The 72,089-nt window shown below is 44.6% G+C and overlaps 1 protein-coding gene and 2 long non-coding RNA genes across 4 annotated transcripts; 1 reads left to right on the top strand and 2 right to left on the bottom strand.

Moving 5' to 3' along the window:
• Nucleotides 1-151: 151 nt before the first annotated feature.
• On the bottom strand, nt 152-1,197 carry LOC121046564. The gene is made up of 3 exons (XM_040500930.1): nt 1,111-1,197; nt 669-833; nt 152-466 (listed from the first exon to the last, which is right to left on the bottom strand). Exons 1-3 carry the CDS (start codon nt 1,195-1,197, stop codon nt 161-163), a joined length of 558 nt encoding a protein of 185 aa, XP_040356864.1. The 3' UTR covers nt 152-160.
• Nucleotides 1,198-56,380: 55,183 nt separating this feature from the next.
• LOC120840063 lies at nt 56,381-62,413 on the top strand. 2 transcript variants are annotated; one of them, XR_005715456.3, is made up of 5 exons: nt 56,381-56,607; nt 56,668-56,881; nt 57,087-57,424; nt 61,225-61,355; nt 62,192-62,413. It is a non-coding gene; the product is annotated as an uncharacterized LOC120840063 (long non-coding RNA). The 2 variants fall into 2 exon arrangements; XR_006078478.1 differs by having other exon boundaries at nt 61,225-61,657.
• Nucleotides 62,414-64,480: 2,067 nt separating this feature from the next.
• LOC120840062 lies at nt 64,481-66,883 on the bottom strand. The gene is made up of 3 exons (XR_006078477.1): nt 66,592-66,883; nt 65,311-65,409; nt 64,481-65,004 (listed from the first exon to the last, which is right to left on the bottom strand). It is a non-coding gene; the product is annotated as an uncharacterized LOC120840062 (long non-coding RNA).
• Between the last annotated feature and the right edge of the window lie 5,206 nt (nt 66,884-72,089).

Below are 72,089 nucleotides of genomic sequence, written 5' to 3'. Positions count from 1 at the left end.
GGTGAACTTAAAGTGAACGGCACTTTAAAAATGACAACATTCACTGCAAGACAAGAAAAAGCATTCTGCGATTCAGAAGAAAGAAGTCAAGGAACCAGACGACATTTACTTCCCCATCTCAGGACGCAACCTATTTTTAATGGCATTTGCTTTCGAAAAGTTAACACAAATTGTTCTTCTTCAACATAATGAGCAAATTTTTCAGCCGGTTCGTGAGCAGTCCACGGGGCACTTTTGTGTCAGGTAGAGTTATCTTCTGCAGTAAGACGAGCACCGATGAGAACGCTGGTGGGTAGTCAAGGTTCTTAATGTAGTACGTCAGCAGGCAGAAAATCAGAGCTCGCTCTAGATTTCCACCCGAGATCCAGATGACTTCTTCAGTACTGCCAGCATAAACGCAAGTGCGTTCAGCGCAGTATATATACACATGAGGTGCTGTGACTTGCAGGTTATTAGGCATTGCATTCTGTGGAATGGCAGATTATATTCCATGGGCATCCAGTAATCAACAAAGTTCCCCGCATAAGTGAAATAAGTGTCGCACAAAACAGTCTTTGGAAGAGCATTTAGATATCACTTAACCTTCATTTAAATGAATGTTAAAGCACAAAAATGCACTGGATGTCACAAAAACTAATAGATGGATGCATGAAAATAATTCCACAAACCTCGTTGATGAGTGTGTGCCTAGAATGGCCTTGTAAATGCTTGCCAATGTCGACGAATGTGCATTCCCGTTCTTCTTTATGTGAAAACGCTTCCACCACCACTTTCACCTTTTTCTCCAGGTCCCCAACCTTGCGCTTAAATCGGAGTTCGACTTCAATGCAGAGCTGAGAAAAGTTGGTACAAGGAAGTAAAATCAGTCATTAATTGCAAATCAGACATCCCTGAAGAAAAGCGGGAAATTGCACTACTTTACTATTGGTTGCTTCACGCCGCCGATGCTGCACTGATGACTCAGTCGAGCAGGCTGGATTGCATGTTAAACATCCATTCTGTAGCCAAGCAAGAAATATTTTCCTCGTGCGCGGAATACAGCACCAAGAACTTGTCATGCATAAACAAGCCCATAAGCATCGAAAATATGAACTGAATTCTAGAACTTACGTCTTGAACACTTATATAGCGATACACTGAAGGGTTGCGTAAATCAAGCATTAGAAGCATGCACGGTACCACTTTTCTCAAAGGCATGTGATCTGGCAGTAATTAGTGGTAAATTATTATCGTACCGGTAAAATGTAAACTTAAAAATCAGAAAGCAATAAAAAAAAAAAAAATCTGCATCGAACTAGCGGTTCATTTAGGACACAGTGATTGGCTATTAAGGCGCGACTTTCAGTAAAATAACGGGATTTTTTAATATATATTTGCGAGCATGTTGCGCCCACCAACCTTTCCAACAATCAGGATGATACGGCTGTTGCACTTCACTCGGTCTATTTATTCCTGTGCCAACTATTGGTGGAATAGGTGGCACAGTAAGTCCTTGCTCTGTGTCACCTATTGGTAGAATAAAAATAAATAAATAAACGTGACGGAATAATTGCACAACAAAACGAGATAATTGTTTGTCCTACACCGTTCATTCTGCACCACACCTTAAACGAGCAGGATGTTTTATTTCTTGACTAAAACAGGGATATATGCCTATATCAATTCTGCATGCCACACATTAAATATTTTCTTGTACCCTGAACGTAGTGCGAAAAGTTTCGGTGCAAAAGCCATTCCGCAAGGAGTGATAAGACGTACAGAGTTACGAAATTCAGTTACCAAAAATAATAATACCGCAGCAGTGCATTGCAAGCTTGCGCCTATGTAAAATGCACAAAAGCACGCATATCCCCACCGCGCGCGCAAGCATGTAAATAGGCAGTAATTAGTCGTGCATTACCACCACACCGTTCACTGACGATACTAGACAGCTACGGCAGGGCTCATCTACAGGCATTACACATAAAAAGAGCTAAATTGACACAGAGTGCCACGAGGACAGACATGCGCTCGTATAAAACGGCTCAGGATCATTTTGGTCCTAAATGCACACAAATAACGAGCTTTGAAAATGAGAGCTCGCACGTCGCTACTGCAACGGTTCCGCTAGGAAGAAACGTCACTTACCCAAATCGGTGATTCTTCCGTGAATGCTTGGGCAGTGATTGCAGAACTCACAACGAATCTTTGCCGCGCTTTCGTCTGATGGGCACACGACGACGTAGCGCTGACAGTCACACAAAGGCTCCCTGCAACTGCCGCGCAGTACACCACACATGTCCCTGCTGGTTAGCGACATAACTACTTCCGTGGTTTGTCGAAACATACCGAGAGTCTTCCAACTCGCTCCGAACAGAGTATTGGCGCAAGAAATGTGCCGCCAAAAAATGGCGCTCAAACGGCCCGGGCGCACGCGAGACAGCCGCGACAGCGGTCACTCATTCCCGCCGTACTGACTTCCCAGCATGCAACACCGCTAAGCAACTCAGGCTTTCACAGCCATTGTTCTTCTTTGCTCTTCTTTTTATTGCGAAAGAATGCTGCCAGCAAGGCGTCCGAAAAAAAAAAAAAGAAAACATCGCCTGATGAGAGTCCCTCTTTCACCAGGAGAGGGAAACAGCAGAGGAGCGCGTCGACAAGGCCACCAAAGGCTCCGAGGTTTCATTTTTATAGTTTTAGTTTTAACGCGAAAGAAGTATAGAGGGACTCTCATCAGGCGATGTTTTCTTTTTTTTTTTTCGGACGGGAGTCCGTTACTACGTTATTCATGCGTTACTGCACAAAAGTTACATGGCTCTAATTCTCATGGTAACCTTTGCATCGTCATATTTTGGCTGTTGTAACCTTTAGTCACCGCAAGAATAACGAAAACACGAAAATAAACGACTTGTAACCTTTATTTTATAGGTTACTCACTACTAAAAGTTACGTTAAAGGTTACCATGATTAGAGTGTAGCAGCAATCTTCGCGGTGATGGTCTTCGCGGTGCTGCCATGGGCTGCTTACTTCTGGCAGGCCGGTCTCAAGCGCCTGGAGAGGGCTCTTCGCGTGCCATACTTGCATACGAGCCGGCCGAATTACCGGAGGCGCAGGGAGTCCAGCACTCCAGCAGGGGATGGCGCCGGTGTTGGCCACGCGGCGGTCTTTACGAAAGCGGGCCTTGGAGTCTCCCAGCTTGCGGTCCAGCTTGTAACTGGGCAGCGTGAGAACCAAAGCGCACGCCATGCTCTATTATTTTTGGCACCATGGTTGCTTATCTTGTTATGCAGCACAGAGACCCGATATTCAATAGTACCGAGCAAAACGCCAGTTATACCGATGGCTTTTTTTTGTGTGTGTGTGTGTGTGTGTGGGTGTGTGGGTGTGTTTTGCAGACCCTGGCAGGATCGCTCTACCATAAAAGCCTGTTCACACATGCAGCAGAGAGCTACAAGGATAGCACTGACCTAGCGCTAAGCACGTGCTGACGGGAGCTTTCCCCAGCTTCGTATCACACCGTCAAAACTGTTGCTCATGGCAGACGAAAAGCAGCTCAAACACGTGAGCAGCACTACTTCAGCACTTCGCTGCGTGTGAGAACAGGCCTTAATGAATACATTTATTCGATTGTACAGACTTTCGCGTTGATGGCGGGAGCTCGTTCCGTCACTTTGAAGCATAGTTTGAGCACGCACTCGCTGGGTCTGTAATTCGCAGCGAACGGTCTACTAAAGATGTAATATTGAGCTGGTCAGCTGTCAACAGATCGCATGTTAGATATGAACCATTGTAGCACTTTTGGAGCCTATTTGTTATTTTATTATGTGTGTGTCATATCTCAGATTTTTGTTGAGTGATCGGGTATTTCACACTGCCCCTGTTGCTAATAATCCAAAGTCCTCGCAAACAGACAAGAAGCTGCCGGTGCCCCAATAAATGGTGCTTGGACCACGACCGGTTCGGACAGACCTCCCAGTGTTCAAGCCATCGTCGACGCAAGTGCACTCTTCGGAATTTGGCTCTATTGTGAATTCTACCGTTCAGGAACTTCGACTTCAGTCATCCTTGAATGCGATGTGTATCTAAGAGGCAATAAAGTTAGGTTTAACCTGAACTGCACAATTTCGCTTCGGAGATTTGTGGCTCGGGACCAAATGTAAAGGATAAACCTTTAGTCCCAGGTGTCTAAATCCAAGGGCGCAACGTTTAGACCCAGAGGTCCAAGTGCAAGGGCCTAACAGTTGGTCCTCGGGGTTCATTTGAAACGGTGTAACAGTTAGTCCCAGGGGACCAAGCGCAAGGCCTAACAGTTAGTCCCTGGGGACCAAGCGCAAGGGCCTAACAGTTCGTCCTCGAGGTTATTGTTGAAACGGTGTAACAGTTGGTCCCAAAGGACAAAGTGCAAGGGCCTAACAGCTGATCCTCGAGGTGCAACTGAAACGGTGTAACCGTTAGTCCCAACGGTGCAAGTGCGAGGGACTAACGGACGGGGCGCAGCAGTTGCTCCCTTTACAGTTGCTCCCATAGGGGACTAATGGTAGTGGCACCGCATTTGGTCCCCCGAGGTACTAAGCCACGCTCCCTTTTTTTTTAGAGTGTAAGAGCCATGAAATGCGGAACTTTAGGATGCGATTTTCTGAGAAGCGCCCCAGACTGTTACTGCAGACGCTGGCCGGACATTATACGGTGGCCCATGGCAGCGATTCGAAACAGCGATGATGATAGTGACGACAGACGTCTCAGGTGACTGCTACCGTCTAATGACGTAGCATAAAATGAAAGCATAGTCGGCTAGAGTGAGAATGTTGTCTGCAAAGAAATAAAGCATGGAACTTCGGTACCCTGTCATAGAATTCAGCGGAACTAAATCCTACGTCATAAAAGAAAAATCAGCATTGCACCGACAATGAAAATGTAATATTCAGCCCGGTCCCAGGGTAATCACGTATTTGACGAAGTGCTCAAACCTAGTGCAACTTGAACAAAAAGAATGTCAGATATGTCAGAGTAGACGTTTAAAACTCAGGCGACCTATCTTTTGTGATTAAATTGCTGAAATATGAAGACGTATGATAGAATGACTTGGATCGTGTGCGCACATATGAAAATCTAAGTCCCAGTGCTGACAGCAACTAGAAACGTCTATCAAGCCGATCAGTGCTTTAAACAAAATAAAATTTAACATCCGCTTTTACATGACATTGGTGCAGGTTTAGCACTGTATTTTTATGTTTTTATCATTTTGGAGGGTGATTGATCAAAAAAGTTTATAAGAATACCTCAAACGTTCTCGAACCCCATACATGTTTTGACAGGGCAAAGGATATGCAGAACACTTGAAACAGTAAGAACGATAAAAACCAAGAATGCTAAGCATTTTATAAAACAGTCAGATTTAACTAGGAAATAGGGTCTAATATGATTTTAAAAGGGCCTATTGAACCCTTTTTCAATAACATTAAATATTTGTGGTCGTTGGTTTAGCAGTTGGGTGTTCTGGTGCACAGACTTTGATCGACATAGTTTGTAGACATTGTTTATTGTATTGAATATGTCTTATGCCATATGTAGTGTCAATTTTTACCGTTTGACTATCGAAGTACGTGTCAGTTTTGTCAAAATAAAAAAAATCATTTTTGGCACGGTTGAATGTTACGGAAACCTTGTTGCAGAAAAAAACGTTTCTGAAAATATTCTGTACTATATTCTTTGTAACTGAATAACTCAATAGTTAGTATCGGTCAGCAGAAACTTGTGTAGGAAGTGGAATTAAATGGAGAGAATAAACCAGCATGTTTATCAACTTGCTTTAGTGAAGAAACTTTGTTTTTATTTCTTTGACGCTTCCTCTTCCACTTCACAGGTCGTGTCAACATACAAATTCATATATAAACCCTATTAACTTATACTGTAAAATAAATATATAAAATTCGAACCAACTGTAAAACACAATCGTCTTACAAAATTTACACACACAACCAACTTTTCATATAGCCCGCCGAGAAACAAGCTATCAATCAAGTGGCAATGGTACACCGGAGATATTGATTTTCTTTATTACGGATGGTGATGGGGGGGAAGGGCAGTTGACACACTTGTCCTTGTGGCCTGCAATGTCCAGTGTCTCGAGCAAATCACGAGCAAAGGGTTCTTTGTAGTTGCAAGTATTTCGATGTTTTAGAACGTTGAAAAGCAATGCGCAGATAAAAGTCCCGTTGACGTGTCCTTTCAAGTCTTTGCTTTCTCCCTGGTTATGTCAATAGTGCATCCGCCTGTTTGACCGACGCTGTACTTGCGCAGGGGAGGGATGTTTGATAAACCACCCCGGTCTTGCATGGAGCATATTTTGTTCCGTGCGCGGTGTCACATGATGTCACTTGGACATTTTTATTTTTAACATTTATGCAAATGGCCTATGCCTTTGTTTGGCCTAGATGCGACGACTTGAACCTCCTGTTTTCTGGCAATCTTGTTCAGCTTGTGTGGAATACTATCCATGTACGGAATACTGTCCCTCTAGGATGTATAAAATAGACAGTTTCTTCACTAAATCAAGTTGATTGTCAGCTGCTTTCTTTTCTCATTCTAATTCTTCCTCTCTCTACACAGGCTCAAGTTGGAGAACACAAAATATGTACGAATAAGCTCAATTCGCTCCCCTACAATCAATACATATTTTTTTTCTGTAATACGATTAATCTTTTTTTTTCGTTTTTGGAGTTGTTCCGCTGGCTAAAGAACAGTAACGCAAATGAGAGTGTATAAGGGAGTACGAAATTTGACGCCTTAGCCATGTTGACAAAAGTTGTAATTTATGTAATAGACCGGTTCCCCTTAAAAAAGCTCCACCAAGCTTAGACACACGCGTATATGTCATCATAAACCACGCACCCTGAAACTTAATCGATTTAATTTTATCGAACCTGCTTTGAGTGGAAAGTTATGTCGATGTTGTAATTAAAAACCGTATATTTTTCTCTGATGAATATATTTTGTTATATATATAATTAATTTACACTGCTTTAGGTTAATCCGCATTGATAACTTCTCTAGCCAATCATTTGATAGGTGTTGAAGATGTAGGAGATCACTATAAAATAAACATTCGAGTCATCTGCAGAGAATACCATAGTGTGCGATGTGAAAAATAAAGCACACGATTTATATGCAGGAGAAAACAAATAATGGTCTTAATATAGAACCTTGCTGGATGCGATAGGTTATTTGGTGGAGATCGGATTTATTATCGATATAGACGGCGAATCGTGACCGACAAGTCAAATAACCGCAAACCAATTCCTATATTTTACCTCTTAGATCTATATTTTATTTAACATTACAGGACACTACAAGATATGATACGATTTGATTTTTTTTTACCACAATTACATGCTCCAAATAGGAACCAATGAAAAAGCAGCATAAATTATGTTTAACAAAGCTCCGAGCCCCTCCCCCCCCCCCCCCCCCCTTCAGCATCTACGACTGAGTAAGCTAGGAATCAAGATAAACTAATGAAATCAAACGCATTAATAACGGAAACCGTCAAATTAACATTTAGAAAATGCAGCTATCTGAAAGTTCAGCTATTTTCAAATTACGACTGAAATTGTAGTACAATAGAAAAGAAACAGGGTTAAACTATATCTGCATTGCATAATTACATCTGCAGGTGGAAGTTTGCCAACGCTTGTAGTTTCTGGATAAGTAGTACTCAGTCTATTTCTTTACATTTGAAAACCGAAAAATAAAGTATCCCCGCTCATGTGCCGCATGCACATGAGCATTAAGCCATGTGTGTAAATTATTGTTTATTAACGCAGTTGAGCTGTAATTATAGCATTTTTGTACGCTAAGAATTTCTTTATAATTTTAATGGGTTGAGTAAGTATAAGAAACATTTACTCTTATTCATATTGCCTTTTTGTAGTAGATATATTGTAGTAAAATTTGAAAATGATGCCGTACCCCAAACTAAGTTTCAATAACACAAATTAGAATAAATCATCGAAATGTCAAACCTTTTTTACACTTTACACTGGTTTGGAGAACATACCTGCATTTCTTTGGAATTCCTACAAATTTAAGTAGCTTAGAAAAAATATACTTTATATAATTATTCTGTAGCATATTATCTGAAAAAATTACTCCAAGAGTGTTTATGATATCTACAAACTTATTGTGTAAAGACACAGTATAAAGAGGGTTACAAAGTTTGCTATCTAAACCAACCGGATCGACTATGATAACTTTTGTTTTATTATATTATTATGCAAGCAGTTTCTTTCAGCCTATGTCTTTACTTTGACAGCAAAGGCATTAGCTGTATTTATAGCTATATATTTGCGTGTTTGCATAAAAATATTTTTATGCTTTACAGCAGCTCAGGGATCAGCCATGTTTGAACCTACTGAATTATGTCACATGACGATACGACTATACGAACTAATGTCATATATGATATTACTCAGTGGAAATTGTCTAGAAGTTGCGATGTTCGTTCTTTGATCGCGATATCGCCATCAGACAGTAAGATTTACTTTTAAAAAATATCCGTATATTGAAAATACAAGGCACTCGCTATCATTTTTTTTTACTTCTGATATTACTCTATTTTGGACCCGGCATACACTCTGCTTTTGCGGGAATTTCCAGAATGCGCACAAGTTAAAGTTGAAAACACCCCGTGGCCTTAATACCTATATTGGAAGTGTTGTCGCCTTAGAAGCCTCCAAGAAGGCAAAGTAATGGGTACTGACGGGTGCTCTAATAATGCAAGGCGTTTGTGCATAAACATAGTACAAAGAGTTACGCTTTCACACACATAGTTTCATAAATGGCTGAAATATCATAATGTTCATTGCGGATTGATAACTCTATTGACTTTCTTGTTGATCTGTCTTGTTTAATCCATAAATCACACAATCAATCAATCAATCAAAGTTTAATCAGATAACGCTCGAGGAATACAGTTGTCGAATGGGTCCCCACAAGAGGCATCAGCATGCTTGACAAGGCGACAGCCCCCCCCCCCCTTTCCACGGCCAGACAAAATGGAAATCTGTGAGGACGAAAACTACTTGTTCATGACAGATGAAACATAAAATCCCATTAGCAGTTCAAAACACTGTATACAGAGGCAAAACCAATGAACTAAAACCAGATTGCATCCCAAGTTGGACAAACAACAACGACACACATGAATGTTTATGCCTGCACAAACACGGCAAACAAAGGGGCCACACACAACATTTGTTTTTACTGGGTTGTCCCATACAAGGAGACCGTAGTGAAGACGTTAATGAACTAAGGTATAACATAGTTTTTGTCAAAGTGAGGCAACACATTTTAAGTCTATAGATAATCCCAATAGATCGTGAGATTTCCGTTCTTACTTACTGCACATGAAAACACCAATTTGGACTTTCATATAACAGAACACACAAGAACCTATGGCATATAACACGTTCGATGATTTAGCTTTGAAATTGAACTTGAATTTTCTGCTGAATAGATTTACTTCATGGTCGAAATATAATTAACTTTGTTTTTTTCGTGTTTAATTGAATTTGGTTCACGCTAAGCCACGATGATAAATTTTCAAGCCATGCGGTGGTTTCGTGCTAAAGTGCTTCTAGGCTTGTTCGAGAAAAAAAATGCGTTTGTGTCATCAGCTTATAAAATTATATCTGGTGTTTGAGGTATTCCTATAATGTCACTCATGTAAATTAAAAATAAGAGAGGGCCGAGAATGAACCCTTGCGGGACAGCGTATTTTAGTTGACCTATATCTGACCTCGCGTGATTAATGTCTGTATATGGTGAACGACTTGATAAATAGGTTTTTGTTAACGTAAGTGAAATTCACCTAATTCCATATATGAACACATTTCCGAAAAGATTATTATGCTTGATTGAATCAGAAGATTTTTAGAAGTGAAGAAACACGTCTACTACACATAACTTCTGCTCGAAATATTCAATAATTTTATTTTTGATGTTTGGCAGCGCCAATTCTGACGTTTTTTTGCTTCTGAAAGCCGTACCATTCCTCAGCTATACCATTATTTTGTTTGAAAATTATTAGTCGTTCATTAATACTTCAATATGTTTGGAAAAAAATGGGAAGAACGGAGATTGGTTTGGGGGGGGGGGCTGTTATTTAGGTCATTTTTATTACTTCCTTCGTGAATCACCGACAGTCTTGCTATCTTTAATTTATCGGGAAATATGCCGGTACTCAGAATTAGATTACATATATATGTGAGATTGTTCCACTAAGTGAGCAACTGATTTTATAGGCTGGGATTTTATACCATCTTTACAACAAGCACTGTTATTCTTGAGTTTGTGTATTAGGCTGTGTATAGGGTGGTTCAAGTCACCAGGCTCGATCTAAAATGGACCGTAAAAATCGACACCTGCACGTAGCAATCTAAACTTTTTGTCAGAGGTGTATTTCACAGGTCGGTTTTTCTTGTAAAATTACAAAGCGTAGCTCTGTTTCTGTTAAACAATAAGGCCAAGAAACTTGCCAGGGTCTACGGCGGGCACCAACGAAGACGACAGGGGTCCAGTAGCGGGGTGTGTTTGGCGTTCGTATTGATAGATGGCGCTACCTCCTAATCGCGACGGCTCGCAACCACCGTGGTTTATTAAAATGAATAACCTTTTTGAAATGCACCTTCTGTTGAAAAATTAATGGGAACAATAAAAGCAAACCTTCAGGTAAAAAAACGCGTCTGCATAACGGCGGCGCTTTTGCTGCCAATGGGCTTTGTCTGCGTGTCGTCTGCTATCTCTCGTTGGTCGGCTACACCTTCAGACGCCGCTCCCGACGGCATCTATCAGTACGTACGGCAAACACAGCCCGCTACTGGACTTGGTCGTCTCGGTCACCGCGCGCCGTAGACCCTGGCAAGTTTCTTGGCTCTATTTTTTTACTTAAAGAGCGCTATGCTCTGTAATTAAAAAAAAAAAACGGCCGCCGAAATACACCTTCGACGAAAAGGTTAGATGGCTACCTGCAGGCGTCGATTTTTACGGTCCATTTTAGATCGAGCTTGGTGACTTGAACCACCCTATACTTCGGTTTCAGTAGTAGAAAACAAAAATATTGAACCCTCAATAACCGGTGAGATGTAGGATTCATAATCACAACTACTAATGACATTGCCAGGGGAAGCACCGGAGGTCAAAAAGTGGGCATTAAATTTATCAGCAAGCATTGCCCCTGTACGACACATGCCTTCAATTTTAAGCTCAGAAATATCCTTTCCTTCGTTTTAAGAGAGTAGGTTGTTTACATTTTTCCACTCTTTTCTGGGATTATTATAAATATCTGCGAACTTAATTTCATGATACAGATTTCGTGCCCGTTTAATATCAGCGGGTTGTTTATTTCTGTTATTTTTTTAAATTCAGCTAGGTAATCCGGATGTTTTGTTTTTATAAAAAGGACGAAGAGCTTATCTCGTTGTTTTATTCTCGTAAGAAGTGCGGCATCAATCCAAGGCTTTCTAATCTTCTTTTTCATTTTCAATGGCACCATTGGAAATGCTTGAGCATAGAGGAGCTTAATTCTTGTAGAAAAAAGGTCGGATTCTGCGATGCTATTATCCAACCGAACGAAGCTCCAGTTTTCCTCCTCGACTAAACTTTGAAACAACATAATATTTTCACCAATAATGACCGTATACGTAATGGGTGAATGAGATGTGGGTTTTTTTACGTTGAGTTGAATTGGGTGTTAAAAAGATGAAAGTGGGTAAATATTCACTAAGATCCGATAGCAGAAAACCCACCTTTAGCTCATTCACTTGATAGTTCATGATGCACAAGTTAAGCATAGTCTGAGACATTTCCGTCACTCTGGTCGGTACATGGATTAAATTTTCATGACCAAAATAATGAAAAATATTAAGACTTCTTTATTTGGCTGGATCTGTTAATAATACATCTATATTTACGTCGCCACAAATAATAGCATGTTTACCGATTTGCGCGCACCATTGCAGCATATTTTCAAGGAATTATAAAAACGCGGCGATACACAACGACAACTATGGTACTTGCACACTTTACCATGAGAGACTCATGATGCGGAGAATCATGTCAGAGAATTCTGACATGTAATGTCAGAGAATTTTGACATTACATGCATATCTAGGTATTCCTTAACGTACAGCGCCACATATAGATATTGACGTGCACCCATATGCCGCGAAGTGAACGCTATCGTAATCGTGTAATAACCAAATTTTAGTAAAAACTAAAATATCAAGATTATGGTTTAACTGATCTACTAACATGTCAACACCTTCGTGTTTATTACTTAAACTTTGAGGATTCAAATCAAACAAGGAAAATTGTTTTTATCGGGCAGTTTATTGAAGTGTTTAAACGAACCTTAACCATAATAACTGCATTTTGACAGCGAACTAAGAATATCGTCAACATCACCAAAAAAGAAAGCAGCGTTGGTAGCCATGGACACTTCTTCCGACTGTTTTCGTAGGCTCGACTTGCATTTGCAACACAGGTTGTGGGTTTATTATTTCAAAACATATCTGAAACAACCTCTTAACTTGTCTTGAAACAGGGCGATGAACATACGGGGGTTATTGAGAAAAAAATGCCCCCTCTCTTTTTTTTTTTTTTTTTTGTTGTTGCATGAGTGCGCTACATTAGTACATGAAAATGGCGCCTAACTCAGACATCCGTCTGAAACAACAAAGTGCAACAGCGCATAAAGTCGGGCGGGTTGGTTTGACATCATGAAAGAGGGAACAGCGCGAAAATAAACGAGGGACGAGTGGAAGAGGTAACAACAGACACGGCGCTGACTAGCAACTGAAAGTTTATTTGTATACAAAACACGAAATAAGCTGAAAAAGAACACAGAAACAACCCGTCACAACGGTTCCACGCACACGCTTATCAGTGATCAAACGAACTTGCCACAAGTACAATAAAATACAATACAATAAAATTCGCTCAACTCCTGCATAAGCCGATGAGGCTTGTGCGTGCGCCGCCACAGGTCACTACAGATTCCTTCAATTATGTAACACATTCTGTTTGAATATATACGCCCTAGACACTGTAATTCATAGTATGAGTTAAAACGAATATACATACAAAGGTTTCATTAGGCATAGTCCGTAAATATATAAAAATAACACAATAACATGTGGAACTAACAGAATTTACTGGTACAATTTCGCAGATTTCCCTCGGTTCATATCAACAAAACGAAAAAAATTAAAAACTTCAGGTTGCTATATATGCGTAGTCTGGGTCGAAGGAGAAGTTATGATGTAGCTTGCAAAGAGCTCTTTTGTATTGCTTCACGAAGTGAGTTTTTCTCAGTGTGGACTCATTATTTATCACGTGCTTCGTATGTGGTGATGTGGAAATCCCCCTAAGTGAAAAAAATATAAAGGTGTTCAGTAAGCATGCGTTCAGTAAATCACAAAATCATAATATAATAATATGCAATACCTTATATGAGTTTTGTACAATTTACAAGTCCTGATATGTGTGTTGGACACATTTTTTTTTAAATTGTCACTGGGGATTCTACTTTATTTTACCTTTCGTCCGAGCGCGGCTGAATCTACCATCCATCCCAGCCAATCCAGCGTCGAGAGAGCATCATGTGACCTTGAACAACCAAAACGTCGCGTGGTACTCTCCCGGCGCTCGATTGGCTGGGTGGCCAGCATCCACTGGGCCACCACAGCGGGCGCCTATTCCATGCCAAGCACCGTTTGTCAAGAATGCTCGGCAAGCACCCACTATGAAGGTGCTTGCCTGAACACCCTAAGGGTGTTAGCCCTGGGACAAACTGATTTACACCCAGGGTTTAAAAACCTTTACTGTGTATTTATTACAAAAAATTACCGTCCTGCTAAAGCTTTCAATGAAAACCGCAATATATCGATTAAATAAATGAAACAAAAAACATAACCCATGATACGGTGGATGCACCTTAAAGTTCGGCTGGAATTTGTGTTCAATTGGAACGATGACGCAGCACTCGTGTCCAATTTGTGCATACATTTGCCTCATCTCCAGGTGAAACCGAGAAAAAAAGTTTTGCTATCCACGAAGCGTCATCGCTCCTAAGGCCTTTCCAATGTTTCCCCTTCACACCTTTGAAAGTAACTCCAAATACCATGCTAGAAAATATATTTTACTTTCAGAAACTCCAATGGCCTTGGCGCCGAAAGCTTTAGCGTAGTGCGAACAACCGGACGCGCGCTACCTCGGGGATTTCTCCTTCCTATTGGGAGGGTGGCTGCCAGCATCTATCGTCGTGGACAAAACCCCGTCCAGACAAGAGCGGAGACACCTGTCTCTGCTGTCCTAGTGCGCTGTCTCCACTTTGTGTCTATAGTCCTCATGTACAAATAGATAAAAACCTTTCGTGCCCATTGCTCCCCATCCATTTGCCTAAACCGATCCTCAAATTTTATCGTGCTCACCGCTTCCCTGCTCGCAAATGACACCCATCCCATGTCTCCTTGTACTCCCTGGTTTGGCGTTTTGCAATGTGCCACCAAAGCCAGCCTACCTGCTCCGCGCTGTTTTATTTCTAGTCTTGCATGCCCTTCGGATTTCATGCATATCATTGCATTTCCAAAAGTCAAGCCAGGCACCATGACACCCTTTCAAATCTCTCTCACCACCTCATACCTGTTGTAATTCCAAAGTGCTCTATTTTCCATTACAGCTGCATTTCTGTTGCCCCTGCCTAGTACATACTTTTCATGCTCACTGAGATATTCTGCACCATCACATATCCATGCTCCTAGATACTTGTATTTACTAGCTCTTTCAACTGTAATATTCTGTATCTTCAGCCTCTCAACTTCATCATCGTTAAAAATCATGACTGCTGATTTTTTACTACTGAATTGTAAACCTAATTCCTCTCCTTCCCTACCACAGATGCCCATTAATCCCTGCAACTGTGTCCTGTTGTTAGCCATTAGTACGATAACATCCGCATAAATCAATCCCGTTAAGGATTGCGGAATTGTTTGGCCTAGCTTACTGTATGAAAGGTCGAATCCAAGCCCACTCTTCTCTAGTCTATACTCCAGTCCTCTGAGATACAACATAAACAGCAAAGGTGATCACGGGCACCCCTGCCGAAGGCCTCGTTTTATCTCGATTTTCCTCTTCGCCATTCCTTTGTAAATGTTCCTTTGCTGGGTTGAGCGTTGAGTTTTAGCGCCGCCTGGTGAGTGGCGCACGGACTACACCGGGAGCAGGAGCTGGCACATGGAACGCTCATAGGACGTGTGCGTTAGGAGAGAGCGGGTCGGTGCTTCCGTCCCTCGTCGTGTTCGTCGTGCGTCGTTGGCGTGTGCCAGGGAAAAGGTTCCGTTTCAAAGGTTTCAAAGTTGTTTTCGTGCTCACGACGTGCTTCGGATGGAAGAGGAACACTCTAAGTCACAAGCCAAAAGTCCAGTAAAAGGTATAAAGGTACCTTGAAGCAGTGAGCAAGACTGTCTATGAGTATGTGCGTTTTCTCGTCCTACACTGTAAAAAAAAAATCCCGTCAAATTACGGACATTGCCAACTAATTTTTGATGCCGGTACAATTTCCGTTGTCTTGCATAGCGGTCACAGCATTACGTAGGTATTACGTGCATGACAGTAATGAGGCCCTACGGTTTTTGCCCGTAACTTGACCCGTAGAAGCATGGCAGAAAACCGTAACTCTCATGTACGTGATCCACAGATACGGGAATTGTTCCGGCATCGAAAATTAGCTGGCGTGTTGTCCGTAACTTGCGACGGCAAAAAAACCGTAACGGTTAATAACTGAGCTTCACGTGATGTGCAACGACTGAAATTGTTCCGGCATCGAAAATTAGCTGGTATGTTGTCCGTAACTTGCAGCGGCAAAAAACCGTAATTCTCAATCACCGAGCTGTACGTGATGTGCGAAAACAGGAATCGTTCCTGCATACAAAATTAGCAGGTGTGTTGTCCACACCTTGCAGCGTCGGCCACAGCCTGTTAAACTGCTAGCTGCAGTGACTTAACAAAATGGATGTCTAAGTGAACAATATAGCATTTTACTGCTTATTTATTGTTCACTGAGATATCGGTTTTGTTAAATCACTGCAGCTAACATTTTAACAGTCTCTGGCCATTGCTGCAATGTGCGGACAACACGCCAGCTAATTTTCAATGTCGGAACGATTCCCGTCGTCACTCATGATGTGCAGCTCAGTGATTGAGAGTTACAGCTTTCTGCCGCTGCAAGTTACAGACAACACGTAAACTAATTTCTGACGCGGGAACAATTCAAATTAAATATCTAATGGCCAGGGAATGTGACAAGGCTGCGGGTCCAAATTCTTTCAGGAGTTAATGCCAGCTGCGCATCCCAGAGATTAACAGCTGCTTAAACACTGTGTTAGAAATTTCGAGGAAGTGCACACAAGATGCAGTATTAAGTAAAACATGTTCATACCTTTATTCTTAAGAAATAATTAGTGGGCCATGTCCACATTTCCTGTGAAAGGCAATCTCTAATTTTCTGAGCAATCAAGTTCATAGGAAGAATTACAGAACCTGGAAAACAAAACAAAAAATGTGGAATATAGTTAGGTTATGAACAGAATGTGATGACAGAATAAACCTCCCAATTTTCACAAACAATGAGTTACATGTAAGGGCATTGAAGGAGCCTCAGCTGAACTCTGGTGGGCACTAAACAGTGAAACCAACTTGTGACTCGTGGTATGAAACCATTTTAACAAGGGAAGTTAGAAAACTTCCTTTGAAGACAGAATTTCCGCATTCAATAAGTTACTTCAAGTTTGTTGTCACGAGCTAATTTCAGAAGTTACTGCCAGCTGTGCCTCCCAGACATAATTAAACACCGTGTTAGTGGGGTTGTGCGAGTATTCGGAATTTCGGACTGTAGTTTCAAATAATACACTATTCTATATTCGCTTTGAGAAGAACTGTGCTGTTCGTGTTTTTTGAAGTGTTGGTTGCGTGCGGCGGGCTAGTCTCGTTGAGTGCGCTTCTTACCGAGCACCGTTGCACTGCGCAGAAGCAATACCTGCGGAAGCGAGCTCCGCGGGTGTTGCTTCTCCGCAGTGCAACGGTGCTCAATAAGAAGCGCACTCAACAGGATAACCCACTACGATAAACACTTGGGAAAATAGAAATATCGCAATTGCGTGGTTGGAAGAAAAGCATACATTGAACGCGGGGTGGTGCACGTGTGCCGGCTGTATTTGAAAATAAATGGAAACTTTGTGAATGTGCATATCTACTTTGTAGTAAAAGTTTTAAAATTAAACTGACTGTTATGCAAGAGTATACTATGTTAGGCAGAGATGCCCTTACAACCTGCGTTCCTCGTGCGCGATTCATTCTTTTAGAGCACAGCTCTTAGGCGCCCGTTTCCGGCTTGAGCGGCGTCGCCGTAATCGCGCTTTGCATTATGGGAAGTTTCCCATAATGACGTCACGAAGGTTACCCTCGTGAGGGTTACGAGGGTTAGGGTCACGAGGGTTATCCTCACGAGGGTAACAAGCGTTACCCTCACAAGGGTTGCGAGAATTAGTTACCCTCGAAAGGGTTACCCTCACGAGGGTCACAAGGGTTACTCTCACGAGGATCACCCTCATGAGGGTTATGAGAGTTACCCTCATGAGGGTCACCCCTCTGAAGTCCCGTGACCTGCCCCCACGAGGTCGCGCAACCTCAGGGGGTCACCTATCCCTCAGTACCCTTCCATCCTCCTCCTCAAGAGCTGCGCTCTTATCTGGTATTACAGGGAGTCGTAAACGGCTTTCATTTTTTAACTCAAATTAACGAAAGATTATTTTATATAGCAAGATTAGTAAATTCACTCAATTGGACATTTCTATAGGATTCATTTTATGTCAAATCCATCGTTTACTTGCCATTCCAAGACATCAGAACTTCTGAAGTCACAGTTCATAAATATAGATAGATTAAACTTCGCGTATAAACAAACAAGTGGAACAATGTTCACAAGTTTAGCTGGGTTTTCGTCTAAGGATTATGCAGTGATAGTAAAAAGCATGGAAAAACTATTCGATATTCAAATCGAAAATATTCGGCCAATACCGCTATTCGCCTCTAACTCAAAATCATCTATTCGCACAAGAATACGTGTTAGTAAGCAATTTCGAGGAAGTGCACGTAAGATGCAGTATGAAGTGAAACATGTTCATACCTTTACTCTTGAGAAATAGTTAGTGGGCCACGTCCAGCTTTCATTTGGAAGGCAATCTAACTTCCAGAGCAATCAAGTCCACATGGAGAACTACAGAACCTGGAAAACAAAAACAAAAAATGTGGAATGTGTTAGGTTATGAACAGAATGCGATGACATAATAAACCTCCCAATTTCAGCAAACTACGAGTTACATCTAAGCGCATTGCAGGAGCCTCATCTTAACTATGGCGAGCACTACAGTGAAACCAACTTGTAACTTATGATCCGAAACCATCTCAACAAGGGAGGTTAGAAAAATTCCTTTGAAGACAGAATTTCCACATCCAATAAAATACCTCAAGTTTGTTGTCACGAGTTAATTTCAGAAGTTACTGCCAACTGTGCCTTCCAGAGATAATTAAACACCGTGTTAGTAAGAAATTTCAAGCAAGTGCACATAAGATGCAGTACAAAGTAAAACATGTTCATGCGTCTATTCTTAAAATAATTAGTGGGCTTGCTTTCCAGCTTTCACATGGAAAGCAATCTCTAACTTCCTGAACAATCAAGCTCATAGGGAGAACTACAGAACCTGGAAAACAAAACAAAAAATGTGGTATGTGATTAGGTTCTGAACAGAATGTGATGACAGAACAAACCTCCCATTTCCTGCTAACTATTAGTTACACATAAGCAGAGCTTGAAGTCTCCCTTAGGTTGAGGGGGGTCCCTAAAAGAAGGGAGGAGGGCGGGAGGGGGGTTTTGACGGAATGTATTAGATGCACATAAAATAACACCCACTGCTGACTCTGTCCCCACCGTACCTGCAACCCTCGAATTGCTAATCCCCAAATGTCACATTCCTGAAAACAAGCTATTTTATTGCTAGATATGATTTTGATTTCACAAATGCTGGGGCTGTGGAGGAGGGTCCCAGACCATCCGTTAAAATCAGTGGGGGACCCCCTGAGACGACCCAGACTTTAAGCGCTGCACATAAGTGCAGTGCAGGAACCTCAGCTTAATCCTGGCAAACGTTCGACAGTGAAACCAACTTATGGCTTATGCTACGAAACCATTGTAGCAAGGGAAGTTTGAAAAATGCCTTCGAAGATAAAGTTGCCGCATTCACGGAGTTTCTTCAAGCCTGCTGTCGTAAGTTAATTTCAGATGTTACTGCCAAGTGCACGTCCCAGAGATAAACAGGTGCTTGAAAACCATGTTAGTAAGAAATTTCGAGGAAGTGCACACAAGATGCAGTAGGAAGTAAAACATGTGCATACCTTCAATCTTGAAAATTAATTCATGGGTCATGTCCAGCTTTCATGGGGAAGGAAATCTTCATAACTTCCAGAGCAATCAAGTCCATATGAACAACTACAGAACCTGGAAAAAAAATGTGGAATGTGGTTAGGGTCTGAATAGAATGCGATGACAAACTAAACCTCCCGATATCTGCAAACTATGAGTTACACGTAAGTGCACTGCAGGTGCCAGTGTGATTTAAGAAAGCTGTAAACCCCAAATGAAACTACTTGAAAGGGGCATGGACACAGAAATTAGGCAAGTTAGAGTGTTTGTTACATGACAGAACGATAGCTTATTGCATATACACTAAACAATTCAGAATATTTAAAACTCCAATAATTACAAAATTATTTTTTTTAATGTTCATCATGTTTATCTGGGGACCAGGATACCTTGACACAACTCCTCCTGTGGCGACGGCAGCTCGTCGATAAACCATGTGACTCTGATTAAGACGTTAAACAATCTCTCTTTCGTTGTTCTCTACCCGCGTTCACCACGCCACGCCTGTCCGTTACTCAGGCTCTGTACCTCTTTCTTCTTCTTCCGTCTCCCTTAATAAGTGACGTTGAATTCGTAGGAGCAAGCTGTGCCAGATATTCCAACTTCCCCAAAATTGGGAGGGAAAAGTGGGACAAAGGAGCTTAGTTGAGGCGAGCGACGCCTGGGCGCCTTCTGATCCATACCTGAAAGTGCATACAAGAGATCTACGAGTGGCACCGCCCCGCAGCTTGGGACTGACTAGAGACACTAAAGGGACAAGGCAGATGTCGTCACTAAGGCCTGGCTCGCTGAGTAGGTGGACCCAAGGGTCCCGGAACTAATTAGAATTTTTTGTGTGAAACTAATGCATTTTTTTTATAAACTAATTTGGCAGCTTTATAGTAACATGTAATGGGCTTCGGTGACATACTTAGATTTCATTTTTTCCATTCCTGAAAAATCTAGAACCATTCGATTTCTAAAATAATACCTAGAGCTGTTCTTTTGTTTTACACATACACGTAAACAATTGTTTGTGTGTACGTGAAATTAATGCTTAACCTATTTAGAATGTTGTTATTGCCACTACAAATTCTTGTTCCCCCCCAATGCATTCCACGAGAATGCCCTTAAGGTAATGAACTTGAACTTGAGCTGAAGTAACTCCCATGAAACATAGCGTGGACTTTTATGGTACTCCAACAACCAAAACAGAGCCCAAGTGATCCTACTCGTCAATATAATTAGGATAAAAATGCATGGCGACTAAAATTGTAGACTGGCTTGTTGATACATCACAAAAAAAACATAAAAAACAGGTACGGATAGAAGTGACTCGGCAAACAAAAGGATCTCTCAGTGGAGGTTGCTACCAGGAATTACAGATAAAACAAAACATAGAAGATAACTTAAATCATATGGCACCACCTACCCCCATGGATATCAGTTTGTGTATTGAACAGAGAAGAGGAGCAAAAAAAAAAAACGTTGCAAGAGGAGACACCTTCAGGTGCATTGTATGGTGGGAACAATATGTGATCCACTTTTGCGTAGCCTATGCAGGTCAAGCAAAGCCCTATATCAAAGACAGCCCTCGGTGTCGTGTGAACATTTGGCAGTACAGTTACCAGATGCGGTTGCATGACCGAGTTCAATAAGATGAGATAACTGCAGGCTATCAGGATAGAATCGCAAGGATATGTGGAAGCTGGTGAAATTTTGGCTCGTGACAACCAAAACTGCTTCCTCATCCGGTCCATCCCTTAGTTAAAAAAGGAACTTATCACCTTCAACCAATAAACAAAAGCAAGCAACCTCAGCATTCAGATAAGGTAGGTGGCACAGGGTGATTCCTTGTTGTGTAGTATGTACTATAGAAATAAACCAGAGAGGCAAATGGTGAACTGTGAGCTTAGAAATAATGTGTCACTTGTCTTTTTTTGTTTTTTTGGGAATCAAATTATTTACAATCTTTCTTATCTGTGCCACTTATATATAATTGAAAATGGAGGGAACCAGATTTGTGAACATATGAAGAAAAACTATTTTCCTTGTACCGAATGACACTCCAAGTACAACTCTTAGCTACCGCAGAATACCATGCATCCGCCCATTCCACATTAAGCGCCGATATCCAAATTTTTAAGATCCGAGAAAATATGCATAGTACATTTATACGTAAAATTGATGACCAGGCAAGCGCACATTCTCCATTTTTTCGCGATTATCTCTAAATTTTGAGTGGGCGCTTGCCTGGTATTTTACAGTAATACAGTAGCCTACAATTGAAATAAAGTAGTGTTGTATCCTGCATGCCAAAAGATACACAAAGGCTTGCCCAGTGTGATGCAGATGGACGCTGCGGGAAGCTCTTTGAGTTGAACATTGGAGATGCGTGTTACATTCTAAAAGTAAACAATGAAGCCCCCCCCCCCCCCCCCCCCGGTTCAACTTCAAACCATATAATTATCTGAGCATGTTTCAAAGGCAAGAAAGCACAAGTGGCTAATTTTTCCATGCATTAACAGACAAAATGTAATCATCAGTGGTGAAGCTTACAAAAGAACTGCTTATAGCAGCTTCTGCAGCAGAAACATGGCTTTTGTAGCACATATTTCATTTAATTTATTTCACACTGCAAACTTAAGGACATGACGTCCCGAAACCAAGACCACACGCAACGAAAACAGCACAACCAAGCAGCGGGGCAGGATACCACTAGCAGACAATAGTTGCTTGAACGACGGCAAGTTGAAGTATTCAAATAACGAACCTGCAGCAAAAAGATGTCCGAGCGTTCCTTCATGGCTGTGGTAGCGTGCCTCGAATGACTGGCGTGGGATAGCGGCTTCTGTAGAGGCATCGTAGCTGAAGACCAGTGCTGGCAGGCTCCTAATGCTCCCAACTTGAAATACACCAAGATGGGTCCCAGGAACCACTGTTTTCCCGTGGTCGGCTCGAGAACAATCAATTTCGTGGCGTCCTGTGGTTCGTCCAGCATATGGGCCCCGTCACTGCTGGCGATGCTCAGAAGTATAATCTGCAGCAAAAAGATGCGTGAGCGCTTCATCACGGCTGTGGTAGCGTGTCCCCCACATCAGAGCTTTTGGAGCAGGCGATTCCGGTTTATCACATTGTAAAAAGCGATGCAAGTACTATAGAAATTCCCGCAGTTCCTCACAGTGTCATAAAAACTATTATAATTGCAATTATGATACACAATTATTCACAGGGGATAGAAAGCAAAAACACAGAACTTTGGCAATGACCTCATTGCCTTTAAAGCTTGATGCAATAACTAAATCAGTCCCATCTTCGACAACTGCAAAGCAACAAAACTATTTAAGCATAGCGAATAAACCACACGTCCCAACAAGCATTTTTTCCTAAAATGAAAGTAATGGGAGGAAGATTCATACGAGTGTTCCTCAAGTAATCGGTGCCACCGAACCAATGATTGACTCCGCTCTTCCTCCCACGCAAGGCATCAATAATCGTTCCATCCAAGGAGAAGCTACTACAAAAGGGAAACTAAGGGTTGGACACTCTTCTCGGAAAGTGGCCACTTTTTGCTTGAGCATATATTTTAATAGTTGCTTTTACATAGGCAAATATAAGCGAGTAACTTGGGGTTCCTCAATTTCATGAAAGAAAAAAATTGTTTTCGTCTATGGAAGCTCACCGTGGGACGGAAGTGGTTTGTGTACCTTAGTCCTATTTATTATCGAACGGTAATACATCATATCTACCGAAAGTATTTAATGAATCATAGCGGCCGAAGCAGGTGGCATGTCGGCATCTGCTTCCAGCCAGCATCTAATTAAGAGCCTCAAGTAAAAGTGTGTTCAACTGCTAGATCAAGGCATGTGTTCATGGGCACCATTAAATTGCAAAATTTTGCTGTTGGTTACGGGAATACGGGTAGTTTTTCAACGTAAATCCGGTTAAAAACAGATGCTTGAAGATTTTATGTGAAGAATAAAATAACACTTTTCTATAGACACCATTTTTGTTCCAATAGTTTAAGCATTTTTTACACGCAGAAAACTGTATAATCCGCCATCTTTAACGCTGCCATTAAATTGCAAACACACTCCATGGTTTAAGTTGAATGCACTCTTACTTGAGGCTCTCTAGCATCTTATGACGTCAGTGGTGCCACCCGTGGTGCCACCCGTGGTACCACCGACGTCATGCACGCACGACCGTCGTTCGCGCGGTAGGCCTACCTCACTGATCTCTAATATAGGGGCCTGGAAGGCGCTTAGCCTAGCTCGGAGTCGGGCACGAGTGAAGCCATCGGAAGTTCGATGCTTGTCCCAGAAATCGAGTGTTTGCTGGGTTTTATAATGGATTCAGTGAATGTTTTGATTCATGCTCTCTTGCATTTTTACGTGGGTTTTAATAATCCTTTTTAGGAATCAATCTTGAGAATGAGGCACTTGAACTTGGGGAGTGTACACTTAATCAACTAGAATCTCGAAATTCTCAGACATGAAATGGCTTCCAAGAAGACATCTCGGGCCTGCATGAACGCGACAAGCAGGCTCTATTGTTATAACAAAAGCAAATCAAGCGCCTTGGACACTGTTTCGACCACCGCTCGTAAGAGTGGGAAAGCCTGTCAAGCGCTCACTTCCGGGACAAGCTGCTTATTTCCGGTGGCTTTATACCTGTTCGCTCAATGCGCCATCCAACCCTCTAGTGGAGATTATTGGCCCACCTCAAAACAAACTGCCATAGACAAGAACTTTTTTTTACACATAAACTCACTGATCTCTATGATAATTGTTCAATCGCGCATCCCCGCTCAGCGAGTGCGGCCACCAGACGGCAATGTTGCACGTCGAAAAATTGTGTTTTTGGAGCGTTGCCGAGGCTCGCCGCAGCGTGCTGAAGACACGTTTTCTACTTGTTCGTCGTCATTCGCCAGAAACGTTTTTTTAAAACCCTGCGTAAGCCGGATACTTGCTAATGAGAACATGGGTGGGTTTTTACGGAAGCGCAGTGCCGAGAGAAAAAAGCACAACTCGTCGAAAGCAAGTTTCGACGGTCTTGCGGCATGATCAAAGCTTCCTTGGCATGCCGAAGCGCTGAGTCTCTGTGCCTTGGCACGCTAGATTTGTGAACATATGAAGAAAAACTATTTTCATTGTACCGAACTACACTCCAAGTGCAACTATTAGCTACCGTAGAATACCATGCATCCGCCCATTCCACATGAAGTGCCGATATCCAAATTTCTAAGATCTGAGAAAATATGCACAGTACATTTATATGTAAATTTGATGACCAGGCAAGCGCCCATTCCCCCATTTTTTTCGCGATTATCTCTAAATTATGAGTGGGCGCTTGCCTGGTATTTTACGGTAATGCAGTAGCCTACAATTGAAATAAAGTAGTGTTGTATCCTGCATGCCAAAAGATGCACAATGGCTTGCCTAGTGTGATGCAGATGGACGCTGCGGGAAGCTCGTTGGGTTGAACATTGGAGGTGCGTGTTACATTCTAAAAGTAAACAATGAAGCCCCCGCACTCCCCCCCCCCCCCCTCCCCCCCGGTTCAACTTCAAACCATATAATTATCTGAGCATGTCTCAAAGGCAAGAAAGCATAAGTGGCTAATGTTTTCATGCATTAACAGACAAAATGGAATCATCAGTGCTGAAGCTTACAAAAGAACTGCTTGTAACAGCTTCTGCAGCAAAAACATGGCTTTTGTAGCACATATTTCATTTAATTTATTTCACACTGCAAACTTAAGGACATGACGTCCCGAAACCAAGACCACACGCAACGAAAACAGCACAACCAAGCACCGGGGCAGGATACCACTAGCAGACAATAGTTGCTTGAACGACGGCAAGTTGAAGTATTCCAATAACGAACCTGCAGCAAAAAGATGTCCGAGCGTTCCTTCATGGCTGTGGTAGCGTGCCTCGAACGACTGGCGTTGGATAGCGGCTTCTGTAGAGGCATCGTAGCTGAAGACCAGTGCTGGCAGGCTCTTAATGCTCCCAACTTGAAATCCACCAAGATGGGTCCCAGGAACCACTGTTTTCCCGTGGTTGGCTCGAGAACAATCAATTTCGTGGCGTCCTGTAGTTCGTCCAGCATCTGGGCCCCGTCACTGCTGGCGATGCTCAGAAGTATAATCTGCAGCAAAAAGATGCGTGAATGCTTCATCACGGCCGTGATAGCGTGTCCCCCACATATGAGCTTTTGGAGCAGAAATTACGGTTTATCACATTGTAAAAAGCGATGCAAGAACTATAGGAATTCCCGCAGTTCCTCACAGTGTCATAAAAACTATCATAACTGCAATTATGATACACAATTATTCACAGCAAAAAGAATGCTGTTGGAAATGGGGATAGAAAGCAAAAACACAGAACTTTGGCAATGACCTCATTGCCTTTAAAGCTTGATGCAATAACTAAATCAGTCCCACCTTCGACAACTGCAAAGCAACAAAACTATTTAAACATAGCGAATAAACCACACGTCAGAACAAGCATTTTTCCCTAAAGTGAAAATAATGGGAGGAAGATTCATTCATACGAGTGTTTCTCAAGTAATCGGTGCCACCGAAAGAATGATTGACACCACTCTTCCCCACACGCAAGGTATCAATAATCGTTCCAGCCAAGGAGAAGCTACTACAAAAGGGAAACTAAGGGTTGGACACACTTCTCGGAAAGTGGCCACTTTTTGCTTGAGCATATATTTTAATAGTCGCTTTTACGTAGGCAAATATAAGCGAGTAACATGTGTGAATTTTTACGGAAGCGCAGTGCCGCAAGAGAAAGGCACAACTCGTCGAAAGCAAGTTTCGACGGTCTTGCGGCATGATCAAAGCTTCCTTGGCATGCCGAAGCGCTGAGTCTCTGTGCCTTCGCACGCTAGGATACCGATCAAGAATTGGTGCCGCGAAAATGTTTTGAAGGTGTGTCGTGCACAGATGTCTTTGCATCTTATATCGGCTAAAGAGTTCTGGAGCATCCAGATGTTCAGGCGAGTTGCTATCAATAAAGGGGGGAAAGCAATCTGTACAGTTGCTCTTATGCACTATTAACCATGGCTGTGTTCCAAATCTACTCTAATAGATCACATAGCAGCACAAATAGAGCAACGCTGTAGAGTAAGGAGGGTTTTCGAAGGCAAAAGTACAAGACGGCGAGAATGGAGATCTTTGAAGCGCGGTCCATATGGTCGTGTGCAGTCTGTTGACCAATCACAATTATTCGAGCCGTGCTCAAACGTCAAGTGAAATTAAGTAGGTTGTTAATGAGACACCGCTGATCACTGATGAGGAGCTGTTGTGCGCACTATTCTCTGAACCGTCTAGCAAAAAAAAAAAAGAAGTACTTTCCCCCTTTCTTCCGTCGCCACTTAGTTACAAATACAGTCGTCAGAGTAAAGTAAACCGCTGCTCCAGAGGCACATACGGCTACAGCCACATTGCACTCGCAAAACACATTCACACGGTGTCGATTCTTGACCGGCATCCAAGCGTGCGAAGGCATAGAGATGCAGCGCTTCGGGGTGCCAAGGAAGCTTTGAACATGCCGCGAGACCGGCGAAACTTGCTTTCGACGAGTTGTGCCTTTTTTCTGCTGCACTGCGCTTCCGTAAACATTGTCACGTGTTTTCATTCGCAAGTCTCATATCTTACATAGTTTTAAAGAACTTCTTCGGTGAATGACGACGAACGAGTAGAAACCGTGTCTTCAGCACGCTGCCACCAGCCTCCGCAACGCTCCAAAAGCGCGCTTTCTCAACATGCAAGATTGCCGTCCGGTGGCCGCACTCGGGCTGCAGCGATCAAGCGGGGGTACGCGATCCAGCAATTGTCCTAAACATCAGTGTATAAACTAGTAAAACACGACATGCTCTTAAATTCAGTACGCGACAGCGCTCATTATGATTATTCAATGAGCGCGCTTCAGTCTTTCATGTTAAAATCTGATTTCTGCGGTTCTTACCGCGCCCGAAAGCGAAAGGGTGACGGCGCCCGAAAGCAAAAGGTACGAACAGAAGGAGTTTGGGAGAGCCCACTCAGCCCAGAGCAAACCAAACAGTCATGGCGATGAGCCCTGCGCCTGCACACGTCCATCAAGTCGAGTCTGATGCGTGGATAGGTTTCCCTCGCGCAACTGAGTCCGGAAGCTAAAGCAAAAAATATGGCGCGTTTTCTGACTCAGCCCGCGCCATTGCGTTAAGTAACGCGTCTTTGATTCCTTCTGCACTTCGGTTATCTCGCAAGGCGCATGCGAAAATGAGCTGGCTTACCTTCTTAGTCCGGTTGAATGGTGAAAGATGATCGCGGCGACGACGAAGAGTGTTGCTGCCCTTCCCGCCCGTGGTGGTTCACGCGCGAGCGAGCATACAGACCGGGAAGTAAACATCACGTGATGGACGGCGCTCCTTGCTCGGTTGTCGTCGTCCGCGAGCTGAGTGCGCCGGCCTTTGGGTGGGTCTCCCTCCGCCGTTCGAAAGAGATTTTAGCATTGGCACGAATGGCACGTAACATGAGACATCAGCCAACAAGAAAACTATCTCTAGAGCAAACGTGGCGTGTGTTATGTGTTTTTACTTCAAAGAAAAGGGAACACAGACCTGAACTAAGAAATATGTGAAGCCGTACATTTACGGACTCGAGCCGCCATGTCGCCTCTACGGCGTTTTGTCAGTGCGCGCCTCTCACGGCGCTTTTCAGTTTTGAAAAAGGCTGTTAACTTGCGGTTTTTTTTTACAGTGTAGTATACAAATTTCTGCTCCCGCATGTTCTCTACGCTCTTGTACGTGCCCTCATTTACTTCTGTTCGGCCTTTGACAACCTTTTGGCGCCTTGAGTGCTTATTTTATTTTATTGCGTAGGCGACGTGAGATTCGCCCTCGTGAGGTATACATATCTAGGCAGTTACGTTGCCCAGACGCCCTTAGTTTGCAGACGGCCGCCGTAAGTATTGAATGGACGCTGTTATTTTGTTACTTAATTTTTTAAAGGCTGTGTCTACGGCAAACCACTCGCGCCTTCAAGTGCCATTTAAAAGAAAGTCGGACGGTGCGTGTATCACTGGGCACCAGTGAAGTGCCGTCCGGCCGGAAGAGAAACTCGCCACTGTAGCGGCGTACAGCATAGACGAGAGTTCATCACTATGCTCCACCCCTGATTCATTTCCAGAATACCAACATCAAATGTCCATGTGTTATTTTTAATGTTGTTTTCTTTGAGTCAAATTCGCTTGTCCCAGCAACCCTATAGCATTTCTACTGCTTCCTGAAAAAAAAGTTTGTCAAACCTCTGCAAACAATGCATCTGCAGGCCTCTATTACCTCACCATATACCGATCAAAAATCTCCTCCCATGCAGGTGTTTCTTCGTTTTTGTTTTTTTAAGAGTTTGTAGTCAATGGCAGGAAGATGCAGTAAAGTAGGTTATATCATTTCAAGCTTTTTTATGAATGGCAACCATTGTGATATACGACCTGAGGCCACGGGTGCATTGTCGTAATGAAGGAGCACTCCCGGTTTCAACTTTCAAAAGACGTTTTTTCCTTGAGTGCGGCGAATAATTCCAGGTAGCACACCATGTCGGCCGATACTGGGATTACGTCGGCCAGTACCGGGAGCTGTACGGCAGATCCCGGCCAGGGACGCCGGTAAGAAACCGATCCCGGCCGATATCGGGGACTCGTTGTCTAAACTGGCCAGCGCCAGCCGGAAAGTTCCCGATACCGGCCGACATCGTTTTCTTGCTGTAGTCACCGGCCAGTCTAGCCATGGAGTTTCTGGTGACTGGCCGATATCGTTTTCTTTCTTTAATCACCGGCCAGTTCAGCCACGGAGTTTTCGGTGACTGACCGACATCGTTTTCTCGCTGCTTTCACAGGCCATTCGAGCCATGCAAGTTTTGCTATGTAATCGACATGGCTTTTTCGCTGATATAGAAACTATATGATGGTTACAAATGACCATTAGGTTGGAGATGTCTTCAATATGCTAATAGACGACACCTAATATTATCCTTGGCCTAGTATTAACGCCGCGTCATCCTTAAACCAGTTAACTAAGGCTTATTTCAGTTTTGTTAAAAAAGACGGGATCAAACATGGCTGTGGAATGAAAATTTAATCTGGTTTACATCTATTAATTCTTTAGAGAGCAGCTCTTAGGCGCCCGTTTCCGGCTTGATCGGCATCGCCGTCGCAGTTGCCGTCGGCGTAACCGCGCGTTGCATTATGGGAAACGTCCCATAATGCAACGCGCGGGTCTTACTTGTGACCCGCGCATTGCATTATGGGACGTTTCCCATAATGACGGCGTGTGTGACGTCACGAGGGTCCCGCGCGTTGCATTATGGGAAGCGTCCCATGATGCAACGAGCGGTCGGCGACGGCGACGCCAACATCGCCGTCGGCGTAACCGCGCGTTGCGTTATGGGAAACGTCCCATAATGCAATGCACCGTCTCATTTGTGACCCGCGCATTGCATTATGGGAAGCGTCTCATGATGCAACGCGCGGGTCGGCGACGCCAACGTCGCCGTCGGCGTAACCACGCATTGAGTTGTGGGAAACGTCCTATAATGCAATGTGCAGTCTCATTCGTGACCCGCGCATTGCATTATGGGACGTTTCCTATAATGACGCCACAATTGACGTCACGTGTGACGTCACAAGGGTCCCGCACGTTGCATTATGTAAAAAGTACAATGATGCGACGCGCGGGTCACTCGTGACCCGCGCGTTGCATCGTGGCGGCGAAACTTGCTTTCGACGAGTTAGACATTTTTACTGCGGCACTGCGCTTCCGTAAAATTTCCACATGTTCTCAACGGCAAGTCTCAAGGCTTACACAGGGTTTTAAAGAGCTTCTTCGACGAATGACTACGAACGAGTAGAAAACGTGTCTTCAGCATGTTGCCGCCAGTCTCCGCAACGCTCCAAAAACGGGATTTTTCAACATGCAAAATCGCCGATCGGTGGCTTCACTCTCGCGCTGCAGCTGCAGGGACCAAGCGGGGATGCGCGATCGAGCCCTTTGCCCAGGCAGATGCCGAGCGCTCCGCGCAAGCGGTCGTTGAGCGGTCGGCCTCAATAAGCGATCCACCCAGTTGCACACGCTGCCACCGCTTTCATAGCGTCTGCCCTCGCTTTTCAACAGTTTCGGTTCCCATTGCTATCTTGCTGAAAGCAAGAAGCTCTGATCGGAGCTTCATGCTTTGACAAAAATGTTGATTGTTACTACTTGATTAACGGTGACCCCGACGTTGAAACAGTATTTATTTTTTCTTACAGTTATATAGCCCGATGAAGACAAGTACTTTTGTACGGGCCGCAGGATGCAATGTACAATGTATTGTATATTTGTGAAAAGTCAGATAATCGAAAACTAAAGGGGCGCATTCGGTCACGGCGTGATAGCATAAAAGGAAGCTCCTCAATCGAAACCGAAACTGAGGGTCCAACCAGTTCCCAGAGGGCACTTCGTCGAAACGTCGTGTATTTCTTCCTGCCCCGTTTTTTTTTTGTTTTTTTTTTTTAGAGTATTACAGAAGCACAATTATATATTTGTGACTTCGTGTTTAGACTAGAACAGACCTCATCCAGCATCCAGCCAGCTGTTGATAGGCTTTGCTAGAAAGCCGATCCAGCATCCAATCCAAAGCCGGACAAGGTGAGCAAACACAAATGGCGAGCAGGACGTTGGCGTGGTTCGCGGCATGGTTCAGGTACGGTGGCTCCAGGGTTGAAGAATTGTTTGTGACCGTGGTGGCGAGTGAAAGCGCTGCATGTAAATCTAGGCGGGGCAGAAATTGCTCGAAGTTACCACTTGTGCTTTGATTTTGATGTTCGTGTTCTGTCGGTTTCGTCGCATGTAGGCCTAGTGAACCAACTTCCGCTCAACAACGCTTGCTGGTGGTTGACTCGACGGGCTGACGGCCCTTCGCCGTATCCCGACGATCGTTTCGTCGGCATGTCCCGCAAGACGGAGTAGCCGTCAAGTACACTCTAAAAAAAAAAGGTGTCAAGGGAGAGTAAGTGCCCTAACTTACTCTCCTTTAACTCTATCTGCATGGAAGTTACTCTTTCCCGACCGCTTCTTTCGATGATACTCTCCCTTAACCCTCCCTCGACCTCGAGAGTAACTGTAACGAGAGTTAGTTTCTCCTCGCGATATCACGGGCTGTCGATAGATGGCGCCGCTATGGGTTCGGCGCAAGTTCGACGCTGTTCGGCGAAGGTATTTTTTTCGTTTTCTCGGGGAAACCTTTTTTTCCTATCCGCTTTTCTTTTTTTTTTTCTTCTTCTTTTTTCTTTTTTTTTGGGGGGGGGGGGGAGATGGGCAAGGATGTTTTAATAAATGAGTTGGTACAGCCTGCCTTGACGGGTTTATATTTCAGTATTTATTGACTTAATTATTACCTGCGGCAGGAAGATCATTTGAGCGGGGGACACTCCTTTATCCAAGCAATAGGCAATTAATGTTTTTGCTACACAGATATATTAAACAATAAACATGTAGATCAGTGTGTAAACGGGTGTATGAGCGGATGCTGACGCGCGTGTGCGATTATGTTTCGTTACATAAGTGCCTAGGGTTGTTATGTAGCCCAGGGATGTTTTTGGGGCATTGTTATATTTTTGGAGGGTCGTTTCAAGTTACTGCTAAGCCCGACCTCACTGATCGTAGGAACAGGTATATGTATAAAAAAAAGTATTTTTTCCACATTCGCATTAAAAGCAAGCTAAGAGGAAAACCTCCCTCCGTGACAGAAGAGGTCGGCTTCGCGCGGTCTATTGCATTCGCCACGTGACGACCATTTCATAAAGCGTCGCCCTAAACACGGCGTTCGTTTCGAAGCCATGTATAGGTTCAAAAAACCTATACATGGCGGCAAGCCAGGTTTATGGTACGTGACACTAGGGGCTCCCTTATTTTCACCGCCGTGGAGAAAATGAACGACGGAGCCAGAGCGTTTGGAAAAGTTGTTAGCGATGATTTCCAAACTTGTTATGCGGTCTTTGTTTTGAGTCATTAAATAAACTTGGCTTCACTACTACCTTTTTTTTTCAATATTTACATTTTATTTTCCGAAGCGAGGGAGTCGATTAGTCTTCTGCTCTGTTCAAGAAAAGCTCTGGGGGGTTAAACCTTTAACTCTACACAGTTTGCTACATCCTTTAACTGTTTTAACCTCACTCTCCGAAGCTCCCTTGACAGGAAGGTTTTCGATATAAGGGAACATTCAAGATCGCTGCTCTTTTCCGCTGTTCATCAAACAGTTCCTAATGTACAGCGGAAGCACCGTATAGCATTCCGGATATCGATATTTGTGATACGGATCTCACTGGCTTTAAATATAGATACATTAGTGTGTATTACAGAAGTCTTATTTCGCTGTCCAACAGAGCCACATGTAAACTGCCATTGACGGGTTCACCTTACGTTCAGTTGATTCTAAACAGCAAGCGATAGCTCAATTATTTGGGGCAGAACGTAGACTGCTCTATGTCGCCCTACGATATGTTAAAAAGTATGCTAAGCTTCTTATGTTCAATGTCCCCGAGGTACGAAACACGGACGACAGAAGCTCAGTTAAAATGAATGAGCGAAAATGTCTATATGTTCTGTAACTAGCGGTAGCTTCCTCCATCTACCATGGCCTTTGAAAAAGCCCGTGTCCAGAGTGCCGTGGTACTCTTGCCAAGCGTTCAAGTGCCCACGTCCGATGGCACTCTAAGCACGCATTGGAGTGCCGTCCGAATGCCCTAAATGGGCTGTACAGAAAACGTGGGTCAGCGCGTCCCGAGAAGCATAGCCTGCCGCATCCGTGAGCTAAAGAAATCCGATTCACAAAAAATTTTTCACCATCGAAGTGCTTCGGAAGTGAGGGAAGTGTCGCAAGCGGAAATTTAGAGGACCCAGAGGAAATTAGAGAGTAAATAAATTTAGAGGAATTTAGAAGATAAATAAATCTGTCTTTTAGAGACAGCCAAATTTACTTATAAGCTTGGTCTTGGTACCAATCCAGCCAGCTGAAAGTCATGATGTGGAAAGATTGTGAACTTTAATTTGGTCTCCTGTGTTTGTGAGTTACCGAATCGACAACAAACCAGCACCGACCAACCAGCTCTTTTACGACGCAAATATTTTCACGAAAAAACAAATAAATAAATACAAAAGAGATAGTGTGGAATGGGCATGCTGCGGACACTAAAGTTCGTTAATATTTTTCTCTTATTTTTTTTTTTTTTGTATGGAGCATTAGTGCAAGCTGGGTGCAAGGTGCGCAAGGAACGAGCGAGGCGCCCGTTGAGTCCAGATTCCCTGGATTACCGCCTTCGGAAGCACACGCTGTCCTCACTTGCCACACAAAGCCTTTAGTCATGGATCGGGGACTTTATCCCCCGTAAGCTGACAGCGCGGTGGAAACTACGTGCTTGTTAGACCGTTTGACTGTCAGTCTCGCACCACGTGATCACCCCTTCTCCGCACACACACGCGAGGCGAGCGAAATCAAGCGATAGGAGTTAGGCCACTGAATGGTTGGCTAACGCTAAGCTTCACCGTATTGTCAATTTAGAGATGAACGAAATAAGAGCTCACCTCTACAATCAATTTCCGGCCTGTTATCGCCTGACATCACTTTCTGCGCGCGAAACCTCCAACCTTGAAAGCAACAAGATCGTTTTGCCCACGAGCAAGCTTCCCGGAACTTTAGAACGGATGCCTTGCGAACGATGGGGCCTAGGAAGAATAGCGCTGCCATAATTTTTTTTTTTTTTTTAATTCTGTTTTTGATTTTACGAACGGTTTCGGAATATCTGACCGAATACCGTTTTGGCATCTCCACAGAACTAAGCTTTAGTGACACTATGAATGTGTCATTGATAGTAGGTATTCCATGCGCAATTATGCATAAATATATAGGACAACGATAATTTATTTGTTATGTTTGTGAACACGGAAAATACATAAATAAATTAAATAATATATTTATAAAAGTATCTGTTTCACATTTTTTCTCAAGAAGGTCTTTCTGGCGCGCTTCATGGATAACAACACAATCATTTAAGTACTGACGTGTGCACTTATATGGCAGATTTTTGTTTTTTTATTTTTATACAAAAGAACTTTACGTTAATTTACCTTAATTACTTTTCTCGATTAAATTTTCCATATAATAAGGGACGTGCTTAAATGCATATATGCTTCTGTGCAACCCTGCTGTCATTGCTGCCAAAAAAAGCAATCATCTTTTTGATAGGACAGGTCAGGAGTGCTTATATTATAAATTTGAAATAAACATCCGTGCCAAAATCACCAGTGCATTTCCAATGAGAGGGGCCGCCATCCCGTGCTCGCCTGGCGTATAAATGATCAGTGACTCGTCATTCGTAATCTATGGATAGTATTTCGGATGAAAACATTATTTCAAAGCAAATGAGGGCGAAATTAAGTCGATCTGCCATAGTGAATCGTTAATTAAACAAGAGTCCCACCTACACCAAATCTATGGCGTCGCGCTTAGGCGGCGGTGCAGCCTGTTGAACGGAGCATGGCCGAACGCTTCACACTTCGGAAAATGGGTACATGCAGCGCGTCGTACGCGGAGCTCTTGTGTGCAAACGCGTGCTTGTTTACACGCAATGAGTTGGTGTACACTCGATTCAAAGGTCAAACCGTTCGTGAGAGATTATTCGGCGTGAGGTCGGTCTGCCTTTCAAGATTTGCGACACTGGTTCACGCTGTACATGAGACACGCGTAGCTATACTCTGTTTCATACTTAGCGTGCAACGCTGTGAAAGCTACTGGCGCGAGCGCGTGGCTTCATCTATGGTTTTGTTTGAGCGAGAACGCGTGCAAATGATCAACGAGATCAAGCCCCACGCTCGCGCCAGTAGCTCTGACAGGGTTGCACGCTAAGTATGAAACAGAGGATAGTGCAGCACGACCGCTAACCTGAGGTCGTTAACGTGCATCACGCGCTATACTTAGTTTCACCTCCGAATGAACCGGAGATGCTGTTTCAGTGCTTGTGCACCCGCGAGCGCTCGTGTGCCCGCCGAGGCGTCATCCAAAACAATTAGCTCGCGCTTTTAGCACGTGTGACCAACAATGGTCCATGCTGAGTTGAGACGAAGTATTCCTGGTGTTCATAGCACGTTCTACAGAATGAGCTTGCGCTCCTCGTGCTCCTGGCTCCAACCAGTCAGCGACACGCGCGGGGTAGCGCGTAAACCTCCCTTTGAAACAAAAATTTCTAGCGCAAGCGGTCATTCCGCGAAAACACCTCTGAAGGCTGCACTTTCGTGCCGGTAGCCTTCGCTGTTTAAGGACAAGCCTCGGGCACGTGCAGCATTCACGCGGAAATATATGTTGGTGGTGTTGTAGTATTTTGAAGTGCAGGAGAAAAGCTGGAAGCCACCCGCATCTATTTCACAAGCAGAGTGCTCGCGAAAGTAGCGTAAGTGCTTTTAACGTAAGCTACCACTTTTAGAAACAGATTGTAATTGTGTGAATAATCTTCATTCTTTTTTTCCCAAAAAATTGATTTGTGATAGGAGTGATCTCCGAGAATACGGGTCACCAGTGATACCTGTATAGTGCCATATTGGCGTGATATTTGAGTGCTGTGCTCTTGATGGATCGTGTTCCTTCTTATTATTCCTGTTTTTGTTTTTTGTTTTTGTTTTTTTCTTTTTGCAATTTGAGAACTGGACTTTTATGTAGTCGGACGCTGTGTTTCTCTACCTGTGACAATTTGATAGTTTATGTACGAAATTAATCCCTTAAATAATGCCCTCTGCACACCGTAGGTATTTTATAAATAAATAGAACAAATAAATATCCGCGGGAAGGGTGCGCTAATAACTGATTGAATAATTTTCGATTAGTCTTTCATAGGTTGGCACTTTACGACAGTTAATCATTCAAATATTAAGCTGAGATCTGTTTTTGTAGTGAAGGCAACGTGGAAACCGTTAGCGAGTTTTAGAGATTCGAAGAGCTATCGCTGTAAAACGCCAAACACTATCCAATGTACTTTTTTTTTTCGGACATGTTGGTTTGAATATATTTACTGTGGCGGATGCTTTCAACGCGTGAGCTCTTGTTTAGTGGGGGCATTCCTTCAGTAGTGCACCCGCTCTCTCTTGCCTCGGTATTACGCAAATCATATGATTAATAACCCCTCCAACTAGCAATCCCGAAAATGGGTTTTATCGACGTGTTTGATCCGCTATGGCAATCAGTTTGTTGGAGGATGCTTCATCGACGAAATCGTCTCGTCGGCACCCTGTGCTGTCCCATCGACGGTTTCATCAAAACGAGCGTTGTATCGTTTCATAACATAGCTTGCTTTGTGGTAGCATTTATGGGCGAGCCCTGCGCACTTTACGCGTCCGTAACGGTCCGCCGGTCGGTCGTTTGTAACCATACAACAGATTGGAGCCACCATGTAACCACAGTGGAAATAGCGCTCCATATAATAGTCACAAGGTCACGTGACTATAATCCATGCGGGCGATGTAAACATCCTCACTGATGAATCCATGAATCCCGAACAAGAGCTCTGCCGGACAAAAGCTTTTATGACCCGTACTAAACCTCAGCACACTTTTTCCAGAGACCCGGATAAAAGTACATCATTTTACGACTACACATGAGCAAAGGGTGCACGAAGAATTTTTTTTATTTCATTGCCGATCTTGATATGAGGACCGTATGTTTGTTTCTGGGGGCCGAAAACTGCGATCAGAAATGTCTCGATATGGGCTCATCGGGGCCGCCAAATGGGGCTGCCGATGTCCGCGTCAATGCCTCGCAGTCCTGTCGCGGCCAAATGCATGGGACCTTTCGCTCCAGATTATTATGTTGACCCTATGACCTCGAGAGAAAAGTTTCGTACTCTAACTACGGGTTTATGGAGTCCATTTCGTGTCCAGTGAAGAACCCCGGTGCGATTGACAGGACAAGAACATATTCTGAAACGTGGTTATACAAGGACGGCTCTATGACTTTACGGCACTACTGCTGCCACAATAACACGCCGAATGCCTCCAACATGGCACCAAGGCACTGATAGCAGATGATAACGTTGTTTTTGATTCAGAGTTTAGCCGGAAATAACGTCAACTGCAAAACGCAAAAAAAAAGAAAAAAAAAAAAAAACGAGCACAAAGAAGTATGAGTGCACACTCGGAGCGCTACTGGCCACTGAATTTTATTTGGAAAACCCGGACACATATACACACATTATTATACCTCACCCCAAATGAATCTGATTTTCTTGTTTGATGAAACGAGTGACGACGCACTGATGCAACCGTCATCCTTCTTTACACTGATTTTGAATGCCTCGAAAATTTTACCCTCTGTTTTCGGTACCTACTTGCCCGGAATAGGTATTTTATCTAGCAAAAAATCATACGAACGCTTATCACAGTGGACTGCCAAGTTCCACAAGGGAGACCGCTTTACAGAAAGTTCATGCCCTGTGAACGATCTGGTGGTGCACGAAAGCACCCAATGTCAAAAGCTCGTGCCAAATGCCCCACGACTGACACCTCACCCTTTAGCCCCGCCTTTAAAAGGCTAGCTTGATCAGAAGCCCATGACGCGAATCCCGAGATCACATGGCCGGGTCCTCACCGTGACGGCGGAGCATTCTGCTTTTAATTAAGAGACAGCAAGTGTGCACGCGAGCGTGTGTAACGTAATCATGCCGTCATTTGTAGACCCTCAACGTATTAGCTTAAGACATGGAACAATGCTGGTTGAAGCTCGAACAGGGATTCTGCACGTGAGGCTATAATGCTACACCCGTACGATCGCCCACATGTGGTTGGTATTTTAGACTACCGATCTGGCGCAATCCACATGTTTGCGTACATGTTTTTTTTTTTTTTTTTTGTGTGCGCATGTTTTGCTGTTTTGTTTATTTTTGAGCTACGCTGGTGCTCCAAGGCAACGCGAAAGTGGCTGACGATTTTCTTGAAAATCATATTGCCTCTTTTTTATTCGTTGGGAGACATTTGATTTATCATTCTCTTTTTAATGTTGACATTAGGCTTCAGGCTGAGTTCGGAGCGTCGTGTCTGCCAGACTCCTTTTGTCTTCTTGCTAGAGCTGTGATGTCTAAGCAATCTCTACCACATTGTTTTTTTGGATATCCGGCAAGCAGATACCAGCAGAGACAAACGAAAGAATTCGAGCGCCCTTCCCCCGCACGGCGGGGGGTGAAGGAAGGCGCACGCACCGACGGCCTCGAAACCGGAATGCTTACAAGGTCGCTCGGCCTGGTGCAAGACCTCTATCTTTCCCTGGGAAAGGGCGAGAGAGGGTGATGAGAGGACAGTTCCCCACCCGTTTTCCCCACACTGCCCTACACCATCACCAATATCTCCAAATCTCTTTGTAAGCGGACTCGGCGTCCTTGAGGCGGAACTCCCTTCATTCCTCCCTATTGGAAAAACCAGCATGAAAATCAAACTGGTCAAGCTGGTAATTAAGGTGGTCAAGCTGGTAATCAAGGTGGTCAAACTGGTCAATGTGGTAATTAAACTGGTTTAGCTGGCAATCAAGCTGGTTTAAGCTGGGCAAGCTGGAATTTAAGCTGGTCAGTCTGGTCTAAGTAAAAACCAGCATGGTCTCACTCGAATCTGGTTTTAGATTCAATCTGGTGTAGCTGGGAGCCAGTCTGGTCTTAACTGGTCAAACTGGTTTTCCATGGAGCCAATGTGGTCAAGCTGGGAGACGAGCTGGTCATGCTGGGAGACAAGCTGGTGAATCTGGTCGAAATAATAATCGTGGTGGTCAAGCTGGTCATGCTGGGAGCGCGCACGCCAAGGTCGGCTAGAGATAGCCGAACTGGCATTGCTGGGAGCGCGCGCGACAAGGTCGGCTGCTGGAACGAGGCCACGTCCTGTTCTTTGTCCTCTCGTTTTTGGTAGACCACCGGGCGCGTCAGGCGCGCTGCAAGCTACCTTTGTGTGCGAGAAAAGAGAGAGAGAGAGAGAGAGTGGTAGAAACGGAGAATCGAAGACGCGTTTGGATAGCTTGGGCAGAGGGCAGATCGAAGGGACGGCTGTGTGCGCGTTGTTTGGAGACTAGTTGAACGACGGTGCAAGCGAAGCGGGTTTTGAGAAGACAGCGAGCGGCAGTCCGTTCAGTGCGGGAAGATGTCAGACGTCCCGACTGCGGCGTCGCTTCGTGTCTTCGAACGTGTGTGTGCCCAAGAATGACGGCGGTGCCGAGGAGTATCGCCAATGCCATCCAAGCCACACGGATTTCCTCGCCTCTGCCGACCACGCAAGTTGCCGCTTCGCCCCCATCGCTGGCGGGACCCAGGTTCGCTTCTCTCGTCCGTGTAGTATTTTCGTCTGCTATTGCCTGTTTTTGGCCTGTGTCTAGTATTTTTTTCGTGTTGAGAGATAAGCAATCTGGTTTTATTAACATTGTAGACAATTTGCACCGAGAATCTGTGCGTCGGTTAGTACTGTGTCAGCGCCGAGGATGTGTAGCATTTGAGTTCATGTGAGGCTGCCGCAAGTACGAAAATAATAAATTGGATGCCGAGTTGGCTTTTCTGACGAGCTTGGCTTTTTTATTCTGTGTATTAATTTAAACAGGTTAAACTGGTTGGGAAGTTCACCAGCATGACCAGTTTAACAGCATGACCAGCATGCCAAACTGGGCATGCTGGGGCAATAACCCAGCTTGAAGCTGGGACCAGATCAACCATCATGACCAGTATGACCAGATCAACCAGCATGACCAGCATGCCAAGCTGGGCATGCTGGGGCAATAACCCAGCTTGAAGCTGGGACCAGCTTAAGCTGGTTTTTTCAATAGGGCTAAGCTGATAGTGCCGGGCGAGCTAAGCGCCCACCGGACCAGTTACCACCTGCCCCGCTCTCTGCGCGTGGTTACAGGAGGGAGCGTGATCACGTGATTATGGACAGACGTGCGATTAGTTCACCGGGCACCCCTTAGCTTCCTCTACACTTTCAGCTTAGGAGTGACGGAGCCCAACTCGCAAGACACACACGCTGTAAAAAAAAAAAAAAAAAAAAGAAGAGAAGAAGGCGTTGAAGCGGCGCGCAGCAAAACGCCGTCGAGGCGAGATCTCTTTGCTCTGGCGGCATTTCGCCATCGGAGCGGCGGAGGGAGACGAAAGCCGGTGCACTCAGCTCGCGGACGAACACGTCCGTCACGTGATGTTTACTGGCCGCACCGCTGGCACCGCCGCACCATCGACACCGCTGCGTGCGCTCGCTCGCCACAGGCGGTCCGGATGACAGCTCTTCCATGACTTCGCTGTTGCCGCTATCACCTGTCACCATTCAACCGCACTTAAAAGGTAAGTAGATCATTTTCGCATGCGCCTTTTAGAGGTAATCGAAGTGCAGAAGGAATGAAAGACGCGTAACTTAACGCGATAGCGCGTGTTGTGTCAGGAAACGCGCTCAACCTTGTTGCTTCCGCTTTCCCCACTCAGTCGCACGAGGTCAACGCTTCCTCGCATCAGACTCGACTCCATTGACGTGTGCAGGACAAGGGCTCATTGCCATGGGAGTTTGTTTTGTTCTGGTTTCCTCCGAACACTTCCTGTTCGTACCTTTTCGCTTTCCGGCGCCGTAAGAAGAACAGAAGAAATCAAAAACACTGAACCGCGCTCGTTGAATAATTATAATGGGCGCTCTCGCGTGCTGAAATTTAAGAGAGCATGTCATCTTTTCTTTAGCCTATATATATATATATATATATATATATAGATATATATATGTTTAAAGTTCTTGTCTTAGGCAGTGGTGTGTTCGTTTCACATCGCGCATCCCCGCTCCGCGAGTGCGGCCACCGGACGGCCGTGTTACATGTCGAAAAATTGCCTATTTGGAGCGTTGCGGATGTGGCGGCAGCGTGCTGAAGATACGTGTTCTACTCGTTCGTCGGTATTCGCCGAAGATTTTATTTAAAACCCTGTGTAAGCCGTGAGACTTGCCGTTGAGAACACGTGAAAAGTTTTACGGAAGCGCAGTGCCGAAGGGAAAAGACGCAACTCGTCGAGATCAAGTTTACCGCGGCGTGATCAAAGCTTCCTTGGCACGCCAAAGCGCTGCGTCTCTCTGCCTTCGCGCGCTTGGATACCGATCAAGAATCGGCGCCGCGGCAAAGTTTTGAAGGTGTGTCGCGCGTATATGTCATTGCATCATATATCGGGCACGGAGTTCTGGGTCGTCCAGCTGTTCCGGCGAGTTGCTATGAATAAAGGGGGAAAACAATATGGGGACGGTTGCTCTTATGCACTATTAACCATGGCTATTAACCAAGTTCCATATCTGCTCTAATGAATCACATGGCAGCACAAATAGAGCAACGCTGCGGAGCAAGTTTGGTTTTTGAAGGCAAACCTACAAGACAGCGAGAATTAAAATTTTTGAAGCGCGACCCATACGGTCGTGTCCAGTCCCTTGGCCAATCCCAATTAGGCGAGTCGCGCTCAAACGTCAAGTGCAATAAAGTAGGTTTATAATGAGTCAGCACTGATCATTATAAACCTACTGAGGAGCTGTTGTGCACAATATTCTGTAAACCGTCTAACGACGAAAAAAAGACGTGCTGAGTGCGACACAATTTGTGCGAACAAGTGATCGCTGGTTTTTCCAGTTTTTCTCTTTGAAACCAAGGGATGTGATCCAAGTTATTATTGCTACGGAAAGAGCTCATATAATGTAAGCAAAAAAATTTTGTGTTCGCTAATACTATTTGGAAGTAAAATGTGCCGATGTCGTGTTCGCGCTAACAATGTCGTGATGTGCACCTTCCTCTCCTCGTTCGTTGCCACTGGACACTGGATCAAGCTCTTTCTGGACCGCTAGTGCCGGAAGTTACAAATACAGCCGTCAGAGTAAAGTAAAATGCTGCTCCAGAAGCACATATGGCTTCATGTACATTGCACTCGCAAAGCACATTTACACATTGATTCCTGATAGTTATCTGAGCATGGGAAGGCACAGAGACACGGCACTTTTTTGGGCCAGGGAAGCTTTGATCTCGCTGCTAGACCGGAGAAACTTGCTTTCGACCAGTTATGCCTTTTTCCTGTGGCACTCTGCTGCCGTAAAAATGTCCACGTTCTCTCAACGGCAAGTTTCACGGCTTACACAGGGTTTTAAAGAACTTCTTTGGCAAATGACGACAAACAAGTAGAAAACGTCTTCAGCTCGCTGCCGCCAGCCTCCGCCACGTTCCAAAAACAATTTTTTGACGTGCAAGATGGTTGTTCGGTGGCCGCACTCGCGCTGCAGCGAAGAAGTGGGTATGCGTGATCCGGCAATTGTCATAGAGACCAGTGGTTCGTTCGTTTCGCGGTAGGCCTACCGAGGCGAACGACGACCGTGCTTGCATAACGTACCGCAGGATGGCGCCACCGACATCATTAGATGCTGGCTGGAAGCTGACGAAGACGTGCCACCTGCTTTTGCCATTATGATTTATTAAATACTTTCAGCGGATATGATATGTTACCGCTCGATAATAAATAGGACTGAGGTACACGAACCACTTCTGTCCCACGGTGAGCTGAGCAAGCACTCTGCCATAGACGGAAACAATTTTGTCCTTTCATGAAATTAAGGAACCCCAAGTTACTCGCTTATATTTCTCTACGTAAAAGCGACCATTAAAATATGTGCCTGAGCGAAAAGTAGCCACTTTCCGAGAAAAGTTTTCAACTTTTACTTTTCCTTTATGGTTGCTTCCCTTTGGCTGGAACGATTATTGATGCCTTGCATGGGAGGAAGTGAGGTGTCAATCGTTGTTTCAGTGGTCCCAATTACTTGAGGAACACTCGTACCATTCTTCCTCGCTGTATTTGCATTTTAAAGGGATGCTGAACCGAAATCTGGATTCCACAAAACACGGCGGCAAAAGCGTGCAACGGGATGCTACAAACACCAAAACATCACCCGTATAGCGATATCTCGACCATATTTTCTAAAAAATTAGGTGACTTTGACAGATATGTCGACGTCTTGTTTCTCCGAGAAGAGTCGAGAAGGAAAGGGAACGGTCTCGCGTCTTGCTCGCCTCGTCGCCTTGATGGGGCGAAGCGAAGAGAGGAGAAAACCAGATACGTTGACTCCACGTCCCTCGTCGGCCTCGTTCAATCTCAATCTCTTTTTCCAAAAATACTGCCGTCCATTCGAAATATCTCCTTACCAGTAGTGCTGGAGGGATTGTAGCGTCCCATCTACAGCTCCTGCATTGTTTTCTGAAATCCAAATTTCGGTTCACCATCCCTTTAAGGAAAAGTGCATGTTGCGACGTGTAGTTTATTCGCTCTGTTAAAATAGTTTTATTGCAATGCAGTTGTCGAAGACTGAACTGATTTAGTAAATGGATCGAGATTTAAAGGCATTTTGCGTTTTTACTTTCTATACCCTTCTATTACAACACTTCAAACAATATTTTTGCTGCTAATATTTGTCTGTATTATAATCACAGTTAATATAGTTTTTATGGCACTTTGAGGAACACTGGTGTTTTCTGTAGTACTCTCATCGCTTTTTACAAGGTGATGAACGAGAATCACCTGCTCCAAAAGCTGAAATCGGAGGGGGGGGGGGGGGGCACGCTACCACAGCCATGATGGAGCACTTACACATATTTTTATTGCAGACTATACTTCTGAGCATCGCCAGCAATGACGGGGCCCATGTGCTGGACGGATCATGGGACGCCACTGAACCAATCATTTTCGAGCCAGCCATGGGAAACAGCGGCTCCCAAAACCCGTCCTGGTGGATTTCAAGTTAGGAGCATTAGGAGACTGCCAACATTGGTCGTCAGCTGCGATGCCTCTACAAAAGCCGTTATCCCATGCCGGTCATTCGGGGCACGCTACCACAGCTGTGATGGAGCACTCAAACATCTTTTTTCTGCAGGTTGGTTATTTGAAAACTTCAGCTTGCTGTCATTCTAGCAACTAATGTCTGCTAGTGGTATTGTGGCCCAGTGATTGCCAAATTTAACATATCTCTCTCGAAATTTTCTGACAATTATGTTGTAAAATTTTTTTTTAATTGTACAGTTAATGACAACTAGTTACTTTCCAAACAGAAGTTACTAGAATTTATTCTTGCCTTTGTTCTATGCTTTCGTATTGAGTTATACACCACTAAACCCCGGTACAAGGAAGATTTTGAAAACTAGGGCAACAGAAAGAAAAGACTATTACAGATAGCCAAAAACTCGAATGTCGAGGCAGCCTGGACCAAATATAACTCTTGGGCCAAACCCTGTATCGAACGTATGCATTTCTTCTGAGACAAATTTTATAACTGTGACCTGCCTTTAATATTATAGAATAACCAAAAAACGTTTTGGAAATTTATTTTCTCATATCAGTCATCCTGTTCAATACTCTTGATGAACAATGATGGCAGTGTTATTTCGGACGCTGTATGTCCTACGATTTTGAACAATTGCTTTTAGTCTACTTTTACTGATGGAGATAGTTCCTTCTTACCTTTTGTACCAGATGTCGATTTTAGGTATATGAACACTATTTCTATAACACCGTCTGAGATTGCGATATTGATGATAACCTCAAAATTTTCAGCTTGGCTGGTGTCGACTCAATTAATACAAAAATTCTAAAAAATACCAAGGGTGTAACTAACGCAATATTGTCACCAAAAATAGGTGATGAGGCAAAGTAAAACTGAACAAAATGAACGTTTAATGGGGCGAACTTTGCCCAAATTAGAGGGAAATAACAGCACGTCGGAGGCGTCGAGTGTCTTCAATGCAACAGGGTCGAGCACAAGCGATAACTGGTTGCATAAGGCCTCGCGGGGCTTCTTTTATAGCACTTTCCTTTCTAGAACATTCTGTACTCGAACATTCTGTACTCGAACATTCCGTACAAAAATGTAGAATTAACCACGGCCTTCTCAAATTTTCCAGAAGCATCGTCTTAGGAGTAAATAAAAACATCTGCCGGTCCCAAAATTCAAAACCGGGATCTCTGCATGACAGTCGGGCGCGGTGCCCACTGGGTTACCCCTAAGCACGCTGTAATATGCAGTCTACTTTTCCAGCATTCGTCCACTGCTTGCATCCCACACGAGCGGAAGGTTGGGAAGGTCGTTCCAATCTACAAAAGTGGCGACCGTCACTCTGCGGGAAACTACCGTCTTATATCATTAACCAGCGTTGTATGCAAGTTGTTAGAACCCAATATTTTCTCATGTAGTATCGCATTTGGAATCTACTAACAACTTTTTCTACCAAGATCAGTACAGGTTTCGTAAAAGATATTCATGCTAGAGGCAGTTGCCGGAGTTCACCCATGATATTCATGTTAATATGAACACTAACTCCCAAATATGATGCCATATTTTTTGATTACTCTAAGGCTTTCGATCATGTATCTCTCTGTCATTTAATATCAAAACTTTCCTCACTGAATCTTGATTCTCCCACTTTATCATGGATTAAAAATTTTCTTTGTGAAAAACAGCTCAAAAGGGAAAAGGACAAAAAGGAAGGACTACATAGGATAAGTGCTGAATAACAACCGATTTTTCATTGGAATGTGTAGATGGCACTATGTTCACACGGGCATAGGGCGCACCGTGGATTTTGCACTTCTTTCTTTTTCATTGCACACTCCACATTCTAACCAAGATCCAGAAAATGAATCTCACTGTTCGTTGGAGTCAGTGAAGGTTGGCTCACTCAAGATGGTCTGTTTTTTATTATGTAATAGGTTTCCTTCATTTCCTTACACATTTGGTATTGGTGTTTAAACAATACAATGGTGTTGGAGAACTGCGGTTTGCACCCGCAATCGCGACAGTGCACCGCTAAATACTAGTATTAGGTCCCTTGCAATGAGCTTTGGTGTTCTCAGAGTTCGATGTTCAGGCATCGCCCGGTCACCCAGGTATCCTGGTCACCAGATAGAAATCAGAAACATTAAAAGATATATTTTTGTAATTATTGGAACTTTAAGTATTCTGAAATGTTTTCTGTATGTCCAGTAACCTATGGGGCTGTCATGTAATGAATACTCTTACTTGCCTAATTTCTGTGTCCTGGCCCCTTTCAAGTAATTTCATTTGGGTTTACAGCTTTCTTGAATCACACTGGCACCTGTAGTGCACTTACGTGTAACTCATAGTTTGCAGGCATCGGGTGGTTTAGTTCGTCATTGCATTCTGTTCGGAACCTAACCACATTGCACATTTTTTGTTTTTCTTTGTTTTAGAGGTTCTATAGTTGTTCATATAGACTTGATTGCTGTGCAAGTTACGAACATTGCCTTCCACTTGAAAGCTGGACGTAACCCACTAATTATTTTTCAAGAAAAAAGATATGAACATGTTTTACTCAGTGCTGCATCTTGTGTGCACTTGCTTGAAATTTCTTACCAACACGGTGTTCAAACACCTATCTCTGGGAGGTGCACTTGGCAGTAACCTCTGAAATTAACTTGTGACAGCAGGCTTGATGAAACTCATTGAATGTGGAAATTTCATTTTGAAAGGTATTTTTCGAACTTGCCTTGTTAAAGTGGTTTCATAGCATAAGTCACAAGTTGGTTTCACTGCTTAGTGCCTGCCAGAATGAATCTGAGTTACCTGCACTGCGCTTATGTATAACTCATAGTTTGCTGAAATCGGGAGGTTTAGTTTGTCATTGCATTCTGTTCAGAACCTAATCACATTCCACTTTTTTTTCCAGGTCCTGTAGTTTTCCGTATGGACTTGATTGCTCTGGAAGTTAGAGATTACCTTCCACATAAAAGCTGGACATGGCCCAGTAATTTTTTCCCAAGAATAAAGGTATGAACAGGTTTTACTCCGTATTGCATCTTATGTGCACTTGCTTGAAATTTCTTACTAACATAGTGTGTAATTATCTCTGAGAGACACAGTTGGCAGTAACTTTTGAAAGTAACTCGTGACAGCATGCTTGAAGAAACTCATTGATTGCAGCAATTTTGTCTTCGAAGGCATTTTCGGACTTCCCTTGTTAGTTCGTAGCATAAGTCTCAAGTTGGTTTTGCTGTCTAGTTCTCGCGAGGAGTTCAGCTGAGGCTCTTGCAATGCGCTTACGTGTAACTCATAGTTTGCAGAAATTGGGAAATTTATTCTGTCATCGCACTCTGTTAATAATCTAATCACATTCCATATTTTCTGTTTTGCTTTTCCAGGATCTGTAGTTCTTCATATGGACTTTATTGCTCTGAAAATCAGAGATTGCCTTCTACATGAAAGCTGGAAATGGCCCACTAATTATTTTTTGAGAAAAAAAGGTATGAACAAGTTTTACCTAGTATTGTATCTTGTGTGCACTTGCTTCAAATTTCTAACTGTTTAAGCACCTGCTAACCGCTGGGATGCGCAGTTGGCGTTAACTCTTGAAAGTAACTTGGGCCCACAACCTAATCACATTTTATGGGCGCTAGATATTTAATTTGAATTGTTCCGGCATCAAAAATAAGTTGGCGTGTTCTCCGTGACTTGCGGCACCAGAAAACTGCAACTCTCAATCACTGAGCTGCACGTCAGGCGTGACAACGGGAATCATTCACACATTAAAAATTAGCTGCCGTGTTGTCCACACCTTGCAGCAACGGCTAGAGCCTGTTGAACTGCTAGCTGCAATGATCTAATAAAACGGACGTCTCAGTGAACAATAATTATATTAGTAAAATGCCATATTTATTGTTCACTGAGGCGTCCATTTTGTTAAGTCACTGCAGCTAGCAGTTCAATAGGCTCTGGCCGTTGCTTCAAGGTGTGAACAACACGCCAGCTAATTTAAACGATTCCCGCCGTTGCAAGTTACGGAAAACATGGCAGCTAATTTTTGATGCCGGAACAATTCCCGGATCCGTGCATCACATGCGGTACAGTGACTGAGAGTTACAGTTTTCTGCCATGCTTCTACGGGTTACGTTACGGGGAAAACCGTACGGCCTCATTACTCTCATGCACGTAAGACATAGTTAATGCTGTGACCATGATGTAAGACAACGGTAATTGTACCGGCATCAAAAATTAGCTGGCAATTTCTATTAATTTGACGGAATTTGTTTTTACAGTGAATGTACTTTTAGTCAGGATCCGATGAGCTTGGATTGTGTCTAACTCTGGACCGGGAATCTCTGTCAAGTCCAGCGTGTGATCCACGGCGAAAGGCCCTGTACAGCACTATTTGTAAGTGCTTTTTATTCTAATAGTTCATGAAAGACATTATGATTGGTTACTTTTGTGTTCGAAGTCATGTTCATTTCATTTTTGCTGTTCAAATATGGCTGTCTTCTTGGCGGTAGATGTGTGCTGTAGTGAAGTCCTCCCAGTAGGTCCAAAGCCGAATGCCACAGAGCGTTGAGTTAGTTTTTATTTGCTAAGATTCGGCTTGTTGGGTGCGAGTGGAGTGTCAGTTACGTCACTGCGATATGTGAATGTATTTGCCAGTAATTGTCTTTAGTCGACGATTTATTTTTATATGACTGATTTATTTTAAATTCTTGATTCATTCAAATGTCATGTTCTTTCCTATAACAGGGTATTTATTCGACTTAATTTAGTAGTACATTTGACGCTAGCGAGCTGAAGAGGAAGGCCAGCGGTTTGATTTTTAACTTGTGAATGATATGGAGGCAATATGGGTACATTTATGACTACATATTTCTGTGCCGCAAATACCGTAAGCCTTAAAACATTTTTTGTTTGTTTTCAAATCAACATAAAAATATAGGTGTGAACTTAAATGGCGAGGTTGTAATTATCAGTTCTTAAAAACCGGTGAAAGGAAAAAAATGTTTTTTTTTAAAATCTGGTTGGGGCACGCGTGTCAAAGAAAATTGAAGTGAAAAAAGTTTTTTATTTTAGAGAAATATTGATGGCGCGAGGTGCCTTGCAACTAAGTCAATAGTCACCTCCTTTCAACTGCTTTTCTCTTGGCATTCGGGCGTGCGGAGGAGAGGTGGATCGGCTTCTCCTTTACGTTGAGGTGGAAACAACGAATGACCATCTCGTTGAGGTGGAAAGAGCAAATGACCATTCCGTGATGTCATGGACTTTGCCCGCATAATTTCAAATCAATCTTTTGCCGTCAATATTGCTCTAAAAATTATTTTTATTTTTTTTCGCATAACATTTATTTTTTGACACGCGTGTACCAACCAAACTGCTTAAAATATATATATATTTTTTTTTTCAAAGCCTCTTCAAGGTTAGATGAAGGGTTAAGGGTCACTATGATGTTGCAAGGCTAGGCCTAAGCAATTTATAGACTCACCTTCCTACTATTTGAAAAAAAGAAAAAAAGAGCTCTAAATTCGATCTTGCTATGCAATGCATTCAGAGTGGTGCAATCAGTTCATACACATGCAACGAGAAACTTAGAGCCCACATCTATTGTGCAGCTAGCTGCATGATGAAGTGGCACACATGAACAGCTTGCTGACTATCTAGTAGTGTCGGTTGTGGCGGAGCTTAGGCATGCCACGATGCATTCTTTGTTTTGACATGTGGCACATTTATCAATTAGTTTAACTCTTGCGAATCAAAACCTGTGTGTTCTTGGGTTCGGGTACTTTTATATATATATATATTTAGAATTTGTGCATTTTAGTATGTATAATTTTTTTTAAGGTTAAAATGTACTTTATGGCAAATTAGTTTCTTGTAGAGTTGAAATTACTTTTAATTAATGGTCTCCCCAAACTGAGATGTTACATGCATTCGCTAGCTTTTTTTTTTTTTTTTGTAAAGTTGTAAAATAAACTATCATATACGGCAGTCAGCACTGAACCACCACAATAGATTGTTCACACTAACTAATCTATAAAAACTTGGACGAGTCTACTTGGACAAATCCAGATGTTAAGAAATTGCATTCATCCTACCCTTCGGGAAAGTCTGTATAAATATAGAGCTATGTCTTTTGCCACTGTGGGCAGAGGCCAGCTGAATTGCTACCGTTTGGAAGGTGGAGGGGTGATGTGCAGGGAAGCTAAACCCTGTCCCCCTCTCCCATATTGTTTGCTATAATTGTTTCAAATGTCAGGAAAAAGGGGGGGGGGGGCAACTGCCCCCTCCCCTTGCACCCTTGTCCGGATGCCACTGGCAGGGGGTGCTAGCTTGGGGATGCCATAAATAAATGCAACCACTTATGGCTGCCATTCCATACAAAGGAAAAAATAGAGAGAGAGGGAGAGAGATGTGGATTATTTTTCTTTTAAGAGTTCATGTCAGAAGGGGTACTAATGGGTTTGGATGGTTGCGGCTGAGTGAGCTAGCCATGAGTGCTGCCTAAGTGTTTGGTTCGGACTCTTGTTCAATCGGCAAAAAAGCAAGTCCCAGCCAACTATTCAAGTGTATTCTATGAATGACTCCCGGGATTTTCTAAAATGGTCTATTGTATTGCAGATGAGTGCACTGGTATTAACTAAGGGCACTTAGCAAGCTTACTCTTTTTTAATATTACTGACTTTACATTTATGCATTCATTCTTCACAGGAGGAGTGGCACGACGGATCGACCTGCCCGGTGATGCCCAGTGATGAAGAGGACTCAAGTGCCATAACTCTGGTGTCGGAGGACCACTTGTTTGAGGTGACGGATATTGTGGCTCGTGCTGTGCTCGTTCTTGCACTGCACTGGGTCCACGACATATCTTACCGTCAAAAAGCAAGCCGGTCACTCGCAGTGATTGGGCACTTCATTGGTTTGAAGTACAAGATAAACTTCGTCCTGGCTTTGGATCTGATATTAAAGTTAGAAACTTTTAGCCAGAGAGAATTTAGGTGCCAGTTTTGGTTTTTTTGCCATGTGCTGAAATGAAAGTCTTGGTTTATTGAGCTTTTTTCTACTGTTTTTATTCTTTCCATGCTGACTTTTCATGAAGACCTGTAGCCTCTGTACAGGCTCATTATCTATGTGCCGTTCCACATTTCCTATGCAACCATCTTGTAAACATGTACATAGCCGATTTTAGATTTTAGGGCTACTGTTCATTGCAAAATACTTGAGTTGTCCCTAGTTGTATGGAACAACTCCTGCAATAAGGCCAAAAGCATTCCACATTACAGTGAAATCAAGAGAGGTATTGACATTCATAAAATTATTGCAAAAAGTACAGTGGTCGCACTTTAACTGGCTAGAAATGCTGATCGCCAGTAGAGTTTTTTTTTCTTTTTTTTTACTTTTTTTCCAGCAAACTTTTTATTAACAAACAGCCAAATTTACACTTCTGTTCTTCTAATTTTCTTTTCAGGCGTTTCTGTTACTTTTTACTGGGTTAACTTGCACTCAACAACACAACAAAAACAACATATAAGAGTATAATTGAGCGGAGTTTGTGTGACCCCTTCCTGAAAAGTGTGTTTAATTCTTTTATACAGAGTTTAGGCACACGGGGGTGTACTTTACACAATTCTTTGTGGAGAGTAATTGACTCTATTAAAGAGTTAAGCACTCTTTAATGCTCAAGTGTGCTGCTCAAGTGTGCTGTTAAACTGCTCAAGTGTGCTGTTATTTGACATTAACTCTCGCTAGAGAGCATACTTAACTCTTTAGTATGAAGTGTAGGCAACACTTCTAATGGAGTTTTATTTACTCTCCTCAAAATGGTCATCACAACTCTTCCTAGAGAGCATGCTTAATTCTTTAATACAGAGTTTAAGCAACACTTCTAATGGAGTTGTAGTTACTCTGCACAAACAAGTGAAATCAACTCCTCCTGGAGAGTTTTTTCAACTCTTTACACAGAGTTTAGACAACACTTTTAATGGAGTTCTCATTACTCTACACAAAAAAGTGAAATCAACTCTTCAGGGAGAGTATGTTTAACTCTTAAGTACAGAGTTTAGGCCACACTTCTAATGGAGCTGTAGTTACTCTACACGATGGAGTGAAGGAAACCCTCCCTGGTGAGTACGCGTAACTCTTGAATACAGAGTTGAAGTTACTCTACATGAAGGAGTGAAGGTAACTCTGCCTGGAGAGCCTCCTTAACTCGTTAACAAGGAGTTTAGGCAATACTTTTGATAGAGTTATAGTCACTCTACACAAAAGAGTGATATTAATTATCGTCAAAGAGTTTAGACAACACTTTTTATGGAGTTATAGTTACTCTACACAAAGGAGTGAAATTAACTCTCACACTTACACATCGAAAGAGTAGTGCTGACTCTGGCAAAAGTATTGGCATGACTCTTTATAGAAGAGTTAAGTGAACACTCGCATGGCAGAGTTAAACTGACTCCCGTCGTTGAAGAGTAACCGTTACTCTCAATAGAGAGTGTGGTTTGCGACAACCCAGATACTCTCCAGAAAGAGTCGAGTCGACATTTGTCGACTTCTTTTTTTTAGAGTGTAAGAGAAAGTACGTGCAGCAGGAAAGGGATGCGGCCGCGGATTATTTCGTAGTGGCGAGCGACCGCACTTTTCTGTTCACGTTCGCGCACGTTTTTGCATCGGCTTCTGCCCGTTCGTGGTGTAGATGCCCTTTGCCTTTCGTTGCATCGTGCTGTTTCCACGCTTCGAGCGCACCTTCGGGGCTCCCGGCCGAGTATGGACGAGTGTCGCGCCGCTAGCCCGGCGAGACGGCGATCGGTTGGCGGCGGCCTCCGTGTGTTGTAAGCGTTGAAGTGAAATTAAGGGGGGGGGGGGGGAATAAAGTCAATCGTGTACGCGCGCTAGGCGCATTTGTCACTGACTCGGGGTAGGTTCAGGGGAGAAAGGTGGAGGAGAAGATAGAAATAAATGGAGTCGAGCGTCAGGAGCGTCGTCTCACCGTCCCGCTAGCTCGTCATCCCATCGTCGCGCTTAATCCGTGAGTGAGTGGGGGGGGGGGGGGAGGAAGGGAGGGAGGGAGGGAGGGGGGGTTTAAACACCGTTTGTTTCTTTTACCGCTACTTTTATTACTTGGCGTTTATGGAATGCGACGCCGTCGTGTTTCATTGTGAAGGTGCATCGGGATATAGCCATGGAGTTATTATATTATATGCTAAAGGTTGCGAAGACGTGACAGTGTGAAGTAACTTGAATGAACATCATGTTTGACCACGCCTTTTATTCTAGTGAGGAGGAGTAGTGTTCATCGAAGAGAATGACAATATAACGGTGGCGCCCGTCCCTCTGTTGTGGTTCAATGTGAGTATGAAACAACGGCGTGAGGCCAAGCAAAATGTCTGGGGCGGACATCTTGTCTCGTGTGCGAGCGGACCAAGCACCAGACCCTGACTGGCCTTCGTTCAGAGCATTAAGTTTGTAGAAATCCAGTAAGTATTATGTTGTACTGTTCCCTTTCATCTAAAGTCCTGATAATGTGCTAGCACACGTTTTTGATCTGCCCTCTGTTGGCATGCTTGACCAGATTAGCTTGCACGCAGTTGCTCAATTTAGTTAGCTCCATAATCTTCGTAGTGACACATGCACATTTACAGTAGTGACCGAGTCCTTCAATACGCTACTCGTCACAAAACTTTCTCGTAATGCTGTGGGAAAGCATTGCATGCTGCCAAGAACGATCGTGGTGCTGTCCTACTTTGGAGAGGTTCGACGGACAGCTTAGAGGCTTGTTTTTAGGTGCAGCAAGTTTGCTTCGGCGCCGTGCTGTGCAGTTTGTGTTTGTACCTTGAAATGTTGTACCAGTGGCCCGATTTCGGTGTTTTGTGAGGTTGAGATCTCGGCAGGCTTGTACTGAGGGAGCTGACCTTTCTTTAACAGACACGTCGCCTGCTAACGTGAGTAAAGAGGGAGGGTTTGTCTGCCCTAGAGTGTCATTTGCTGCGGGAAACAAGACGCCGTTGCGTCGTCTGCTACGAGAACCGAAGAAAGGTGGATCATCTGTACACACTGTAGGCTGCGAGTGAAACGATAGAAAACAAAGTTGCATTGGGAACTTCTGCTATTTAACAAGGGGCGCAACTGACGACCTGTGCTTCACTTGGAAGTGCCAATTCATTCTAAAGCGTCATATGCCTAGGCGCGAGGTATCATGTGACCACAAAGCAGCCGCTTGCAGCCAATTTCGTTTTCTATCCCAGGGCAAGTGTTCTTAACGGGATTCTCTCCCATTCTTAGACGGTTGATAGTTAAAAAAAGGCCGTCCTGAAAGCCCAGGAAATGGCAGTTCAAACAAGGGTACAGGCACCAAGCTAGGCCTGATAGGCACGGACCTATATATCAGATTTTTAAACTGGTGCTTATCGCAGCTAAGTGCAGTGCGTCTCGCGTGCGTCGCCGATGAATCGGTATTTTTATTTCCTTTGATTGTCAGAAAACATCATAAAACTTTGTGGGAGCATTCATTTTGACCATACAAGCCAAAACTCTGAAGTTCTGGAAATTGGGGCCGCGACTCCTTTTCAGAAAGTTTATTTGATTAACACATTTTTTTATTAAATTTATGAATATTGCATACAAATTATAACGTCTCTTAAATTTTTACAAAAATTTGAAACACTCGCTGTGTCTGGCAACCGTTCCAAAGCTACCCAAACCATCCGAAACACCTGAAGGTTCAAGCGTTCTTCTGAAACTTCCCGAAACCCAAGTTTCTGAAAGAGTTTCTTCCCATCATCAGTGCATAATGTTGATCAGCAAAATGGATAATGCTTTCTTATGCCTTGGTTATCTTGCAGCCTTCGACGCTCAGCTGCTTAGGCCGTCATCGACCTGCACATCCAGAATGGGCACCTACAGCAGCAGAACAGGGAACTGCAAGTCTGTTGGGCAGGTGCTCAGGCACGTGGTGTCTTTCAAGTACCAGGGAGAGCAGGCAAGGCCCGGTGAACAGGCGACACCCCAAGAACTGGCCAGGCCTGAACCACCCGAGCTGTTCCTGATGCCTCTCCGGAACATGGAACAGTTTAGTGCTGCAGAAGCGCAGCTGAAGAACTTCACCAACAGGACACTGCCGGTATTTATGTGTCCTCTTTTTCACAATATTGACGGACGGGTATAAGGCTGGGATTCTTACTTTGTGGTTTAACTTGGGTTATCTGAAGATTTATGCAAATGGGGTTGGAATGTGGACTGAAGCCTTTTACCGTAATGCTTCAAATGGATGCCCACCCAAACTATGTTTTAAGCACAGTCGGTGGCAAATTAAAAATGATTAAGTTGCCCTACCTTCATTACGGGCCTTCTGTTATTTATAACAGCAGAGTGCATGCACAGCCAATGCACAATGGAAGGCTATTTATTGTAAGGGGCACCCTTAAACTGAACGCTTCGATAGAATTGTGTCAAGGTGACGCAGCCAGTTGCACGTTTTGCAAGTCAGCTTTAGTAGCCTGCGTAAAGTTTCTGCAATTGTTAAACTGCGTTTCATAGAGGCTACTTAAGGGAGAAATGCTGGAATGTGGCCACCAAAAATTAAATATGTGTGCACCATTACATTTTTGAACAGTTTTTTCCACCCGAAGGTCGTGTAGACAAGAGGCCTTCATGTGCATCCTCATTGAACGGCATTTTAAAGGGGCACGCAAGTGGATTCTGAAATCGTCTTTTTATTGTCATAACGCAATCCACGGGCTCTAAGCATCCTAAAAATCCTAAAATTACATTCCAGGGCGGCCGATTTCCCTATTAAAAATCCAATCAAAGATCGGTGTTCTGCGCCTAGGCGCACGCCGTCAGGGGCGCTGTCGGACGGGAAGGCAGCAGGGGAGGGCGTGCGCCAGCCAATCGCGAGTCCCGGCGGACTGATTTTGAAATGCGCCCGTATTCGGCGGACTGATTTTGAAATGTGCGCGTATTCGGCGGACTGATTTTTTCGAACGTGCGCGTATTGGACGGACTCATTTGAAAACGTTTATCGAATGTGGTGTCGGTGGTGTCGGTCGTATGGAAATTCTTCGGCAGACGGCAGATATCAGGTTCATCCCGTGCGACGCCGCTTCTACGCGCGACGCCGACGTCTCGAACGCGCCGCAAACGTAGACGACGGCATTCCACGGCGCTGCGAAGCCAGCGAAGCGTCTTCGGCATCGACACCGGACTCCGGACTCAAAAGAGAAGAACGCACTCGGCGACGGAACTCCGCCGCTCCCAACACGGATTGATAGGTGATACGCTTTTTATTGTAAAACTCGGATGTATAATTGATGCCGGTTTTCTGTTTTAAGGTGCCAATGCGGTTGCTGCATGCCGATGGAGATCGTCGTCAGGTTGTCTGCCGCCGGGTGTACCCTGCCGCCGTACGCAAGCAGCAGGGCCGGCGCGCTGCGTGACGAGCCACTTGGATTTCGACTCGCTGTGCCTCAGCCGGGTGTGCTATGACTCGCTTTACACAATAGACGCCACTATGGGCAGAAGAAAATGCGGGGCGACAAGGAACAAGTGAGTACGACTTACCGATCGTGAAACTTGCGATCGGCGTCGACACCGTTCCAATCATCGGCGCCCGTTTTTCTTGCCGCACGTCCGCACGGGATACCTTTCAATAGCGATCAATTGCTTTTCTTAATGTTCGCTTCACGTGTATATTTATTGTTTTTTTACTTGTTTGCCGTGCGTTTTCGTTTTCTTGCCCATGCCTCCCAAGCTGCGAGCCGAGGATGAGGACTCCTCCAGCGACACGGAGTCGGAGTTGGGCTTCGGTCCGTCGTCGATTGAGATCCTGGCCCTCAATGACCCTGCAGTGACCGTATGTCTACCGCCCTCGAGTTGGTGATGGAGCATTTAGCAGCCGTCACGGGCGGGACCGGCGGCCAGCGGCAGCGCGAGCCAGAGGAACTCGACGACCGCAAGTTCGTCGCCGACTTCGTGGTGGTGCTGGGCGTCTACGCAAGAGCGTCGAGCGCCTCGGACGCGTAGCGCCTCGGATGCCTACGTGCTGAAGCGGATCTTCCCACTTGCCTTGCCGGCGAGTGCGAGACGATGGTGGGTGTAGCAGATTCTAATTGACTGCACCTCGACCGAAAAGGGCTATACGCACGACGCGAAACGTTTTGGTTCTCGTATAAAACTAACTGTCAAAACAAAATTCCCGAAGCTGTAAAGTAGCATAGGGGTAACGCGTCTGCCTCGTACGCAGCAGACCCCTTTTTTTCTTTTTTTCTCAAACATGGTTTTGTTGAGGCATTTAGCAATATTTACATTTTTATGATTAACAGTGAAAAAGAATTAATGTTTTCGACGAAACTTCGCTCAACTAAATGGTATGGTCTTTCCGGAGGTGCATGGGGAACAGCAGAGCTTTGGTTGTCGGCTGGATGCCGCAAAGGGGGGGGGGGGGGGGCAGGAGGGGGGTTGGCCATTTGGCTAATACTGTATTCACTCGAGTAATAGCCGCACTATATATGAACAAGGACCTCCCGTCTACTTTTCCACAAAACACATATACAGCCAATCATTGCGTTGCGCATAAGTAACATAGCGAATAACCAGATAAAGAACATGATTCTCCATACAAGTGCAATCGTCACAGGTACCTTTGCACGAAAACATTATCTCTGTCCTGTAAACAGCTGGAATCATGCCGTCAATCGCGGTGATTGGCAATCTGCCTGCTCCGCGGAAAAGCGAACCCTCAGGTTTTCTTCATAAACAGTGCGGCTATTACTCGAGTAAATACGGTATTTTTGTAATTAGCAGCCGCATACTGTCGCAGTGAAGCGACGTGAACACAGGCGGGGGGTGAACGAGCTCCCAGTGATACACGCTTTGTCCAGCGTGAGCTCTCTGCGTCGTGCGTATAGCCACTTCCGGTCAAGGTGCACAATGTTGTGCGTATGGCCTTATACCCGTGCCACACGGGCAACTCGAATGCCATTTACAACGAATGACATTTGAACGATCGGCCAATCAGCATGCGGCACTCCGAGCGTGGGGCATTCCACCCGCGACATTGCGAGCCGATTCATCAATCACACGAATGTCATTCGCTGTAAATGGCATTCGAGTTGCCCGTGTGGCACGGGTATTAGTCATTCTATTTCCATCTTTTGAGGCGTTCCGCCGCAGCTTCCGAGAGGAGTTCCTGGCGCTGGGGTACAAGTCCGGAGTCCGGTGGGAAATCGAGTGTCGTACACAGGACCCAGAAGAAGGCCTTGTGGAGCATATTCGGGTCATGCAGGAACTGCTCAACCGAGCAGTGCAAGCTGCTTTCGAGTCGCAGAGGGTTACTCGCATTGTTCGTTAGCCACCCCTGTTACAACATGTGCCTTCATGGGTCCAACTACGACACCATTGAAGACCTCATGTAGGAAACCATCGCGGCTTGCGTGGACTACAGGCCTCCTGCCCCCAGCTGCAGAAGCCTCTGAGCCGTCCTGTGCGTGGGTACCCCCCACATGCGTCAACCGAGAACGAGCAACTACGACTCGACACCTTCCTAGAAGGGTCTGTGCCAACCTCGCCTACTTGCCCCTCGCCCTGAACCCCCTTGACTGTCGTCGGGAGGTCCAATGTTTTTACAACAAGCTGGGTCGTCAAGAGTCTAAATTCCTAATCCAGGGAAGCGCCAGGCAGCTGGAGTTGCTCCCCCTCCCCCCGAGGGCCCGCACCAGAGCGAAATTTTGCCGCAGATGCTGCAGACCTTCTCAAGCGGCTGGCTGCAGTTTCCCCACGGCGAAGGCCGGCTGCCTAACCGCGTTCGAGATCGTTGAACGGCCAACAAATGCCCAAGCTTGGGCCGAGAGGTGGCTGGCAATGAGGGAATGAACTAGTGGAGTTGAGAGGCAGCGGCCAGTGTTGGAGAGACTGGGGTAACATGGGAAATAGAGCGGCAGAAGACCGTTGGCAGCCCAGTTCCTGCTACAACTACGGACAGCGTGGCCATTCTCGCAGCCAATGCCTGCACTGGTGGTGCCAAGGCCAGAGGAACTAGGGAAACCAACAGGGCCCGCGACGCTGAACTTGGAGATCTCGCTGCCGCCGGCCCAAGCTGGCGGCAGCGAGTTCCAGCCTCGGGATGAGCGAGTCGCCAGCACTTCTCTCATCTGTGTCGCATACGACCTACAGATCAGTACATCGAGCCTCACATGACACTTTTTCTACTTGCTGTTCCCTTTGCCACCCTTCTTGATAACGCAGCAGAAAGTTTGTTTATTGGAGACTTTTTTGAGCTGTGCAAAACAAAAAAAAGAACCGCTTTGTTCCTGAAATACACTTCTGCAGTGCGCTGCAAGGCTCGGCATTCTATTCGACGAAGAGGCACGCTAGCCTTTTCTTTATCTGCCAGGATTGAGCGTGCCAATTACCTTTTGGTGGAGATTTTATTGCAGGCGAAAAACGTTTGCTCGACTTTGATGTTGGCGGCTATTGGCCGGATGGACATCCAGCTGGATGTGACCCCCTTCACGAGGCGAGAGGATTGCATTACCGGCGCAACTCTCCCGGCTCTCTGTACAACAAGGCTTGCTGCAGCCTTTCCTGCCGGTGTCTAAGACGCCCTGCAGGTGCGTCCAGCATCCAGGAAACAAAAGCAATAGCTAGAGAGCATCTTGCAGCCATTTCCACCAAAGTACTACACGGAAGTTCCGGGAAAGACTGATGTGCTGCTGCATCGAATCGAGACTGGCGAAGCTCGACCAACTACGGTGCAACCCAAAGCCCCTCATTGTCCATGTACGAGCTCTCCTGAATGTAGCGCTACAGGAGTGGATCGACACCGGAGCTGTTTGCAACTCCCAGAGTCATTGGGCCTCTCCCATCACAGCACCAACGCTGTAACGAAGAGAGATTCATACCAGTTTCCCTTGATTGACTTGATCATGTACGCGATCAACAACACGAAAGTGTTCACAACGCTTGACTGCAGTCTAGGATAATCTAGATAGACCCAGAGGAGGTTTCCACAACCGCTTTCACCTGTCACAGCGGAGTGTTCGAGCCTTTCAAATTTGCCGGATACCTTTCAACATCGAATGGACATTGGTGTCGATGATACAAAGAGCAAGTTTGTGATGGCGTACATGAATGGCGTCATTTTCCCCAATCTTTCAAGAAATACCTCGAACATTTTATGATTGCCCGCGAGCAAATGCAATATGCCAACTTGACAGTTCACCCTGAAAAGAAAATGAACCTTCTTGGCTTTGCTGTTAACTTGAGTTTTTCACCCCAATCGGGACATGATGTGCACAATAACCGATGGCCCGCAGCCGCAAGACGTCAACAACTTGCAATGCCTTCTAGAATTGATTGGATGTTATTGCCAACTCGTCCCACACTGCGCCAGGATAGCTAACCCTTTGCATTTGCTTTTGTGCAAAAGAGAAAATTGGCATTGGAGACAAAAGCAACAAGACACTTTCCCTTGGCTCTCGAAGGCAATCATTGACTTTGCTTCGTTAGTTTCCGGGTCTCTTTAACCCGTTTGTTGATCAAACTGCTGCTAGCGACTCATGGCCTTGGTGCAGTCCTGCTTCAGGAACACAACGGTGTTCTTCGGCCAGTTACCTTCACCAGCCGCATGCCGACAGCGGCCAAACACTACTTTTATGCAATAGAAAAGGGGTGTCTGGCCATTATTTTTGCCCTAAAACATTTAACATGTATTTTAATGGCACATACTTTCAAATCCAGACCAATCAAGTGTTCTCCTGGCCGAATAATTTGTGGAATCCAGTCGGACGTCTTGCACAATGAGCTCCGACATTGCAGGCATACCACTAAGCCACTACATACAAGGAGGGAGTTTTGTTGCGGCAGATGTGTTCTCGTATGGTCCTTTGCAGGTCCTTCCCACTCAGGACGAAGATGCATTGGTGCGAATAACTGGCATTGTGGCCGACTGATGTTGGGGAGCTCCATCTACAGGTGTGTGAGAAACTTGCAAAACAAAGGGTAGGCCGCACCGAGAGCAACGGTAGGTACGACTCATATTTGCTGAGAGAGAATGGACTTTTTCTCAGCTACATTTTTCAAGCAGACGATGCCGCCCATGGCTCGCCTTTCAGGATTGTGAAACTCCGAACGCTGCTCATCAGTCACTTCCATGATTCAGCCTCATCAGGTCACAGCAGCAACAGTATTACTTGCAATAAGTTACGTCATGTCGAGACTTGATCAGGAATCGGGCAGGATATACTGAAGTATGCCCACACTTGTCCAGGATGTCAGAAGTCAAAGTCACGCGAAGGTCTCCTACCAGGATTTATGCAACCAATCGTAAGCCACTCTGCTTGGCAGATTGTTTCCTGCGACTTGTAATGGGATTGTTCCCTCATAATCCGTACAGTAATCAATATCTTACTGTCGTGACTGATCACTTCACGAAATTGGTTGAATTGTTTCCTTCACAGAAGCTTCTTTCGCAAAAAATCTGGGATCGCCTTCTTGCCGTCCATACCAGATTCCGCTTTCTTACAGAGCTCATGGTGGATCATATTTCCGAAGCAAGGTTGTCTCGACATTTGTGCTGTGCTTCACATACAGTACAAGCTCACTTCTTTGCAGCGTTTATAGTCTGTTGTGCAAACTAGCTGTTCGTTGGCAGATGCATCACATGCACAGCGAAAGGGAACATAAAAGCAGCATAATATATTATTGGTTTTCCAGGGAAACGAACACAAGACGTGTACACTTGAGAGTAGAGTATTGCTCCTTACATCTGATATGATCAGTGTGGTCATTGCTTCAGTTTATGTGGTTAATTAAAGTGGTGTTTTTTTTCTTACATTCAGTCAATGGATATTGTTTCAGGTGCTTCTGGTACGCTGCCTATAGGCAGTGGATGCTATGGTTGTGACTGCGACTGGGGCAGAGCAACAGGCGACCACTTGCCTGTATGGTGAAAACAATGGGGAACTGACCGCCAGCGACACATTTTCCGGGTTCCCGTGCCCTGATTGTGCGACTGAATAAAAGTGTTTTTCTTATACTGGGTATAGAACCATGTTTTTCTCACCACAAAAGTAAACATTGCATCGTCCAATGGTCGGTCTTCACACAAATGTATTGTTAGCCGTGAGAGCCAAGTGACAACTTACTATTGCCCACTTCAAAGTTGTAATCGATTCGCATAACTTCTCACCAAGAACACTCGGGGTTTTGTTGGGTGCCATCTTCGCGGCGCTTCTGTGCAAATATTTCCATACTCCGTTTCACCTTACAACTGACTGCAGCGGATGCTATGAGCTATTGGAGCCAATGGGCAATAAGTAAAATAGCAGTGCCCCTAGCGGTTCAGGTGCACTCTGGGCGCAGGAGAAGGGGGATCGGTGGCCGAGTGGTCTAGCGCACACCAGCTCGGAGCACGTGGAGCGAAAGCTCGCGCTGCAGAACCCAGGGATCCTGGGTTCGAGCCCCACCCCTACCCGTTTCGATCTGGATGAGCATCGTACCGGCGTGCGGTCGTTTATCACTACTGCGTGGTGCACGTTAAAGACCCCAGGCTAGCAGTTGTACGGCACTGGCTAAATTTCTCATCTACAGCTGGGAGACTCGTCGCCCCTGTGAGGCAGACCAAGTTCTAGGCTGTATAAACATACACACAACCCAATTTGGGTGCAGGAGACTGTCAATAAGTAGTTTTGGTTTCACCGGGTTGTGAATTTGTCGTCTGCTATCGTCTCCACATTGCCATTATGTCGTTGTGGATTGCTGCATGCCCTTTTCTTGTCGCCACAAATCTGACACGGCGAATAATGAAACAATTTATTTTGGTGGCACGGGTTTTGAGCGAGAACATTCCAACGGCGAACTGAAGTGAACGTAGAGCGACGTACACCGAATGCCGTGCCAGCTCGCTGCGTGCATTTGTTTGCCACCTCGAAAACATCCACCGAGACTAGCACTCATTTTATAACACTTTTGCTTCGCCAATCGCTATTTGCAATTGGGCTAACACAATACATGACGAAGCTCGCTGTACGAGAACGTTCAAGCATAAACTTGCGCCCTTTGCTACGTTGCTGTGTGAAAATTGGCCGCGGGAACAAGGGTGTTATAGAAACAAAGTACTAGTCTCAGTGGCTGTTCTCAAGGTTGCAAACCAATGCACGCGGTAAGCTGGCACGGCATTCAATCTGCATTCACTTGACTTCACCGTTATGGTGTTTTTGCTCGTCCCCCGTGTCAGAAAAAATCCTAATTGTTTCGTTATTCGCTGCGATTGATATGTAGCAACGAGAAAAAAAGGGCACTTACTGCATCGTGCGCAAGAATGGAGCAACCACAACAACATGAGCAATGGGGGTGCGAAGACAATAGCACAACAGATGCACGACCCAGTGAAACCGAAACTACCCATTGACAGTCTCCTGGTCCCAGAGTGCACCTGAACCACTGGGGACACTGTTTTTTTTTTTGCATATTGCCCATTCATAGCTGTTCATGACCTCCAAGAGGAAGCACATTTCTTTCAGATGGTTTGTTTTGGGTGACTCGATGAATTTTGTGAATTGCAGATTATCTTGAAACAGCGAGACTAGATACTAGTGAGGGGCCAAACTTTTTGCCGAATCGAAAATTCGGTGCCGAATCTTAGGATTTAACAGAATCGAATTTTCACCTATCTTTTTTAAACATTCAGTAACAATATTCTGTTGCCAAACCTAAAAGTTGATATTTTGTGTTTCAGGGAAAAAAGGTTTAGGTTTCTTTTTAAATGCATATTGACACAGTGATTACTAAATGAGGTAATATTCTGCAAGATAATTGTATAGGTGTCATTTTTGCAAGTTTACTGGCAATTTTACAGTGACTTTTTGCAGAAGTGGTGTGACACCAAGGTTGGGTAGTAGCGATCACAGCACTATATAGCCCCTAAGAGCAGAACAACGCAATCCTTTGAATCCGGGTGTTTTACCGACAACATAACCGACAGCAGCTCGCCGCGAGTCACGTGGTACCGTTTATTAAAACACAAACTCAGAGTTCACACTTTTCGAAACTATTCTGTCGTGAGGTTTGCAGAAGCACATTGGCTGGGAAGGCTCGTACACTACGCTGTTTAGGAACAAGGTTTGTTTTTGCTCCTTCAATGCACATACGAGTTACCCAGTAAATGAATAACTGACATTTCTTTCAGTGGTTGAAATCAAACCTTTTTGCCAAGGCACAAAGGAGAATGGTGGGGACATAGGCAAATGCTGAGTGCGCATGTCTTGGCATCTGCAACAGTTACTCTTGCAGATGCCGTGTGTAAATGCACTTCCAGCATGCTTCTTGGTGCTTGGCAAAAGTTCTACTCTCCGAACAAACCTCTGCATAATCATTCGGCTTTGGCTAAAACTATTTTCATTTGTTTCCTCAAAGGTTAGCAAGACATGAACCAGTGAATTATCGAGAAGAGACAATGTTGCAGATGGGAGGGGAAACCGTAGTGTAGACTGGAAAATATGTTTAGCTTTGTAAGTCTGAATGGCATCGAACTTGTGTTAAATGTTTGTGCTCTCATGCACAGTTGCCCGGGTTTGGTTTATACAGTTCCAGTCTACCTCCTCGATGAAAGCCCCATTTATTAAAGACCAACAGGAGAGCTGCTTTGCCAAGGTGTAGCCTCTTCAGGATGTCTGTGGCAGCACATGAAAAGAAAAGTCAATGCAGTATTACGTGCGAGGGACATAAAAATAATATGCGGAGAGCATGTATTTCAATACTCGTCTGTGGCGCATCGGAACACAAGGAGGGGCACACAAGCAACGGATAGCATAAAAGGCATGAGAAACCCATGATGACGAAGCAAGCAAGCACTGTCACTGGGCAAAATTAAAGGGGGCACAAGCATGTGGACGCATGCGGAGGGAGGGTAAACAAATGCACAAGGCGTGCAAAGATCAGAAACTTCTAAGTTCTAGGCGCACATACGCATAGCTTACCTCTCGAAACCTTTGGCAGGCTTGGATGGAGAGTATGTCGCCTCAGAGTCTGGCATGCTGCTGGGAGCAGGAAATAGGCAGTTGTATGGCACCTCGCTGCTGCAGTAGGGGACGCAAGAGTCGAAAGTATCCAACGGTACAGGGGTGCTATGTTGCGCTTTTTGCACTCCCAGGAGACTTGGAAGAGGGAAGTAACGTCAACGACATAGCAAATGCAGATTGGATGTTGACAGAAGAAAATGAAATCAACATCCAATCTGCGTTTGCTGTGTCGTTGACGTCACTTCCCTCTCCCTAGTCTCCTGGGAGTGCAAAAAGCGCAACATAGCACCCCTGGCTCCTCCACGACCAGGGAGATTCATCTCGACAGTGCAGTCCCTCAGGATCCTTTTTGCCTTGCAGGATGCAGCAGTCTAGCTGCTGAGACTAGGACCTGCAAATAGCACTTTTATACTACAATGTTTTTCACAATGCCTGGTTTTTAACACTTAGAAGAATGGAGAGTCGGGCGAGTTGGTGGGAATTCATCGTAGGGAACAGCAAAAACAGACGAGGACGTAGAAGAATCATACGGGACGAGCGCTGCGCTCGTCCCGCGTGGCTCACGCACTGGCCGTTCAATGCGCGAGCCACTCCTGGGAACCCGCACGACAAGCACAGGCACATTCGCTCGTTTCGCCGCGCTTTGGCTGCGCATACACGCTCTAAGCTCGCGAACGAAGCGTGTCCTCAATTATGAAGCTCGAACCGGCAGGCCGGGATTGCTTGCGTGATGTGGCAGCTGTTTGAGAAAACAGAGCCGTGCATTCTGGTCTAAGTAAATAAACTGCACCGCAGAACACGACGACAATGAGTGTGCAGGCGAGCTGGTAGATGCTGATCATATTCAAAATTACCCGCGTCTATGGTAAAAGAGAGAAAACCTAGGTCCCAGAAGAAAAAAAAAAAATCGTGACGTTTTTAGGCTTAGGTGGACATCGGCTTCATTCCGGTATGGGCAGCATTGCCTTTTGTGACCCTGTACGCGTGGGTAATCCTCCCCCACTGAGTACAAATAAAGTATTAGTATCCTTTTGATTCAGGTAACGTCATGCTTGCAAACTTTCGCATTCTGTCGCCATCACTAGTGTCTCAGCGATATTCAGCTTTCTACGATGCGCAGTTTATTTCCGCGGATTGAAAAACACGGTTCTCTTCTACAAAACACCCTTCGAATACGTATGTCACGCAGACTGCTGCACAATGCGACGTTGAAACTCACAAAAATCACCAAACACTTACCAGGACTTTTTCGCGGGCTCCTCGCTCGGTCCCGTCGGCGACGGGAAGCAGAAGCGTCGGTACAGCAGACTGGTGGCGTCCACAACTACGGTCACCGCTGGCGAACGTCTCGAAGGTGTCCGCACGGAAACGAGGAATGTGGAGGAGGTCCTCGGTGGTCGTTTTCTTGCCCGGTGCAACGTAACCATTCGCGTCTTCGCGAACCTTGCTTCGAGAACGGGATGAAGTGGGAGCATCGGGAAGAAACCCGGCTGACGACGGAGATGCGACGGAGCGAAGCAGCCGACGCAGCCGCGTCAGCCGCGTCGCGGCGTCGCCGCGCGGGCACATCACTCCCGCGTAACAAGGCAAGGAGAAAACATAGTTCGCTCGTTTTCAATCAATAATAGCTACATTACGTCACCTAGACCCTAAGATTTGACGTGGTTGTCAAAATATAATGTGCATGTGTCTAAAAAAAGCAATATTAGTAAACTCGGAGTCTCCACGATATTAACAATTTTCATTGGTTAATTTTATGGCGGTGGTGGGGACACAGGATGGACTCCCCAAGAGGAAATAGTGCCTGCGTATTTCTTTTGCTGCGAGTTTATTTCGGCGTCTTGCCGTCTATAACTGGTCATTTTCATTGACTGAAGCCCAACAAACAATATGCTTTCATAAACAAACTTCCCCAAGAAGCACTTGAGTGCCCCTTTAAGTCTTTTTCAACTTCCGCTTCTTGAAATATTTTTAAGTAAAACATTTCACAACAAGGGAAGTGAAATTGCCCAACACATTTGCCTTTGGGTGCTTACAATATGTCGGCCTGCAAATAATCATAAATCATGCTGATTTGCTACGACACTTCTGCCCGCTTTATCCTTAGAAGTTAAATTCCGCACCTCCAACAACTCTTGCCGTGAGTATGTGTGCGGAGCACGCACAAACCTGCCTGCGTGCTTTTTGTGTTTAACGCTTGCTTGACAGAAGGATCGAGATGCTGTAGTATATATTGGGCTTCTTTTGGTTTTGTTCCTGTTCTCATTTGAGGCTATAGTCAAGAGATCTAAATATTTAGGGCGATAAATTCATTTGTGCTTTCGGCATCTGCTACAGAAGTAAAGGTACATGCTTTAAAATAACTTTTAGCTTGGTCTAAAATCGCTTTCGAGCGTTCCCACCATATCTGTATGCCCAAACAAATTTGTAAGGGGTTGCCAATAAATCTTAATTAATTCCATCTTTACTTTACATTAGTAGTGCATTTCCAAAATGAGATGTTAACCAGTCCTAACCGAAGGTCACCCTATGAGAGGAAATCAAATTTTCCAGGGTGAAAGAGTAACTGTCATTGCATCCGCCACTTAATTCAGGGGGTGTGAGTGCATGCGTAGCTGTGTCTCCAGGCATAGCATACGGTAGTGGCACAAGCGATTATTACACGAGGCGGGCTTGAGCTGAGTAAGTTGGTTCATTGGCCTGCAGGGCCACCACTGAGTCAGCACTAAACAAAAATATGGAAAGGTAACTACTCATACTGTGCTGCTGTTGCCATTTTTTGCAACTATGATGACGGTTTTGGTCAATTCCTGCCTTTTTATGCCTTTTTCAATTCCAGTCTTCGTAAAGTCGTAAAATGGGTGATAAATTTGCAGGGTGACTAGCCGGCAGCTAGACTAAGCTTTAACAAATTCAAGATGCGCGGGGTCTTGAATGCACAGTTTTGAGAACTACATACATTATTAAAATTACTGAGTAGATGCTGATGAGCAAAGATTATCCATCAAAACGTTTGCACAATTTGGACGGTGCAGCGGTTGTGACTGACTAATGAGATTTAGCGGAGTATGAAGGGAAATATTTTAATCTTTCTGGTTTCGCCTAAGACAGGTAGAGTTTCCATATATTCAAATATTTTTTATTCTCTCTCCAGTAAATATTGTAACATTTTGATGCGTGTATAGTGTGGCTTACTGCATTTACCTGGGCATTCACATTCTCTTACTTGAGACATGTTCATACCATTGTGTCTGCATGTCAATAACTTTATTGACATATTGAAATTACATTTTGTCTTTCTAGGAGGAGCAGCTCGTGTCTCTAGGAGACAGCAGGAACCTGCAGAAGGCGGTGCGAGAGATAGTGGGACGCCTGTACTCAAAGCAAGTCCAGGAGCAGTTCTCCCTCCTGGGCTACCAACGAAAGTTAAGGTTCAAGGACGCCATGATGTGTAAGGTGGTCATCGGTAATGCATATTCATTACTAGCTATTAAATTGATGGTATCCCTATTGGAGCTCAATGGACAAGCATAATCTTTGAAATATGTTGACAATTAAAGGGAAACTGAAACACTTCTTGACAAAAAAAAACGAGTTATAGGTGACTTCTGCCGTATTTTTGTCCTGTGAACCTGAATATCGCTTTCGTTTTCCCCGAAGGTGTAACTGGACGCGAGAAAACACGAAAAACCTCAGAGCAGTCGTGACCTCGTACTAGGATCTTTGGGGCGCCAAGCACGTGTCGCTCGTGTGGGTGGCGCGTGCAATTGCAAGCTTGCCAGTTGTATTTTTCCACACTGACGCCAGTCGTGACGTCTATTTTTGACCTTTTTAAAAATTCAAGAGTTCACGTGCATAGGTTGGACAGGAACTGAAGATGAGCGAGAGCAGAAATTCCGAAAACTCCCAGCATGACGTCACGCCCCAGGAAGAAGGGGCTTCAGCTGTACTTTAGAAATTAACTTCTGCAGCCTCCGTGCACCAGATTGAAAAAATGAACTCGATATTCGTGATCTTGCATGCCATATCATGACGATTTTGGTGTTCTTCCTCAGGTACAGAACAGCTTCAGTTTCCCGTTAAGTCGGGGGATCGGTGGCCGAGTGGTCTAGCGCACACCAGCTCGGAGCACGTGGAGCGAAAGCTCGCGCTGCAGAACCCAGGGATCCTGGGTTCGAGCCCCACCCCTGCCCGTTTCGATCTGGATGAGCATCGTACCGGCGTGCGGTCGTGTATCACTACTGCGTGATGCACGTTAAAGACCCCAGGCTAGCGGCTGTACCGCACTGGCTAAATTTTTCATCTACAGCTGGGAGACTCGTCGCCCCCCTGAGGCAGACCAAGTTCTAAGCTGTATAAACACACACACAACCCAATTTTTTCTCCCGTTAAGTCTTGCAATATGCAAAATTTAAATCGTCAGTTCCTGTCGTTTTTTTTTTTTTTTTTTAATTTGACTTGCATTTTCTATTACGAATATCTCCTGTGTTAGCATTTTCAGAACCTTCATACTGAAAAGCAGCGTTTTGAAGGAACTGTGAAAAAAGGTTTTCGTTGGTCTTGTCTTGTTATCCTGTTAGTTTCCAGGTTGAAAATGTAATGAAGACCATTTAGAGGCCTTGGTCTGTAGACTGTCAGTTGGGGAAGTTTTGCTCTTTTTTTAGCCACTCATCTCTGCGCCCCACCCCTTCTCGCCCCCCGCCCCGTCTCACCCCCCATTTCAGATTAATAGGATGTTGCATGAAATAGCCATATGCCTCCATAGAATCTGCACCTTAGCGTGGTAGCCAAACCCACAATCTTCACCTCTGTGGTGCTCTCTTTCTGTCACCTTTGAATTGCAGGCTAGGTGAGGGACCCATATTTACACAAAGGAAACGCTCACAAACTGCAGTGTGTGAACAGCACCTCGTGTGTAGCTAATATGCAAGATATTGGCTTCCCCTATCCCTCAACTAATCTGTGTGATCTGACAATTCTCTTTACAGGTGCCATACAAAGTCGCACTCGTGCAGCGTGGACGCGGTGCAGAAGTGGCTGACGGGCAGGGAGGCGGGCAAGGGCAATAGAGTTAAAAAGACGGACACTCCACTGGTGGTTCCAACCGCCTTTGACGATGAGGGACACTGGCTGAGGAGCTAGCTGCTATGGATGCACGAGTCACAATAAAGAACGTCACGGTAAAAAAAAAATTTGTATGTTCCCTTCTTGTACTACCCACAATATGCATCTGGGCGACAGATGAATGGGACATGTCATCTCAGCGAGTATACAATAATTGCCCTGAGTAGACTGTATACATGGAGAAAGTCAATTGTTCACGCAGAATGGTTTCTTAAAATTGCACAAATGCTAAACCGGCTTTTTTCAGTTCAAGTCCGCAAAACATGTTAAAAACGGTCAGCACCTATAAAAGATATGAAAACCAATAAAATAGTTCGGACTGAGAAATTTAGCATTTCCACGTTTAAGTCAATTTGATCTACTGAGAAGTTAGCTGTTCAAAAATGCAGTAGGATGTCATTCCTGGGCTTTAAAGCCTGACACAGCTAGCATTCTGCTGGTTCCATGCTGGGTACACTGAATGACGCATACGCTGGTGCTGATCCGCAATTCCGCAGGCACTGACCCGCAATTACGCTGGCACTGATCTGTTTTTACGCTGGGACTAATCCGCAATTGGACTGGCTCTGACCCGGAAACACGCTGGCACACTGATGTTTTCCTACCGTACCACCGGTTCCATGCCGGGGATCTGTGTCGGGAGCTCACTGGGAACATCCCGTATTCCCGGCATCCCGGTTTCCCAATAAGTTCCCGATACCGGCCGGATTCCGGCATTGGGCCCGGCCGATGTCGCCGCTTGGGGCGTTTCCGGTACTGGCCGGTATCGGTATCCCGGCAGGCCAATACCGCCCCATCCCCCACCCGGTGTTTTGTGCTATTTGGGATTTAGGGATTGACTTTACAAAGACATAACCTTGTATTGTGCCTCCACCTCATAAATATTCGCAAAAATAAAAAAACACCCTTGGCATCACAAAGTAGTTGACCGATAGGTTGTTATTGTTAGTCGAACTTCAACGAAAATGAACAATCCTTTCTGCTCAGCCTTGAGGACGAAACCCAACAAGGCTTGCTGTCGTTCCCACTGTACGGAACTCTACAGGGCCTGCTATCGTTCCGTCTGGACAAAACTCTAGTGCTCATGCTACCAGTCTGTTTATACAAAACTCTAAGTTACTTTTTTTAACTTGGAGTGTTCTCAGTTTGTTGGTCTCTTTCAACACTTTGTAACAAGGCGGAGTTAGTAAAGTGGTGTTACACAGATGTCTACCGCTATGGGACAACCAGAGGGGCCGAGATTTTTTTTTTCTTTTAAAGTGAGAGCGTGTTAACCATTCCACTACTGGTACAAGAAGAAGTAACAAGTGCAGGAGGCATGCAAGTACATTGGCCAGCCCGCTTGCTATTGCGCTATTTTGTATCATATAAGTAAAAAAAAAATGTTGGTTCTTATTTCTTTGAAACTGCACATATCAAGACCAGCTAAGTCGAAGTTTACATAAAAATAAAATCATTTACAACAAAAATCACCAAAATAGCGTGATTTAAAAATAATCAAACAAAGATATAACAAATATGTGTGGTGCATGCAGGAACGACGGCACTGTGCGCTTAGGACCCGCTGACGGCGTGGGACGACTGCGCGTCAAGAAGGGCATGGCAGGCCGAAG

The sequence above is a fragment of the Ixodes scapularis genome, unplaced genomic scaffold (genome assembly GCF_016920785.2).
Source record: "Ixodes scapularis isolate PalLabHiFi unplaced genomic scaffold, ASM1692078v2 PGA_scaffold6__148_contigs__length_123643588, whole genome shotgun sequence".
In the NCBI taxonomy this organism is placed as follows: Eukaryota; Metazoa; Arthropoda; class Arachnida; order Ixodida; family Ixodidae; genus Ixodes; species Ixodes scapularis.
Note: the sequence above shows the minus strand (reverse complement) of the source record. Positions and strands in the feature narration are given on the sequence as shown.

Excerpts from the sequence above, each read along its gene's own strand:
- LOC121046564 (XM_040500930.1), bottom strand. The coding sequence starts at position 1,197 with ATGCCTTTGAGAAAAGTGGTACCGTGCATGCTTCTAATGCTTGATTTA. Across the intron at positions 834-1,110 it reads GCTATATAAGTGTTCAAGAC|CTCTGCATTGAAGTCGAACT; the intron begins GTAAGTTCTAGA and ends AACTTTTCTCAG. Across the intron at positions 467-668 it reads GGCACACACTCATCAACGAG|AATGCAATGCCTAATAACCT; the intron begins GTTTGTGGAATT and ends GCCATTCCACAG.